The sequence below is a fragment of the Perna viridis genome, chromosome 8, assembly GCF_037379345.1.
Source record: "Perna viridis isolate PV_CMFRI_1.1 ecotype Kerala chromosome 8, ASM3737934v1, whole genome shotgun sequence".
NCBI classification, from domain to species: domain Eukaryota; kingdom Metazoa; phylum Mollusca; class Bivalvia; order Mytilida; family Mytilidae; genus Perna; species Perna viridis.
In genome coordinates this window covers 10847104-10908051 of record NC_142452.1, presented here as the reverse complement: position 1 = coordinate 10908051, position 60948 = coordinate 10847104, and the positions used below count along the sequence as shown (strand labels likewise).

Below are 60948 nucleotides of genomic sequence, written 5' to 3'. Positions count from 1 at the left end.
ATTTTCGCAATTGTTCCCGTTAGTACCCTACTTGCGTATGGGGAAGGGTCCTTTGTGTTCATGGGGTTCACTTTTGCAATCAGTCGGAACCCCCTCAAGAGCTGATATCAATAGGAAGGTATCACCTTCCTATAAGTTAATTAAATGCAACTGAATCACAATCGGAGAGCATAGTGTCAATAGAGGGTGTGCCATCGTCGGGTTCACTCATGTACGTAATCAGAATAACCAAGGGGGATTCAAAACTTGTTTGATGTAATAATCTGTATTGCAGTTCTTGATTTCCTGCACCTTGTATTTTATTCCACTGCGACCAAATTTTATAACATAAATTCAGGTACACTATGTAGTATAATAACTTTCATTTCTGTATTATAAAATATTTGATAAATACATATATCTCATTTACACAAGACATCCATATATTAGACCAGGTTTATTCTGAAATTGACGTAAAAGTACAAAATCAAAAGTTCTTACCATGTCAAAATAACAAACTATAGATATATAAATATGGAAGACAATTCTCATTTGACCTGGTTTCCTATGCACGCTATATTGGGACGTTGTTTTGTCGCTGGAATAATGCAAGCGTATCACAACGGAATCTCAAAATTGATACTCAAAAAATGATATTTTTAACATTGTGTTGAAAATATAAAAATTCCTATATTGATAGTATTAATGATATACTATTTTATGTAACAAAATATCAAATAATATTATATACTATGTTAAAAAATTGTATTTAGTCTATTCTAAAACTTGTTATGAATTATAAAACTAGTACAATATTACGGATAAGACTGAAATATATGTGAAGTTTTTGTTACTTTTAATGCTTTATAACTGTTTACTTAGTATGACGTGCTACTAGTAATACTTGAAAATTATAATGCGATTTGATCAACATTACGTGAAGAACATAGTTTATATGTTATGTACGCATTTTGATATTATAATTTGAATTCAAATTTAAATACTGTCTTGTTATGAACGCTTACACAAGATAAATCTATTGTATAATTATATTACAAAAACAGCGAACGAGGTCTTCATATACTTTTAACAGCGTTAGTTTCTGACGAATGTTAAAACCAATTCTTAAATGTTGGAACACGTGCCAAACTGCACCTCAACTGCATGTAGATGCGGATATTACCTACAGCAACATGAGAAAGGAAAGTGATCAAAGGCTAACGAAATAATTCAAAAACAAAAAAAAAAAAAAAAAAAAAGTAATAAAACAGTTAAAACAACAAACAACTAAATAAACAAAAACAAAATATGTTAATGATTTTTAAGAAAAAATAAACAAGCAAATCTCATATTACATATAATGTGAGAGATGAACATAGTAAACTTCATACTTCCAATGTAATTTACACCTATAAACTTATAATTCACTACAACTGAATACTATCTTATTATAATTTTCAAAACAATTTCTATGTACAATAATATACCTAATCTTTTAAAATCTTTCCATGTCAAAAGGATGAATCTTAAAATACGATTAAAGTTCCAATTTCAAATGTTTTTTTTAATGTTATTTCTTGGTTTCATCGTATTCTTTAATAACTTCTTGTGCCAAATCTGCTTCTTTTTCACGCACACGCACAAGCTTTTCATCCTCCGACATTTCTTCTACAAAAAAAATACGTAGAAGAAAAGATTTAGACGAAAGTAAATGATCACCAGAGTACTAAGACGCCTTGTTTTTTGTCAAACTGTTTAATTTATATTGTTTTTTTTTTGCTTTGTTGTAGTTTGGTTTTTAGCATAGTATGTACAGAATTTTGTGTTGATTGTTATTTACTTGATCAGTTTTTGTGTCTCACAAAACTATTGACTTAGCCCAAGCCCACTTTTCGTTTAATAGCACAAACTTAAACTGCAGTGGTGTTGATGTGGAAGAGAGATTCAAAGTTAAATTATGCTATAAAATCTCTGTAAAGGGTTCATTAAACGCAAAGTGCAAAGGAGTTATTATAAGGATAAGAGATGGTTAACCAAAGTCAGGAAAAACTAAAGTCCTTGGTTTGTCAATGCTAAAGCAAAACTGTTAAATTATGATCTAAAATATCATAAGCTTGCATTTTCTTAGGAATTTTAACGAGAAAAAATGACTAAATGTACTTGTTGATCATTGCATTTCTACATTCCCCCTGTTTATTTTTGTGCATATGACTCCAGATGCCGAAATGACAAAAGCAAAATGATAAAAATATCAATCTACCCTGTAGAAATATCAGTCAGAATATAATTTGTTTGTTCTGAAATTATCAGTCAATATCTCTTATCTTAATAATACTCAAAATTCATTTAATGAGAATTGTTTAAAATTATGGCTTTGTAAATTAATGCTTAGACAAGAATTAATTCCAGAAATGCTGGTTGCTTTGACGCAGTGCATCTGCACTAACCACATCATCTAGATGTTCTCCATCTCATGTTTTTACTTTGAAACTGTTAACTTCAATTTTGACTTATCTGAATAATCGCCTTAGTGACGCCTCAGAATTTTCTTACCGATATTTAGGTTTATATGTATTGTACGAGTTTGTTATATATATATATATATATGGACTTTGTGCAGGCGGTGTTGCCATAGATGTCACAGCAGTACGAGTTTGGTTAACCAAAGTCAGGAAAAACTAAAGTCCTTGGTTTGTCAATGCTAAAGCAAAACTGTTAAATTATGATCTAAAATATCATAAGCTTGCATTTTCTTAGGAATTTTAACGAGAAAAAATGACTAAATGTACTTGTTGATCATTGCATTTCTACATTCCCCCTGTTTATTTTTGTGCATATGACTCCAGATGCCGAAATGACAAAAGCAAAATGATAAAAATATCAATCTACCCTGTAGAAATATCAGTCAGAATATAATTTGTTTGTTCTGAAATTATCAGTCAATATCTCTTATCTTAATAATACTCAAAATTCATTTAATGAGAATTGTTTAAAATTATGGCTTTGTAAATTAATGCTTAGACAAGAATTAATTCCAGAAATGCTGGTTGCTTTGACGCAGTGCATCTGCACTAACCACATCATCTAGATGTTCTCCATCTCATGTTTTTACTTTGAAACTGTTAACTTCAATTTTGACTTATCTGAATAATCGCCTTAGTGACGCCTCAGAATTTTCTTACCGATATTTAGGTTTATATGTATTGTACGAGTTTGTTATATATATATATATGGACTTTGTGCAGGCGGTGTTGCCATAGATGTCACAGCAGTACGAGTTTGAGTCCCGCGGAGGGAACGACAAAAAAATTGCATCGCAAATTTGACAGTTCTAACATCGTTGGGAATTTTTCAGACCTTTCTATACGTTTATAATATCTTCCCTGTATCAATTTGATCCGATGGAGCAGTGTAGCAAATAGAGTCGTCACATTCTGAGACGTTGTATATATATTTAGCCAAATTCCCTGATATATTTGAACAATTGATATTCACTATAATTATTTTACTACATAAAACATTTTTATCGGGAAAGTAAACAGCTGACGACTGCCGTGCAATATCATGTACTTGTAATCAAATCGTCAAGATTGCAAAATCATAATATATTGGTGTGTCAGAAGTAAATTGTTTAAATGGAAACTATTAAATACGGAATGTAATAATAAGAATAATCATAAACTCTATTCTTCATATGTAAATTTCAACTGGACATTAAATGTCAATTAAAAGGAGTGGAAATGTAAAACATTAACAACACAATTCGTACCTCGAGTTTGCTGAACTTATCATTTAAAATATACCTCAATCTTTTAAATCAATTCGTTGTCCAATTGTATTAATAAAATATTATAAATAATAAGTTTGAACTTTTAACGAAACATTTATTTTGGTATTAATGTTATTCGAGTATAATTCATAACAATACTAATTTTCAATGTATTTGTATATGCCTAAAAGGTAATGTAGTTTACCTCCTATGGTATCTAACATTAGGTCACCAAACACCTGCCAAAAAGGAATTTTCAGGATTGTCCAACTTCTCAAGTGTTGAATGTCAATAGAAGATGCACTGTTGTGGTTTGGAAATTACTTTGCATGGTAAACAACACCGCCTCCAATGAGTAACACAAATAAAATGACAAGGTAATATAGCAGATCTGCTAGCTACAAAACAGAAATCGTAATTTAGATTTTTCAAATCGGTTATGAATGAAAGGTATTTTGAAGAACTTTCAGTATTATTCAACTTTATCATATATATATAAATATAAAATATTACCGGTATTACATTTTAATTATTCACGCTATGAAATAAATCTAGTAACTTCACTATGGGATTTCTCCTGCAAAGACGGCACAACATAATTATTGCGAAGCATCTATATAATGAATATATAGGATAATCAGTTGATAAACTAAAACATAATTACTCATCTCAAGAAAGTTCCACACACTAAAAACCTATGCATTCTTCGGCACTTGTGATCATTGTTCGGTAATTCATTTTTTTTTCAAATTAATATCATATCAATATTTGAAAAGCATTGTCTCAAATAAGTACAATTTCCCATGCTGTTTTTTTTTTAAGATTGTTTGAGTTAAAAGTATAGTCATAGAAATAATACTAATTGGTGTTAAACGTACCATTTCCTTAACCATAATTATGATTATCCCTAGCCTTTTGAAAAGAAGGAGTAAGTTGAACGCTCTCAGAAACATGACGAACAGCGACACACTATATAACCTTTTGATGTGCACTAACAGGTTTGGTATGGCGAGTACGTGGAGCGAAAAGGCAAAGATGTACAAGATAAAACAAAGGTAGTCCAATATATTTCAAACATCACACAGATGTAAAATGATCCTTCGACCAGAAAGATTACAAATATCATCTGGTCGGATCTGACAGTGATGAAAGGTATCAGAAATCAAAATATGAATAAGTTAAGAGTAACTTGGCCCTGCGAATTAATTTATTCGTTCATAGAACCGACAAAAATGAAGTCAATATAGCTTCACATTTTCACATTTGAGTTTCATTATTAACAAAGCAAGAAATTAAGTCCGATTTCTTAAATTTGTGCCTGTAACTTGTCTTGCATTTCTCTCTCTCTCTCTCTCTCTCTCTCTCTTTAGACATTTAGACTACTATAAATTTCCAAATGATATTTAGTGCTTTAAACAAATATAATTATCAGTATACAACAGTTTGTAAATAAAGTTTAGACTAAAATAACAGTGCACCTGCACCTGTTCATATCATCAAGATGTTCTCTGGCATGTTTGACCCCAAGATCGTTACTTAAACTTTGACCTATCTGAATCATAACCAAAATGACACCTCGTTTCCTCTTACAGTTATGATAGCGTGGCTTTTTTAAACAGGCGAAGTATGTTTTAACAATTGCTTGGTACAATATTTAAAAGAATCATAGCTTTTCAAGCTCTTTCCTGTATATTCCAGTGACTACCCTTGAAAATAGCTGTGGTTTAAAATGAAAATGTGTTATACATAAAGTTTGCATATTTTTCAAAGTCTGTAAAAAATCTAATTTTATAAAACGTAATAAATTAAGAATAAGAAGTGATTTAAAATTCCTTTTGCTTTTGTTCGAATACATATTTCGATTTATAAATTGAACATTTCAAAATGGTGAAAAAATAATCACAGTAGAAATTTTCTTTATCGAAAAAAATTATATGCAGAAACTAACTTTAACTGCATTTCAAAATTCATATTCCATTTTATTAATATCATATGGATATTATCTTAGAACGCTACAAGCGCAGACATTTATAAAAAAGATGGTTATTTTTTTGCACTCCAAAAAATACACTGAACATCTTTTTATTTTCCGTTTTTAAAGAAGAAATTTTGTGGAAATAATGTACTTCCGGAGAAAGATCTTTACGTTAATTATAGCTACACTATTTATAACAAACTTCACTTTCACTTTCATTGAAATTGTAACGATATGTCGTCAACTAACGCTTGACAATATCGTAAACCATTAGTATCTACAGAAGTAGAGAAACAGGTGGGAGAGGAAAAATGTGACTTTTAGCGAGCATGTACATACTATTGCAATGTTTTAGAATTATTTATAACAAAAAACGTTTATGTTAAAGGTTATTGAAAAAAAATTAAACTATAAAATTATATTAGAGATAATCGGATAACTAACGAACGGAGTCCGATGTAATGTGATAAGTAATAAAAAATACATTCCAGTTATTTTTCTTTTCACGGAAATGTCCTGAAATAGACAAATTTTAGATCTGGATACAAACCTTCTTGACGCAGCAAGTCCCAAATTTACATTCGTTTTATACCCCTTACGTCAGATTCTTCAATAACATAGTTTGCAGATTGCGTAACTTTCGAGTAGAAGGCAAAACACGCGAATGATACGTGATTTGCATGCAATGGTAGGGTTCAAACTTTGGTGAATGATTAGAAGGTATGAAATCTTAAATGAAATTATTTTTTCTCCGAAATCTGTTTACTAGGAACAGCTTTTTTTCGCCATTGTGCTTCAACCATAATAATTATGCACCTGAATATAGTATTGGAGACAACACTAGTTTTTTCCCCCGTCTTTATACATCACGTAAATACGATTACGATAATAAATCATTAAAGACTATTTATCGAAATTAAGCTGGAAACTATGTTGAAACCCCTAATATGCCGAAAAATTGGACAATCTTGTGAAAAAGTAAAACAAAAGCATAATCAGAATCAAAATGCAAAATGCAAGTTTTCTTGTACTGTTAGAATTAGAAAGAAGATGTAGAATATCTTGCATATTGTATTGTGAAAAGCGAGTATGTGCCGTATACTTTTATAATATTCGCTTCTCTAGCATTGGGTTCTAACATATTTTGTGTTATGTTTTATCCACGTAATTGCTGAAGGTAGCAGAAGGGTTGGCGCCATTTCCGTTAAATGTTTTACTTCGTCTTTGTCAGAAATCTTCAGCCTTTGGTAATTTGTGTTTGTAATTTTGAACTGGAAAAAATAAACAATCTATATGCAAACTTACTTGGTTACAACTGTGACTTCATTTGTTATGTTTTCCCATGCGGGACGCCTTGACTTTTATTTTTCTTTTCCTTGTGATATTTGTTGTTATACTTTTACCTCTTACATATTGTGGTGTCTTGCTTGTTTTTTTGTTTTTGTTTTTGTTTTTGTTTTTGTTTTTTTTTTTTTTAAATTTTAGCGTGATATTCTATTTGCTTATTTATCAAATCTTAAATTATATCAATTAATTGTACACATAATAAAACGGTTTATCATAAGATGCGTGCTTGTAAATAGATTTTGCATTCCTTAATTTATATTGAAAACCCACTTCATTCATACCTACCGTTAAATGTGTCATCTTATATATTTTTAACTATCATATACTACAAGATCGTGAAAACTTTCAAGCTATATTGTTTCACGTGGCAATTTTACACTTAAGAAACTGGCAGATATATTTGAAACCAACAAGATCGTTCGTTTACATAGTTGGGTAATCGTTTTAAAACCTTTTTTGAAAGGTTATAATTGTTAAAAGTCCATTTAAACATAGAAATCTAGTTTTAGTGTTTGCGCGTCACATTTGTCAAACAACAATAAGCTTGTATGACTGCAACAAAAGTCGGACAGTAATGAAAATTAAACAACTTTACCTTATGCGAACTGACAAACAGAAAACGTGTATTACGCTGCAAAACCGGTGTAATTTCAAATAAATTGACAATAACTCTTATTTAAAGAACACAAGGAAGGCATAATTACATGATTGTTTTTACTTCAAACACCTTTACAAAGACTCAATACTGATTCAAGTAATATCGACGAGAAACAAAAGCATCATAACATATGAACGATGAAAGAAATCAGAATCAAAAACATCAAAACGAAAGGAAAGTCTGTACAGAAAACGATACACTACATGCAATATATCAAAACTGACTATAAGGAACCCAAAGCAGCATACAAAAAGACTAACGCACTTTCAATGAGTCCAACACATATCTGGACGTAGAAACAATGATTTAAAAAAAAATACCACATTACAGGTTGGTTGTTAAACCGATTAGATATGAATCAAAATGAAGATATCTTGTCACATCTGTGAGATATAACTTCACATCGTTCAATCATACTGTTCATATTTAAAGGCAGTATTCTTGCTCTGCTAAGCAAGCTAATGTACAACACTAACATATTATCCGTGAAAAGTATATTATATAGAGTGTAATTGAAGTAAATTGAGCAAGAAGAACACTACAATCGTTTTATTTTAGAAGAACAAATACAAGATTAAGTTTGCAAATGAATATACATATGTACGACATAAATAAAGTTTTTCATAACACTACATGATTCAGTAATTTTGTGTTAAACTTTATACACAAACAGTACATTTTTTTTTATTTTCAATAGTTTTTCACACCTTTGTTAGACTAAATATGAAAAAGAGAAACATTCAATTATTTCTGTATTCTTTTTGTAAGAATTCTAAGTTATTCAAACATAAGTAGGAATAAAAAATGAAGTCTACAAACGGTAATGACAAAAATAGTGCCGACCGATGTAACCAACTTCTTTACAGTGCAGTAAATTATTATATTGATTTTACATTTTTATTCTTACCTCTCTTATGCAGACCTACATTATCATGGGATAAAGATGAATTCTATGGACAGTTTGAATGCCCATGGTTTTATCAGGTTTTACAACTTCAAGTATGGCAGAATTTTGTAGGCCTTATTGTGTGGGGTATTTCATCAATTGAAAGTCTCTTCGTATCTTTTTTGTTCACAAATATTGGGGACAAAACACCTAAAAACCTACAGATCACGTCTTTATTTCAAATTGTCATGGCAATAACTCTAACAAGAAGTCGTCTTACAACTTCGACCAATGAAGACGTTTGTAGGCAATACCATGCGAAACATTTTATCAATTGCAAGTTTCTTTCTGTTTATTATGGCTTTTCATATGCTCTCTTTCATAGTTCTTAAAATATATACTTTGATTAAAATTTCTTCATATCTGTATTATCAATAGATAAGGTGGAAATGTTTTATGAATCAATAATAAAATTACAAGTAATGTGCAGGATGATAAACAAAGCAATAGTACAATTTTGAGATTTTTTACGAGACATATATGTTATTTTAAAAGTTTAGAAGCCGCTTTATGGTGATCTTCGTCTTCTACTACCTTTTTTGCAAATTCCCTCTGCTTTTTCAACATTGTTTTGGTCTCTTTATCTATAACTAGAAACATGAAATGACTCTAGAATAAGGTAAGAATTCCATGCTAGCGACTCATTGTATGATCGCCGAATGTAATCAAAATTATCATTTGAAACAGGTAAAAAAGGCAATAATTTGTTTTGAAATACTGATAGGCCTTTCTTTCAAAATTGAACCATCAACACTGTCGTTCTTTGTTGTAATGCTAAAAGGTCAAAACAAGTTGTGGAATATTGTTTAGGAAACTCAGAAAAGAAGATGTTTGAAGAAAATGTTAACGACGACGACGGCGGTCGCCAGGTAGTAGCTCGCTTGGCCTAATGCCGGGTGCGTTAAAACCTAATTAGCTTAGACAACTTTAGCGTGAGGTCGTTTCCAATACATGTTTTCGTTTCCTTATATAAGGTCATGGAATGAAACGATAAATAACTAATTACTGCATTCCAAGTTCATTGCGATTCACTTTGGAGGAGTACACTTGTGGAAGAGTGGATAATGCATACCGTATTCAATAACATATGTTTGGTCTAACTTATGTTCAACTAAGCAATCTTACCAACCCATGTTATAGAACCTAAATGCAGAAAAGTTCCTTCTAAAAATCTTATTATACTTGAAAGCGAAAAAACTTATCTTTTAAAGAAAACTAGTGAAAACAAAAATAAATTAGCCTATTGACTTACAAGGTTTATTGTTAATACAACCATCTAACCAAAAATATGACGTTCATCATAAAACAGTTGATGAAGCGGGTGTTTCAAATATCGACACACACAGATTCTTGTTAGAATAATATTCCAGTTACATTTAAAGACATATCACACTAACCAGTTTTGACGTTTGGAATTTCGTGAAATCTTAATGGAATGGTCTTAAGTATAAAGGCATTGAAATAAGCTTCTAAAAGTATAGGTCACCGTGTTTTTAACAAAGATATATAGCATTTCAAAAATTCGTAAAATCAGGACTTTTTGTCATTTTCTGAATTCAATTCAGACATATCTGATCTTGCTAATATTTTTACGAATGATACCTGCCATACACAAGTAGATTGGATATTGTCTGTTTTTCATTTAAAAAAACAGTAAAAACAAAATACAATGAGCTTTATCCGCCTAAAAGTATCCATCCCAAAGAAAAACAACTAACTTTTGAACCATATTCAAAGTAATCTGAAATACTTCTCACGTTATTTTTTTTTCAAACTTGCGGTATGAAAAGGTATCCATTAGGTGATGTTATAAACACTTTGAAAAGTGGGCGTCGCCCATCAAATAAGAAAATTAATCACATTTATGTACCATTTCTGCAAAATTTTGTTTGGACGTTTCCTACGCCAAATGTTATGTTGGATGACGTTACGTCATAGTCAGCGACAGAACGTCTTTAGAAGAAATAGAATATTAAAACGGCAATATAAAACTTGACTCTGAAGAATTAAGCGCAAAACAAAAAAAGAATTACGACTGAAGAGAACGGAAAATTGGGCAAAAGGCGATATATACATAAAACAATTCTGGTTGCATGGCAATGTCTCTTCGCGAGAACATGTTATATTTCGTATTCACATTCGAAGTTACACGTACCACAATGCTTATTTATAATACTTCAATGACGAATGACTTATCGGGATCTAAAGTTCAACATTTACAAATGTACGTGGAACGTTACAACAGTTAGTAGTAATATTTTTACTAAACAATAGGAAGAAAATTTTGCACAATAGTCGCCGGTGAAGTATTTTTACGGGTAAGAGAGTGCACCACCAATAAGTACTTGTACAAGTTTGTGTCTTCGTGTGGCGTACTTTATGTCAAATTTGAAATACCAAAAATAAAAAATCATAAAATGAAATAAATAAATAAATAAATAAATAAATAAATAAATAAAATTAAAAAAAAATAAGGATTGAAATTTTCAAGAAATAAAAAAAGCATGATCTATAATTGTCCTTATTTTTTCGTTTACATTAAAAAATATTTCGGCGCTCTATGCGGAGGAGAAAAGTTTTCTAAAAAAAAAATGGCAGGGCAGAACATTTATCCTAGAATCAAAGAAAATAAATTGGCAGGCCATTCCTGTCGGTAAACATACATCCTGATTGTAAGGCTATATTATTTTTCCAGTGTTCCTACTCTAATACTACATAGATTCTTTTTTTGCAAATGGACGACAATCAATCATGATTTCATACAAAAAACATAAACTCAAATTTCAACGGAGGAGCATTCGCCTGATCCACCCCTCTGAATCCGTGCCTGGATAAGGTACTCCGCATGAAACTTTTTATTCAAATTTACCCCAGTAAATGTACTAGCAAATTATGTTTTATTTGCAATTTTCGGGACTATATTTAATATTCTTCATTTAAACATCTCGTCGGGATTAAGAAAACAAGCTCAGATTTTCAAAAAAAAAAGAACATTGTTCCATATCTCTCACCCGATCCTCGCTAAAATGCTTGATTATCAAATTGGCATACTCCATCTAAAACTATCGGACAATGCTGATTATCATTTATTTCAAAGTCTAAGTATTAACAACATTTGGTATAAGTTTCCTCGGAATCCGTTGTGAAATTATAGTCGTGAGTTTGTGTAGGATAGACGGACGTACGGACGGGCGCCTGATATTTACGGAAGATCTTCCAAAGCGGCCCTTGAATCTCGACGCCATATTGGTTTTATGGTCAAAGGGAGATAAATCGCGAATTTCGCGAAAAAAGCGACGTCACAAATTGACGATGATATAACAGTTTGCGCCATACAATGCGCATAAACAAAAGTATGATTTGTCTTTAAGGTTACTAGAGGGTAAAACATTCACACAACCTTGACTATCACGCCATTGTAATGTCTTGAATTGTAAATCACGTTTGTTTAAATTGTACATGCACTAATGTCTTTATTTTGACAATTTTATTGCATTTAGGGTAAGTCCTATCTAATATCCATTTACACAGATTTTTCTGATTTTTCTCAAAGAAGACCTTGAATGAAGACACCGTTAGGTTTTAACATAGGTCATTTGGATATTTACGATAATCTGTTATCTAAGAACATTTAACATAGATACTGTGATATGACTTTTTTTGTTATTTTGCATTAATTAGAGATCAATCGACCCAAATACATTTTGATAAGTAATTTAGGTGGAAAAGTTCATTAGGGATTGGGAAACAAATTACATTTTAAGGTCACATGTATTTAAATCATTAAATCACAGAATAAAAGTGTCCCTAAAAATAGTTGCATTTTAGTGCATTTTCAATGATGCAGAGATAATAAGACACCGTAGAATATCACACTGTATATCTAAATTTTCTTTGCTGAATAACAAATACAATAAACACAAAGTTCTCGATTCGATCTGCAACATAGGATATCCATATAACCAAGACAAAGCCTCAAAAATACCAAAATAGTCATGAGAATAACATATATAAATTTACAGACATAACTAGCAAGCCAGGCTTGATACAAAATGGGGGTTTGGACCAGGTTCATTGCTAGGATATTACTAATGCCTTTTCACTGTTTTTTTCCGTAAATGCCCGTCGATCTTTTCTTATATAAATGCTGTCATTCCGGTTTAAACGAAGAAGGGAAAATCTGCCATTGCTTAAAAGTCATCTAGTATGTGACGGTGAAAAAGAGAACGTTACAAAGATTTTTTTTGTAAATGGATTATTTGTAATAAAATCGGCATTTACTATCATATCAGACAGACCGATGAAAAGTTTTCAAATTGTGAGTGGCTTATTTCCGATTCCTATATTTTACAGCATCTTCGTTAGGCAAGGATTACGGTCCTGCCCCTCCTATTGCGTGAAGAGAGGGGACAAGGTCGTAACCCAGAGTAGTGAAGATGCTTTTACAGTTGTGATCCCATATTTATTTTAATTCTTATCGGTATTTAGAATATAACAAATCAGAATTATAGTGAACTATAAAGTAGCTCACTTATTCATTCTCTCTGTGAAGCAGATAGACATAATTAGCTGTTCGAAAATTATAAGTATGGCATTGTAAATGTTCAAATCAACTTTTTTACCTTGTCAATATATGACAACAGAGGTAACGCACAATTCAGTGCACAAACCATTACTACAACTTATAGACAGTAATTTAGCCAACGATAGATTGTATCTCCTGTTTTAAACGTCTGGATCAGAGCCCCTCTCTTTTTTAATGTTCTTGATCCGCCCCTGGCCTGGATAATGATGTTTCCTTTGAACTAATATTCTATAATAACTATAATACCATTGTGTCCTATTCATACGGCTACTAAAACTGAAGTCTTTTTGAGAGGTAAAAAAATCTTAGAAGTTTTTTATTGTGTCGGAACTTCTTCCTTATTTTTGCGTTAGAATTAATATTTTTACAAGGAATCTGGTTTGTTTTTATCATCTAATTATGTATAATCCGTTCACAGCAGCGGTGGATCCAGAGAGGGTGCATTGGATTGACTTCCCTCTTTTTATTGGAAAAATTGTCATTTTCATGTGTAAAATTGACAAAAATAGAAAATAATATCCTAGTACACACACCTTTTTCTGAGGAACCCCGGCTGGTACCCTCCTTTTTACAGTGTGGATCCGCCATTGAAGAGGATATTGCATTACACGCATCAGTCTGGCGCACAGTTAAATATCATAAGACATTAAATGTTGTGACAACATGCATGTACATGTTTTCGCATGCTTCCATGCAAAGTTCAAAGTTCACAGTTTATGTATTGTTAAATTTATTACGAAATTCAGCCTTAACATGAACACCAAAGTCGCATTTTTTGTTTGAGAATCCCTGATTCATGGCTAAATTTTCAAGGTTTTATTTGAAGTACAAGCATATAAAGACAAATTGCAACAAAAAAATGTGTATTATATTTTTATGTACAAAAGAATTCAAAAACCATAAGTCTTTTCATCAAAACGTAAGGTAGACTCGATACTTTACATGTTTTTTTTATTTGTCATTTTGCCTATGTTGCAGATCGAATCGAGAACTCTGTGTTTATTTTATTTGTTATTCAGTAAAGAATACTAAGATATACATTGTAAGACTTTACGGTGTTTTATTATCTCTTAATCAATGAAAATGCACTAAAATGCAACCAATTTTAGGGTCATTTTTGTTCTGTGATTAAATAGTCAACTTTTTTCGGAAAAAAAGTTCCTTTTTACATTATTGAAATTCTATACATATGATCGTTACTGTTACTTATTGCCCGTATCCTACAATGAACAATTTCACTTAAAGCACTTATCAAAGTGTATTGGGGTCGATTGATTGAACACTTTTCAGTTAAAAAAGAATAATATCCAAAAACTACATTGATTTATCTTTCAATTGACATATAATATAGCCGTAGACCCTCTAGGCCCATGAAAGTTAGAAAAAACCTTAGCCGTTCGCAGCACTATAGGGGCGTTAATTAATTAGTTGCGTAATTTATGCATACCATTGATGTTTAGAAGAAAAATTGCACTGACGAGCTGCAAGACAAGTTTGTTTTTCTGTATGTTTTAGAAATTCATATGTCTGATGAAGTTATATCAAACCTTATGAGCGCTATTGGGGTTAAACAAACGGATGGTTGACAAACAAAATGAAAAGATAAGATGTATATACAAAACTATTTTGCAGTATGATTAATCTTACATGTTGTTGTTATTAGCTAACTTTGTAAACATATACACGATACACGATCTTTTACATTCAGATATAAAATTATGCGATTGCGTTGTATATACACGTTCATTTGCGTTAAAATAAGGGATCTCACTTCCCAAATTAAGAATATGTTACTGGGAAATGAGTTTAAAGTGCTGAACTTATAATATTGATACGATATATGATTCCAATGAATATATGTACACAAACATAAAAAATTTGAATAAATTGCAAAAAAATGTGTTGTTTTTTTAACAAATTAAAACGTATTTACGATAGTAACCAACAGGACAGCTGGCTGCGACTGTTAAAATCGTTCCAAAAATACTTTTTTTTAGTTGTATGATTTAGTTGAAATTTTTTGAAAAAAAAAATTGTTTCATCACGACAGGAAACCGAATGGTCTTAAATTTGAGACCGCGCTTATAAAAACCTTACTTGACATCGACGAGTCGTCAAAACATCTTTGGCAAGCTCGTTTGAACAATCCATAAAACAAAACAAGGATAAACCGTATTGGAATGTTGAACGGTGACGGATATCGATGTTCATAGTCAATTACCACAGAGTGACGATAATATTTCCATTTCGTGGTAGCATTAATTCTTATCTCCTTGAATCGAGCGCTGTAAGAAAACATTGCAATGCATAATTTATCGACTGAAAAAACAACAAGATTTGAATAAAAAAATGTTATTTGTAAAATCAAAAAGAGATATTGAAAACTTACTAATACGCAAATGCAAGTAAGTTTCGATTTGACCTGTTGAAATATCATTCGAATGCTTTGTAAAAACATGTAACAGGATAAAATAAAAAAATTTTCTTTCAAATAATAAAAAAAAACTTTTTTGATTTTTTGGAATATAATTAGATATTAAATGTGCCAAACAGTAACATCTCCAACCGTACTAAAACTTTACCTAAACATGGCTATTACTATGTTTAATAACAACCAGTGTGTCAGCATCATGTACAAAGCAGCTATAACTGGTGTTATCCAATCGTACGATGGGCACCTTTCAACATCCGGGTTGTTACGCCATATTGATTCATTATGTGTACAATCGTCCACGTCGGTTGCTATAGTTCAATATTTGAATAGTAAATAAAAATATTCTCATTATAATGGACAACTGACACGCTAAATTGTTTAACGATAAACCAAGTGTCTTCTTTTGAAAATCATCAGATTCTCTGTTTTTTTTCCAAACAAACATCTTTTAAATTACAGTTTCTGTTTTGTATCTTTCAGATTATATCTATAAGTCAAAAGAACCGGTACAAATATAAAGGGAACGGATAGTGCGAATATGGAAAATGTCAGCTGGAAAATATATATATATTTTCATATTTTATTTTATTTTCAATTACAGCTTCACTCTTGCAAACAAAACCATAAAAATCTGTTTATACATTTGTTTTAAATGTTCCAAATCGGATGCAAAAAAAATGTTTTCTTTTCAATCAAGTTACCAAGTTCAACGAGAATCAATGACATATTAAAATTGTTGTTCATCACAATGAATTATTATTACCTTAGATTTAGAATCAATGGAAACAAATTAATTTTACCTACTGTACAGAGTCTGTTCATTTACATTTAAAAAAATCGAAGGTAAGATATCTGAACAAAAGCCTACCTTCTATAGTATTAAGCAAAGGGTCTCCGAACACCTGCCAAAAGGGAGTTCTCAACACAGTCCAAAGCCGCCATGTCTGGATATCAGTAGTAAATCCTGTTGTATTATGCGATGGATATAAGTTGGCGTGGTAAATAATACCAGTGCCAAAAAGGAATACAAACAATATTACAAGATAGTATAATAGGTCAATCAGCTAAAAAGAAAAAAAAATATTATGATTTAATAAATGTGCGAAAAATCACATGATCGATAGGCTGGGAAAGTTCCCCTTACACCCCTCTCACTCATCAAATTTAAGATAACTTTCCGGAATCTTAATACATGTACTTTTCCTTTAAAAATAAATTTATAATCAAACAATATTACCGGATTCTTTTCCAGTGTAAGTATGTCTTTGTACCCCAATAGGGCTCCATTGTTCGGGCGTTTACGTCATCCATGGGACATCGGATATGAATAAAGTAATATTCACAGTAACTTTATGGGATAATCTTCCCATTTTATAGAGTTTAGGGCAATGGGGCGATAGGGAATTAGGAATGGGACAATGGGATACGAGGAAAAGGGAATTGGGACTATTAATGGAGCAATGGGGAATGGGACGAAAACAATATGTTCTGCCTTTTTTTTCGCAAACAACGTACTTATATCATATTTCTATGACAGGTATTGGAAGAGATAAAAAAACATATTTAAACTAATTTTGAATGATTACAGGTGACGCAATTCATTATATATTGACATTTTTTTTATATTTAGTACACTTGTCTGGATTTTATAGATTAAATATGATCGCGCCCATTCGATTTCTTAAAATGACATTTTTGAAAATTTGGACTGAAATAATTTAGTGTCACAGATACTCCTATAATTTTAATAGTTTGGTGTCCCAAACACTAACACGCTAGTAATATTGCTAGTAACATTGCCACTTTTAATATTCTTAACAATTATGTAATCCATTATTGAAATTAAAACTGTTCTAGTGGAGAGTCCGAGTTGCTCATTTACTTTTGTTACTTTATATGTATGATTTTAGTTACTTTATGTTCGTTGTTGTGTATGTCTGTTTTCCATGTCTGGTCTTTGTCCCTGGATTACATTCTTTTGATTACCGCTAAACCTTTGTTTCCTTGATTACTCTTACAACATACATATACCAACACTGTAAAACCCACATTTATGGCATTCATATTTAAAATAACGACGAATCTATCATATCTGCTAAGTTAAGGCGCTTACGTTTTCGTTACAAGTATTATGTAACAGTAAAAAGGAAAATTTGTTGCAGAAGTTCATTTGAACTATTTTAATTTCATCTCAGTCACCCCTATCCCGTGAAAAAAAAAATGCACCTCAACATTTGGCAATACAGTGTCGTCGATATCAAAGAATATGACAAATCTGTTCATTCTAGGCGCTTAATTGTCAGTTTGTTTTAAGGTAACCATAATGAACTTAAATAAGATTAGAGTCTCCTACGTGCCTGAGTTTTGCCAATAAATGTAACAATTGTGACTGAAGGAGACCTTGGCAGGACTTATCATTTCAGTGTGTGAAATTTCTTTTTATCTATAGTTTTCATAGTTTGACTGAAAACTGTAAAATTAATTTAACCTTTTAAGGGTGCTAAATTTTACAAGGAGTCGTTAGACAACTTGTATCCCTTCAAAACTTTTGTAGGCCTTACTTCTTTTACGAATAATGGATTCTTAAATGGGAGATATTGGTTTACCCGAGAATCATATTGGAGTTGATGTACTAACAGTACTGGTACTGACATCTCAAAATGAATAGAACATAGTGGCAATTAGGCACGCCATAATAAGTGCGATGAAACCAATGATATAGGTAGTCAGCAGTTGTTTTCAAAACTGCTTGATTACAAATGACCAATTGTTTTGAATTAAAAGGAGTAAAAAGATCCAAAACTGCGTAAAATAGTTTCATTAGTTTTGTTCTCGATTTGACTTTTTAATTCGTTCAATCTAATATAAATGCATAGACATAGAATTAATTCTTCACTTATTACGTACCATCTCCTTCACCATAATAATAATTATACCAAGCTTCTTTAGTAATAGTAGGAAATTGAACAATCTCAGGAACATACAGAACAGAGCCAAACTGTATAATCTCCTGATGTGCACCAGTAAAGAAGGCATTGCAGGAATGCGGAGTATGAAGGCAATAAGATAAAGGATGATAAACAAATAATCAAGTATGTTCCATATGTTGTGGAAGTGTTATATCCAGCAAGAGCAACTGCAACAGTTTCCTGTTTTAATCTGAAACTGAGAATATAGTAGAGTAATCACCTTTCCCAGTGTAAATACTTTTGCCAATTAATCGTATCAGCAGTTGCATAGAAAAATAACCGAACAGATTTACTTTTTACAATAAAAATGACTCGTTTACTTTTACAACGAAATACAATATACCGAATACAGAACATTGTTTATTTTCTAAATGTAAATCACGGAGAAAACATTCTTCTGCAGATAAAGCTGCCTCTTATACATGGTATATTACATTTGTTTTTGTTTTATGCAGTCAAATGGAGGTGCAATTTCAGTATTGTTATATTTGTTTCAACTTGTATGTATTTAATTATTGTACAATCTGATGAAAAAGGTTTGCTAGATGTTACGTATAATTATTCATACTTAAGAAGTTCGTCCTGGAACCTTTTTTCTTGTTTTTCATTATTTGTTTGACGAGTTCTGCTATTAGTTTTAAATGCAAAAAAAAAAATAATTCATACTATACTCCACATTTCCTCTATTGATTCACCAACGATGTAAACAAAAACTAAACTCTCTAATACTGAAATAGATGTTGCTTGTAGTTCAGTTGTCAGAAATAAACTGAATAAAACCAGAGCTATTAGGAAAAATATCTGAAATAGAAAGTTATTGAGGTTTGTAGTAAATTATTAACGATACAAGCCGAAGAATCGGTAAAGTATTTAATGAAAATAATGAACAACTAAGAATTATTTCTTTAAAACATATGAATGACCTCATCATAGCACATTTTGTGTAGTATTGTATTAAACTTAGTTTAATCAAAACAGATAAAACAATGTCATTAATGTTGGTTGGACTAAACAAATTCAACAAATGTAAACAAACAAACATTTATATGGATACCTATAATCAAAATGAATAACATAATATTATGAATAATTATTTTTATTGCGTGTAAGCAAATCAAATAACTTGATAAGAAATGCCAATAGAAAGACTGGTGAATTTATGGGTAAAAAGGTATTCAAGGAAATAAAGATTTAGGGGAAACAAAAATAATGTAATCCAGTCACACAGACAAGACAAGACAGTCACAAAAAAAAATAATAAAAAAATAATAAAATACATACAAAGTAACAAGGTAAATGAGCCACTCAGACTCCACTAAAATTTGGGAGCATGAACCAGGTGCACCTGGAGGACAAACGTCTTCTGTTTTTCTAGAAATACCCGCCGAGTTGCTCATAAAAAATTAAGTCCTGGGTAGACAAAAGAGGAAAGGAAAACTACGACACAAATCAGTTTTCATGGTGCAGATAGATACATCGTCAAGATGCACGAGTTCATGATGACGACCATAAAACGTCTCTAGTGAAGACTTCAAAATAACCATGTTTCAGTAGCCTAATTGCAAGAAGCGAGATAAAAAAGTCTGCGTAGTTACGATAAGCTCTGGCACAACGTATGTGTTGTCATATGAAAACTCCATACGTAGGTGCTGAGGGGATGTTGCCACAGATGAAAGGACAATTCTGAATGAATGACAAGTCATCACGTTTGTCGTGAAATTTGGTCTATAGTTTTGTCATGAGTTTTTCTTTGCAACCGATCTTCAACTGTAGGTCAAGATATGAGGCTGACTACACTGTGTCTGTAGTATCCTTTAACTCAAGTAATCTGGGATAGATGCGATCTATCAAATCACTGAAACAAGGATTGTTTAAATATAGTACGTGATCTATATAGAGGAAACTGAGATTAAAGAATCAAACTCAACGATATACCTTTTTGGATCAGATCAGGTATAAAGTCAGCCTCATAAGCGTGAGGGAATAGGTCAGCAAGTAGAGGAGAACAATTTCTCCAGAATGAGCTTCATTGTCTTAAAGGTGAGTTGTAGCTTCTACGCGACACCTAGCTAGGGCCCCAAAAAAAGACAAATTTCGGTAAGGAGGAAATATATAATCTATTACAAATAAATTGTTTTCGACAGTTGATAATAATACAATCAACTATGTGATGGAGATGACATAATAATTTTGGAGGGAGGACATCTGTCTTTTAACAATATATAAATAGATTCATTACGAGTCTCTAATTATAAATTTAATTTGTGAAATGATAACTCCATATATTAACACCTTTACAACACATTGGTTCACATGCAGTTTTCTAAGGTTTATAAAAGTCTCTTATATTAATATGTAATGATAAAGCCTATCAGATATTGATTTAAAATAATTATATACTTGGTAAGTGAAACTTGTATTAATTCTTGTAACTCTAAAGTGGTATTGATGTTTTCACAACGTGAAACTTGTCGTAACTTACCAAATGAAGGAAAACTGGAATAATCGGAGCAGAGATCAGTTTCCCTGGACATTTTGATTCCCAGTGATGCTTAAAAAATGCTATACTATTATTCCATGTATGAATAACCATCTTTCAAACAAAGCCCTATACAAACAAGGAATGAAAAGATATGTTTATTAGATATATGAGGCTATTTTTCTTAAGAATCCGTGAAAACAATTATGTGCAATGAACTCCTCAATCATGTAATGTTGTCCAAATCTTAAAGGACTTTCTGTCACTCCCCAAACGTTGCTCACATGATGTAATGTCCGTTTCAATAAAGCGCTGTCATCCAAATGATGCAATTTCTCCAACAGTTTAATTGCTCTTTGTTGTATGATCATGAATTGTGTTTGTGCTTTTGGGTGAGACGAACTTTTTATCCGGACGGAAGCTGTAACCAAAGTGTTGTGTAAATCAAGAGGAATGAATTTTTTCCCGCATTCCAAGGAGTTTGGTATTGGAGAGTAGTACATGTAAAGTACAGAAAGATACCGAACAAGCTAAATTGGCGAACACATATGACATTTTCAGGAGCAAATTTTTATTTTCGGAATCTGAAAGATCATAAATCATCGGCGTATATGGCAGTTGCAGGAATGGAAATGATCGACAAAGATAACTTATTTCATAGTTATTATCTGGTTTCCTAAAACATCAAGAGAAATTCATTTACTGAAATCGTTTTATTTTAAAATAACTGCCGACTTTGTTTTGGATAATCAAACTCTGAAATATCATACATACTACGTGCGTGTTTTGCTTGTATGAGAACGGGAAGATCACATTAAATGATCGGTGAGCATTGAACTCAATGTTATTTTACCAAGTACCTGATTAAGACACAGATGCTATATAGGTCATATAGATTATCAGGGTCTGAAAAATTCCCAACAATGTTAGAACAGTCAAATTTGCGAAGCAAATTTTAAGTCGTTCCCTCCGCGGGACCACTCGGCCAGCTAGGCTATATAAAAATATAGCTTTCACTGGCCTGGTCATTCCTCCTCGTAGGATTAATCTAGGGCTGTAACTTAATAGCCTAGCTGGCCGAGTGGTCTAGGCGCTGGACTTAGTGCAGGCGGTGTTGCCATAGATGTCACAGCGGTACGAGTTCGAGTCCCGCGGAGGGAACGACCAAAAATTTGCTTCGCATTTGGGAATTCCCAACGATGTTAGAACTGTCAAATTTGCGAAGCAAATTTTTGGTCGTTCCCTCCGCGGGACTCGAACTCGTACCGCTGTGACATCTATGGCAACACCGCCTGCACTAAGTCCAGCGCCCTAGACCACTCGGCCAGCTAGTGGTACAAGTTCGAGTCCCGCGGAGGGAACGATCAAAAATTTGCATCGCAAATTTGACAGTTCTAACATCGTTGGGAATTTTTCAGACCTATCTATACGTTTACATATCTTCCCTGTATCAATTTGATCCGATGGTGCAGTGTAGCGATTAGAGTCGTCACAGTCTGAGGCGTTGTGTGTATATATATATCTAATGATAATATATGTATATGTCTAAATTGTACAACGATACCGATAAAGATGTTAATACACTATAATAAAATATATAATGAGCAAAAATTTCAGTCAACAAATGACCTTCTTCAGTGCCTTAAATAAACTCTGTTTTTATTTGTTGCACCATCCTTTAGACTTCTATTATATATATAATGTAATTTGGTTCCTAATTTAGTTCCCTGGTTAATACTGTAGGCGACCCAAAGACGCCAAAAAAGTAAGAGGAACTTGTGGAACGAAAACATTATCCGCACCTCCCGGATAATTTTATTTCCATTTTTTTTGATAGAGTAACATTTGAGTCAACATGGTAACGGAAGAGTAATCATGTCAAAAAAACGAATATTCTAGCAGAAGTCTCCGAATTTTAGTGAAATTTGCAGACGTGCACGTCAGATTTTGAAAGCAAGCCAAAATCATTGGCATACAATATTTGACGGTTAGTGACCTTGAAGACTTTAGTCTTTGATTGTTGTTGGTAGACAATTACGAACTCCTTGGATTTTGGATAAACTCCCCTGAATTATTTTAGCATCGTCCGTCCTGATAAAAATATCATCTCCAATATCGATCGCTGAAATATGTAAAGCTGGCAAAAGTTGTGATTTAAAGAAAGACTTTAGTGAAAAACGATTACGAAGAAGAAAGGCCACATTAACGTAGTAGCTGGTATTAAAATATGGTCTATTTTTAGAACTAAAGAAGTTTATATACTTGTAAGTATAGCTTCTATATGAATTTTGCGAAGGACGTTCAAAATTGCGAAAAAGGGCAAAATTTACCTCAGAAATTGTTAAAAAAGGTTAAAAATCATAATTTTTTTTCGATATCTTGGGTTACAAAATTCAAAAATATCTGCTGGACCTAAGCGCCTGTGTAAATAATTGCGAGCAATGCCCATTTTTCATATCAACTACTACCTCCCTTGATTGCATGCACGTTTGCACTTGGAATATTTTGATATATAACTGAGTTCCAGTTCCGTGTTTTTCATATTCACTAATCGAAAAATGGAAGGATTTAAAATCATATATAAAGGTAAAGTATAGATTATCTCTTCCTTTGCAGTTTTTTTAAGTTACAATGTAGAACGTATTGTTTGGGCTATAAGTAAATTATTGAAATAGATTAAATGAACATGATGGCTTGCTATAACTTACAATGTGCGTCAAAAGTATTTCACGCTTTCATGACGTAAAACAGATTTCACATTACTAGCTTTCTAACGACTACTTTTTTTTATTGTCAATTAAATTTTACAAAAAATATGACATTGTTTAGTGTGACTACATAGTAGTATAATTTTAAGTATATACTTATGATAATAAAAACACAAAAGTATTCAGAAGACCCATTTACACGGTGCAACTTGTATTTTACCACGAAAACGCTGTATTTTGGGTGTATCATGGAACTATTTAAAGTTCCATGCTACTAATTTTGGGATAGAACATGTTCTTTTCTGTAATACAATTTCCTTGCAATTTTGTATCTCTGAACAATCAGAAGCCAGAGTCTTCAATTCATAGAAATCATATCATTTGCAGTAAACAAAAACACATGGAAAAATGAATTCATTATGGTCCTCTGCTGATTACTTGTATTCATGCGTGATGAGTACCGTTTTGTTTTGTTTTTTTTTCCTGGCTATTCACGGTTTAACGGATATTCACCCAGCTCTATTCCCTCTTACCTGATATGCACTACCGCAAAAGTAAGAATAAAAGAAACAAACATTAAACTTCTTCATCAAGGATCTCCTTTTTCGCCGAAAAATTGTAAACTTACTTTGCCTATACACATGTTTGTTTCATGATACAAAAGTTGCAAGATACAAGGGCCATGCAACATGTTTCATTTAGTAAATAGGCCTTAAGTCAACCAATTGTGAAGAAGAAATCCACAGAAATGTTATCTGATCATAAACGGATGATCTATATTTCGTTTTATAACATAGCAATAACATGATAATAAATGGAAAATATTACAGGTTATGATTAGTCTAAAATATCCAAGCTTTTAAATTATTTGATAGAACGGGAAACATACGAAATTGATGCCCAGGTAAATATAGTGACCGCGTATTTGGAAGTTTAGTTAAAGATAATCGACGAATATGTTTTCGGGACTTGATGGAATAATCTAATTAATATATCCTTAAATATGTCAGTAAAATATCTCTGAAAAGTTGTTACCAAGACGTTGACGATGTCACTGAAGAACCAAACACTGAGTTATTGGCTATTTGGATTCTTAGGACTATACAAGACATTGGAGCAAAATATTCTTTATTAAGGAAATGCAGGTTGTTATAAAAAAAAAAAGTCGTGTGTATGTAGTGTAAGTTCAAAAAAGGTGGAATATTAAATGACAGGATTATACGCAGAGAAAAATAGCGTAATGGCGGTAATACAGCGGCGTATCTAGGAATGATTGTCGACATTGTTCGATATGATAATTCTACAAAGTATATAGACGGTGGCCTGTAGTTGCAAAGAACGTTGAGGAAAACCAGTGGATTTACCAGGAAGGTAATTTGTCTGTCTATCAGTCGATTCAATCTGTTTAATGGAAAAAAAATAAAAATAAAAAAAAATATAGGGTCAGGTAACAAAATACTGCAAAGATTTGTTTATCGTGCTCATCCATTTTAAGCTTACATATGGTCCATTGTTGACCGTCTTTTTCTGTTTTCGTTAACCTCTGAAAACACTACGTGGTTTATTAGTAAACAAATTCACCAACATCCTTATTTTTTCTTTGCAAATTGTGTCGGTTATTTGAATCGAGTGTTCAACATGACCGTCATTGCTTCTTCTAGACAGCAGTGGTCAAGTCACTAATTTCTCAAATAATCTCAAGGCTAATATGGCGAAGGTGAAACCTTAAACGCTCCCAAAGTAACATGAATTTAAAACACCTCTCATAGTTTTTGTCAGCCCTTATATAATACATTCATTTAATACATTTCCAAAATGCAAAAATTTGACATAAAATACAGTTTGTATGGCCCTAATGCATTCGCGAAATTGTCATGGTCTAAAATATATATGGGCCGAAATGTCCGACATTCGTACGGAACTATGGTCCGGAATGTCTTTGGGTCGAATTGTCTGAGATTGAAAACTGCTTGGGTCATTTTCTTAAACGTTCGGATGCACTGTTTTGACTCTCCCTATATCAGAAGAATTATTTAATCATCATAGCTTACAAATGTTGAAAAAAAACAATCATTTACAGCTCCCTTTGGGAGCATATAATATACATTGTAAAAAAAAATTGAATTTTCATTCTGCTTTTTTCTTTTCCCTTTTGGGACGATTCCTTGTTAACTGAAGAAACAAGTTTTCATAATGTTTGTTACGTCATTTTTAAAGCGTGAAATCCGTTTTACGTCGCATTGTAACACATGTTAGTTACTATATAAAATATTTCTTGTAAACCTTTTAAAAAAATGATATTTTCTAAGAATGCAAGAATTAATTATAAATACTTTGAATATTCTTTTAATCTTTCACGTAAACGTTCCTCGTGGCAATCCTCGGCAACTTCAGCCATTGAAGATAAATATACACTTGATATGAGAGCTGTCACTACAAGATATCGAGAACGAATTCAGTTTTCTGTTCGCCAAGAGAGAAACTTTCTGACAACCCTATGACATATCAACATTTTTGTAAAAGATGATACCCCTTACTCAAATCAACCAGTGACATTTTCTCAAATTATACTAGACTGCAAAACATTTTCTCAATTTAGTTTATTAAGGTACTTGCTGTAGAATTTATAAATTCTAGATTCACAGAGGGAAATTGTGCTGAGATTGAGGCCATATTTGTCGCAAGGATAAGATGAACCTTTAGCAACTATTCCAAAGAGGTGTTTTTGTGCGAAGGTTTTTTTCTGTTTTTTTTCTGTTTTTGTCCAATGAATCGTGTTTTTTGCCGATGATGTATTTACAAAGGTAATTTGCTGTCGAATATTTTATCCTAAATTAATTAAAATACATACGAGAAATATGACAAGGTAGGGTTAAGAATGCATTATAAGCACGACGAGAAATTAAAGCTCAAACTTTAATATGTCAATGTATAATAATAGGTGGCAAATATTCCACAAATTCACAAAACCATGTGCTGACAAGTCATATTTAATAGTTTTATTATGACTTTCTGATTGCAGATACACCTAGGTCATTATCAATTCCAATGTTCTTGTTTTTATACGATCCGTTTTCTGTAAAGAAGTACAGACGATCCATGCCACTTGTTGACGTGAGTTATTATTATCGCTATTATGCCCCTTATTTGTCAATACGGGTATTCCAAAGTGACCTAAATTTATAAGCATGCACAAAAATAATTGTCTGACTAATCTATATATGGCAGAAAAGTGGGATACGAATGAAAAGAAAATTATTCAAAAAAAAAAAAAAAAAAAAAAAAAACTAATTTGCATTAAACAGGCAAAAGAGTATTAAAGGGTAACAAGATTCTAGCGAAAATCAGAAGAAAGTACTCAAGGGACAAAGACATCGAAAATAGACACGCACAACAAATAACATAAAATAACCAAAATAATACGTACAAAGTAACAAAGTATAATGAGAACCTCAGACACAACTAAAAGTGGGAGCATGGATCAGGTGCACCGTTAGGGTAATTGTTCTCTGCATTTCTAGAAGCACACGCCGACACGTTGAACAAATCGGTTCTCATTCATATGGATACACCGAAACGATCCGCGAGTTTTTGATGACGACCATAAGACTTCTGTAGAGATGACTTCAATCTTGTTGAAACATAACCATGTTCCAGAAGCTTAATGTAAAAAATCTTACGCGGTAAAAAAAATCTGCGTATTAATTAACGGCAATACATGGCGTAAAACTCTATACGCAGGTACGGAAGGAATGTTGCGCAGATACAAGGACAGTTGATAATACGGAATGCAAAGTCATCGCATTTGTCGCATAGTTTGGTTAATAATTTTTCTTATTCATTATTCTCTATTTGTATGTGAAGATATTAGGTTGACTAAAACGTGTCTATAGTATCATTTATCTTAAGTTCTTTGAGGTAGGTGCGATGTATAAAATCTCCGGATTGTTTATTGATAATACGTCATTTATACAGCGAAAACTGAGATCAAAGGATCAAACTGAACGATATTTCTTCCTTTGGATCATATCAGCTATACAATTAGCTTCATAAGAGCGAATGAGTAGGTCAGCCAGCATAGAAGCACAATATGATCCCATTGGAATACCCACGTTTTGTTGAAAAAGCGCGTCTACCACACTGGACAAATATGCTGTGAATTAAAAATTCCTGCTTTTTTAAAACATCTTTGTCGTAATATTTGGAATATGATTTGGATTCATTTTTTAAAGTATAAAGTATGAAGAACGTCTTCCAAATACTTAATACCGTCTTTATTTGTAGTAACGATGTATAATGTTTTTGAGTCAGATATTGGAATAGAAGTATAACGATTTGAAAAAGCATAGGTTTTAATGCTATTGTATTCTGATCATAATCGTGAATTAAGGATTTCCAGAAGATCTTTCGAATTTTTTTCAGGATCCGCATTGACTTAATACCACTTCGCGATCGGGAGGAACAAACGTCGTGGTAGGACCGACAACCCTCTTTGACAGCTGTCAAAAAACAAACATACAATATTAATAGAGAGACCACCGATATGAAAGGGCGTAAATAGAAAAGAAAATATGTTTGGAGTTCTCGATTGCAAAACAAATACGAAAACCCAAAGGAAACATTCAATGTCTGCTAGTAATATGACAATAAAATGATACTAGTCAGTGCCTGCACCCAACTTTATCATTTGAATTTCGAAGTAATAAATATCTTTGAATTATGTTGCTTTATACAAAAATTCTAATGATATATTATGTAAAGAAACAAAAAACTTTTCTTTAATTCAGGTTATTTGCTAAACACCATAAAGTTGTTGCCATATTGTCCTTCAAAGATATATAATCAATGGTAGCGCCATATGCTATATCTTTGTACTTTCCAATGAATATTTACGAATAATATGTCATCGTTCAAATGGTATCAGCCTTGCACTGCATATTCCTGAACGCATGAGCTTCAAAACATTTAGACTGAAGAATATAGTGCGCTCTCTTTCCCTTTCCTATTTTTTACTTTTTGTTTTTAATCGTTATGCAAATGATTATTATTTTTCATCAAAAGTACAAGATAATTATCAAGATATGACACTAAATACTTTTTGTAGGGACAAAAGTATGTCCATGAAATTATTGCTTCAGTAAAGGGGTCTAATTTATGAATTTAAAACAAAAGTGAAAGTGGAGAAGTCTATGTAAAATTCGATCTGTTCACCAAAGGTCTTGCCTTTTTTTAATGCACCTAAAAATGCTTTTTGATATTTCCTTAAAGGTGTAAAAAGTTAGATTAAAACTCTGTTTCCATTTGTTTTAAATCATGAAAACTTAATGTTACTGAAGAAGCCTATGAGACAAAAAAGACCAAATGCGTTTTCGATTAGCATGACACAAATGTTTTTGAAATTTATCCTCTAGAAAATGTATATCTTACACAAGTTTTTTCTAGGTTCCTGACTTCACATAATTGAAATGTCCATAATCCGGTGCATTTCTGGCAGAAACACTTATAACGGCATATTGTGATATTCAAAAGAAATTAAACGAAATATTTCGGGATTGTTCACTATTAGTGTATTGTTATACCCGCAACTCATCGGACTTAGAGAAAAACACATTGGACGAAAACACGAACAAAATTTACTTCATTGTAAATAAATTTCACGTACATTTTTATTATAGCAATAATCTGAAATCTCCAACCTAACCGTACTACGGTCATGGATTTTTTTTAACTCTGTTATCTGTTTGTCATTAATGAACTCATTATAATATAGTATCAAATTATTGTGTATTTCCCCGTTAGTATGGAAACCTATCTCTTGGGTATATTGGCAAATGTATGTTTATCAAGGTTAATATAAACATATTTCATTTCAAAAGTACACACATATATCTTCAACCATACATACGTATTATCTTTAGACAATCCATAATTTCGGTGATTTGATGCATCGCATTTACCCACAAAGAAGTTGAGACAAAGGATACTACAGACACTGTGAAGTCAGCCTCATATATAGGCCTACACTTCGAAATCGATGGTAATGGAAAACTATTGACCAAACTTGACAACAAACGCGATGAATTTTCATTCATAATTGTCAAATTTCCTTTTATCTGTGGCAACACTCCTTCAGCACATACGTACAGAGTGTTCATATACGTTATGCCAGAACTACACTGACATTTTGTATCGCGCTAGAACTCTAACAAATAGGCTTCTGGAACAGGGTTATGTTGCTACAGGATTGAAGTCATCACTACAGAAGTTTTACGGTCGTCATCATGACGACCATAAAACTTCTGTAGTGATGACTTCCATCTTGTAGCAACATAATCCTGTTCCTGATGGAAAACAGATATAAACGACAAAGAACATGTAATATTAATGCATAATCACTTTGCAAGAAATGATACATACATAAATACCATGGTTTTTTACATGATCATTTCCAATTTCGGACAAAGGCGATTGAACTGAAAATGACCATTTATCCTTTTCCGTTAGTCAATGACATCATGAAATAAAAAAAAGGCTTGTAAGCTTGCCAAGGCAGAAAGTATATATTGCAATCATTACGAGCACAGTTGCAATGGAAAAAAATATTTTTCATTCTTTGGAATGGGGTAGGGGTAACAATTTTCTTTTGAAATTGTAAGCTAAATAAATCCAAATTACGGAAAGGTTTCTGAAAGAGTTTAAAAGAAGTTACAAGAAAATATCTTACGCTTTATTATGTTACCGACCGATTACAAGCTAACCACCTGTCGAAACTAACATACTCAAATTGATGCGCTTGACCCTCTTTGATGTTGAAATTGTTTGCAGTTATTACAACATGGCAAACAGATAAATTAACAAAGTAAACATATTTCATAAGCAATAAATCATAAACCAATAAATACCAAAAGGATGCCCATGTTTCCTAATTTGGCCCATGGAATTATTTGTGTCATAGTTCCAAGGGCGATTTTTTACACAAACATAAAATAAATAGGCAGTTCGGTCTTGTAATATTAATATAGCACTAAAATATACAAAGAAAAGTTAAAAGCGATATGAAGTTGCAGTTTGCACGCGTTGTCATGCTTTGCATCCCTCCACTAGAAACTTGACTTTAGAAAATTGCTTACATCGTATGCCCTATCCATACGAAACCACACACATTAAATTTGAAATCAATTAACCAAATGGGATCGTGATCTATGCAACATAAAATTATACGGACGGAATGAAAAGGCCATTCCCATATACCACTTCCATATACCACCTACTCGTTCAGTTGGGTTAAAATGCATACTTTACAATTCAAATCCAAATAGTATAACCAGGAAAATGAATATATAAACAATATAATACTTACAAAGCGGGGAATTACAGTACTGCCAAACGTCAAACTTGGTTTCGTCATTCCCTAATATAGCAAAGCGTAATATTTCGTCAGGTGAATCATTTGCAATCCGAAATCCCTGTTTTTGTCGTCGACAACAGCAACGTCTAAGTGTATATTGTCCACATGTCATTAGACACCTTCCTTAAGTGGTAAAGGAAGGAAGGTAAACAGTAAAACATGTTAAAATGGTGAAAAATGGAAAATAATGAATATGACGATAAACAATTAATGATAAACTAAAACACAGATGCGTCAAAAACTTTTAGATAATAAGCATGTACAAATGTAGTTCTCATCTGCTATCGATAAAAGTATGAATTAATGAATAAACTTTTAATATGGAATAGGCAATGGTAATAAGCAAGCACAGCATACCATTTTGGACGAGTAAAAAATTTTGCTGTAAATGGCAAATAGTTGCAGGCATTTGCATGAGGAGTATATGTACAAAGTAAGCAGAGGACGTTGACTTTTCATATTTATTTGACATAAAATCATAATTAAAACATATGTATTATCATTAAAATATTTAATATAGATATGCATGCTTGAACTGCAATTACGTCTGTTCATTTACCAAAAATTCTGGTAATTTAATATTGTTAGTTTTCGGAACTGAGTTTGGTAAAAAAGTAAAAGGAACGACATTGATTGTAATGTGTCCTTCCCATAATGTAAACAGCTTTTGTTATTTGAGTTAGATTTTCCACGTTCAAGAAATTGTTTTAGTCTTCAAAATGATTTGTTTTGTTTGGACTCTTATTGTTATTTTCCAATCTACCCGTGGCAAATTACACCGGACGTTGGATTTTTCTCATCATTCTGCGCCCTGCCAAATTACATATGTAATGTTGCCGTATAGCTCTCTGCTCTTAGTGCTGCTATGCCTGAGCTTTACCCGCTATAAATAATTATGGGCCTATACACTGAGAAAATGTATAAATCCAGAAACATTTCAATCATAGCAGTAAAGTAATGATACGGTTTGTAATTAACCTGAATTACGTATATTTTTTAATATTTTATAAAGAATAAAAAGATTCAAATCTAACCCCACAAAGAATCAAATTGCTATTGCCTTTTAATATGGAGAAATTATGCCTTATTAGTTTTGTTAAATTAATTCGAGTGTTAATCTGTGTATCGTGTATTTCAACTTGCACGTTTCCACTTAAATAAGGTAGTAGACCGGGGGTACCCCAAAACTTTTCCCTTAACTGTCTATATAATATTACACTTATTGTAGATATGTTCTGACAATCTGTTTCGAAAAGTCACCAATTTTTAACATTGAGGAATAAAAAAATGTTTTTTTATAAATCTGCATCATTAGCTGAACTGGTCTGATGTTTCGGGGTCTGTTTTACAAATATTCAAATAAATAACTGAATATTAAGTCTAATCCATTTAAAAATGATAATATTAACATGAATTTGTTATTATTTCAAGTTGAAAATTCTTTTTTGAAGTCAAACCTAAATCATGTAAGTATTCAATAACATCATATCATGATGACTCTTTTTTTTCAATTCTTTAAGGTCAAAGAATTTTAAGCTGGCAAGGCTATTATTCGCCGTACTGTATCATTCATGACAGAGAAAATTTCATATTCAATTTATATATTTTGTCTAAAGAATATTTGTGTGTAAATAACGCGTCATTTCAAACGATTATATTCTAACCTAATGAAATCAATAAGAGGAACTCAAGCTCAATGTACCAATTTGAAACATTTCATTCATGCTTCAATTTCATAGTGTGCAAAGAGCACAATTGCTGGAGACTGACATTTTATTTTTGTTTCTAGAAGTTGATCTGTTGCTTTGAGTTTGTTTTTCTTTTTCCATCAGTATCACTTTAAAATTTGGATATCAGGAGTAATTCACAAGCTCAATGACTAAATACTTTACAATATGTATGACCACTGTTATTTAAGGTCTATTACCTTAAAAGTTCTATGCATAGCCTAATTAAATACGATTCGATTCGAGCAAAAACCAAAAGAACGTATTCCACGTTAAGGATTAAGAAAGGGAAAAAAGACAAAGAATGTGAAATTAAAAAAAAAACGTACATAGAAAGAGAAGTAAATGAGCAATCCAAACTGCACTAAAAACAGAAGCATGGACCAGCTTCGTCCTTTTTAAGTGTTTTTATGTTAAAAAATATGTCATCTTAAAACATCCGTCGACTTGCTCATGGAATTCCACATCAGCGGTACACGAAGAGAAAAGGAAAACTATTACACAGTCAATTAAACGATTTTATGTTGATGAAGTCCACACGCAGTTGCCGAGGGGATGTTACCACAATGAAAGTTGACAATACTGAATTAGAAGTCATTGCGTTTGTCGTATAGTGTTTGGTCATTAGTATTCCTTTTCCATTGATATCTGAGTGTTAGTCAACATATGGAGCTAGCTGCAAAGTATCTGTTGTCTCCTGAATCTTTACTATTTTTGGGGGGATGTGATCTATGAAATTATCAAAAATACGTATTGCAATATATCATCTATATAGACAAAACTGATAAAAAGGAGCTGGCTAAACGACGTTCTTTCCTATTATATAAGCTGACTTCAGCCTCGTAGGAGTGAAAGAATAGGTTAGCTAGTAGCGAAGCACCAATTTTTATAATTGATAATACCGACTATTTTTTTTTTAAAGTGCGTCTACTCTGGACAAATATAATGTGAATAAAAAGAAATCCAGCATTTCGATTTTTAACTGTTTTTGTTGCAGGAACAACGATATATGTTATATTTGGGTCGGGATTTCAACTAAACTTGGTGAATAGTTCTAAAAAGTGTTGAAGGAGAAAAAATCAAGGGAAGCAAGACTCCTGCGGAAATCAAAGGCATGTATTTCAGGGACAAAGATTAGACTTGGAAAAATCACACAACAAAGAACATGATATAACCATATATATACATAGAAACAAAAGTAAATGAGCAACTCGGAATCCACAAATCTGGGAGCATGTTCCAGATGCACCGGTAGGGTAAGCGTCCTCTGCTTGTACACCAACACAGTAGTCAGACTTGTCTGAACCCGAATAATTTCATATTTTATCTACCCTATTATAAAAATCTTGCAATACTCCAAATTTAAAATACGTAAAACACAGAGGCTTCATTCCTTGCATTGTACTTGGTAGAACCTCTCAGTGATGGATATGGTTTCCTCTTTCGATAGTTTTGGTTATGAGTACCTCTTGTATACAACTAATATTTTGATTATGATCTTCCTACATATTGGATTTTAATGCTGCTGATGAGGAGTTACTCCTTGAAACACCTGTACAGCATATCGAAATTAACAATTTATATAACGTATTTTGTGTTCATGAGAAGTCAAGTCCAGGGTAGACGAAAGAGAAAAGGACAAATGCATTTCGCAGCAAGCTTTTTCAGGCATAGTAACAAGAAACAACTGTAATTGTGTTGTGACTGCGTAGGTCATGTCTTGAAACAGTTGCTTGGAAGACCACCTTTATGAACAAGGTAATGAACAAAAACGCCTCAAACGCTGCCTTAAAAGTTTTTTTTTCTTCAAATATCCAAATCGTATTGAGAAATATCATGTAAAAATATTATAGATGATGGATTTTCACTACATTTTCAATATATCGTTTGTACTAATTTGAACAGATTGATGTCACCTGTTTGAATTGCAATATATTTGATCGAAATAAAATTGTAAAATTTAATGCACTATATAGTCTTTCTTAAACAGTTATCTTATCGGAAATACCTGTAACAAGTCAGTATTAGGAGGTTAAGACCCGAAATACTTGTGTTATGAATATTCAAACCTGGCGAGCTACAAAGGTAGACCAAAACAAACAACCGTACGGAAGAAGTATTTAGATATTTTTATGTTGCTTTTGATATCTAAACAGTAGTACAAGTTTTACTCCCACCTAAAGGAGCGGACAAAAATGCCTTGCAAATTTGTAGGTTCTGATATCGTTGAAAAGTGTTTTCAAGTTCGTCTGTGCTTATGATATATTCACTGTATCAAACATGAAGCAGGTTAACGAATAGAGTGGTTCACATTATGCGACGTATATATTTAAGGATGAAAATGTTTTATGTTAAAAAAATAATCTATTTCATTTAAAGAACTCGCTTAAAAATATTGATATTATATCAGTTCAGTCAAAAAGTTAAAACTTGTCTTTGATCTTAGATAAAATATTCTTGTTTATGTAGCTTTTGTTTACATTGGTGACGATAAATCGGTTTAATGATCAATACCACGGAACAGTTCATATTGTTTTGTTAAATTACAATTTTTCACGTCAGGATAAAACATTTGAAGTTTTAAGGATTCTAATCCCAACTCTGAAATTTATTTAATCATACGTTTTATTCATAACCTACCGGTGCACCTGGTCCGTGCTCCCAGTGTTTAGTGGAGTCCGAGTTGCTCATTTACTTTTGTTACTTTGTATGTATGATTTTAGTTACTTTATGTTCTTTGTTGTGAATGTCTGTTGTCCATGTCTGGTCTTTGTCCCTGGATTACATTCTTTTGATTACCGCTATAACCTGGGTTCCCTTGATTACTCATTCAAAAATAGAGTGAAGTATAAGAACTTAAATTTTGAATAAAAACCTTTCAATAAACTTTCAGTTAATACAGTGATTGCCGCATAAATATCCTTTCCCTCCTCTGCCTGCTCAATGGTTGCAGTAGCAGCATCATTAACTGTCTGAAATCACATTACAAAACGATAAATATAAAGCAAATTAAAATAAAGTCAAATTGAAGAATAATTTTCAATTTGCTTACTGTTTTAATGAACTTTACTGTCAATTGTGAAGAAGATATTTGAATAACAGTTTGAACATGATTTTAAAGATTTAACATGAATAAAATCAGAGTTAAGTTGGAATTTGCTTTGAATGCCAAGAATACGTCAAGATCTCTTTAATTGAACATGGAATCTTTTTTTTGGGTAATTTTTTTCCCTGTATAGCAATTGTTTGAACCCGGTGATAGCATTATCAAGCATCACAATTTATACTTTGTCACAAATGCCGTGATTTGTTACAAATAGATTGTTGGCTTTAATTCACTGCAAGATTAACCAAGGGAACCAAGTTTTAGCGGTAAACAAAAGAATGTAATCCATGGATTATAGATTCGAAGTGTATGTCTGTTTTCCATTTCCCTGAATTAAAGTCAGTTAGTAATGTTTTTGTGGTTCATTGCCATTTACAATATAACGTTCTTGTCAATACCCCGAGCTCTGAGAAAATGTTGCCGAACTAGCCTTGACAACTACCTCACAAATGCCTTCCCAATGGTTATATACAAATAAATAGTTTCTTGTCGACAGAAAGCAATGTTGGTGCCAACAAATCATGATTTATACCATACAACCTATGTTCCGTAAAAATTTCTCGTTTAAACATCAAGAAACGCGATTCATTTAAAATAAATACGGATTTCTTTTAATTTTGTTCTAGAAAAACTGTGAGCAACGATCAGGATATGGATTCATACCTTAAATAGAAAGTGCACATGGGAATATGTCAACAAGTTTCATTCAATTTCATTAAATGGTGAAGACGTGTAACGAATAAGAGATGGGGCCCCACCCAAAGTCCCCATGACAATGTCCATGTTTTGTAATATGAAACGCCCAAAATAATAAGAATCAACATCTAAGATCGGAAATGCACAATTGGAACATGTAAGAACTGTATTATGTGGTGTAGAAGGATTCACTCCTCGGTAGGGGATAAGAGATGAACGCACGTTAAACGCTCATCAAATGCTCGATAAACGAACGCTTCTATCGTGCGTGTAAACGAACGTTTGCATCGTGCGTTTAAATATACGCTCCGAGCGTGCATTGGAATGAACACTTCTATCGTGCGTTTAAACGAACACAAAACGATGTGTAAACGCACGATAAACGATGCACGAACGCTAAAATGGGAAACATGAGGAGTGTATAAAACTGCATCCTTAATTGATTTCGATGAGCTCTAGATCTGGTTTGAGGCTGTTTTTAATACTGGTCATTCATAGTTTTAACCCTTTTGTTTACAACATTTACCTTCAAAACATCTAAAGTGGTAATTTTACCCCTCTCCTTCTGTCGCCGGGCTGCTTCAATTATCTAAAAAAAATGTTTAGACTATAGGAGTACGTAATAGTAGATGATCATTGTCGTGTGTTAATTGTGTCTAATTCTTTTATTATTACTTTGCAGAATTGAATCCTAACAGAATGATGATTTAAATGCTAAGTAAAGTTAAAAACATATTTGAAAGTACATATATGGAGAGTGTTGCACACGATGTACATAGTGTAAACATCAATTGTACTGAAATAAATAGGAATTTCAAAGTGGTAAAAAAGCTATTAAAGTGGCTGTAAGGTTGCTATCATGCTAATTTGATGTAAATAAAAGTAAAAATGTTTTATTTTTGCACCATTTTGTTTTGTTTTTGTTTTTTGTTATTTGTGTTTTGTTTTGTCAAATAAACAGTATGGAATTCATATTTTATACTTATAGATTTAAGCACCTCTCTATGTATATCTCTAAGATCCTCCTCCGATAAATGAATATGATTCATCTTGCCGCGAATGTCTAAATCTCTAAGAACATCATATTTGTTTTCAATAATAGCGTTCTTGTAGGTTTCCTATAAAAAAAACGTTTTAAGATTAACAACAACATTTTACAAAATGCAAAATTAAGTCCTAAAATAAAACCACCACCAGCCTTCTTCATCTTACCATGAATCTTATGATGTTTCCTCATATACTATTAAATTGTTTTGAACTACGTGATCATATCACCAGTGTACCTTATACGTCATGGTTGTTAAAACATTATAGATACTTAAATGGACAAGCACGGAAAAGTAATCTCATCTTTGGGACGTTTTATTTGTATTTAGATCCTTTAAGGTGTGACAATGTTCAGTTTATTATTATTTATACCTTCTAAACTTTTTTGAATGTGGGTTTTATTAACCTGCCTGGTGGCTTTTGTTTTTATGCCTGTACACAATGTAATATACAAGAAATAATCTACTGTCATGAAATCAGGAAGTAGAGCGCCCCATAAAACAAAGTTACACGTAACATTACCATCAGAAATGCCTGAACCATATAAAAAATTGCGGTTGTTTCCAACATTGCGGATTTATCTTGATACGGCAATTCCTATTGTGGATATTTGTTTTAATACTTTCATTTTGACTATTGGCTACAGTTCGGGTTTTTTTTCATTCTCTTTATGTAGTTAGTCAATTCATCGTGATGGTTATGCTGAAAATTTCAACAAACCAAGAAGTTGCATAGCAAAGAAGACCTCTATGTCAAACAAGAAATAATCTTAAACTCCAAAGTATTGAATTGTTTAGTCGTTTTACACGTTAAGTCAGTTTACACGTTTAGCCAGTTTACACGTATAGCCATTTTACACATTTAACCAGTTTACACGTATAGCCATTTTACACATTTAACCAGTTTACACGTTTAGCCATTTTACACATTTAACCAGTTTACACGTTTAGCCATTTTACACATTTAACTAGTTTACACGTTTAGCCACTTTACAAGTAACAAATGTCAAGGAGTATTAAATAGTTGTACTAAGTGAAGTTTTGATATACCTAGACAAAAGGGGAATCCTTATGACAATGAAAAAAAACAGATGAAGTCATGTCTGAAAAACTGACGAATGTTGATAATTATTGGGAATAGGGTCTATCCTGATGAAATATTAGTCATTTGCAAAGTCGATGGCGAAAAGGAGGTATTTAAACACATATTGTTTTTCTCAATGTTTCAGAAAGAAGAAATGCAGTAACTAGCAAACAATGCCTATGTTTGTCCCATTGAAAAATACTGGTGATTAATAAAACTCATTGGTCTTATATAAATTGACAAAATCATTATACTGTGTATAGATGATGGGGAAAATATTTAAACTATAGCCAATATTTTGAACTTTTGACTATACTATAATGTAAATCATTTTGTTAAAATACCGAAGCAGTCGAATGATTTATATATAGAACATCAAAAAAGAGACCACATGTCCTTAATTTAAACACATGAGATATAGATGCATGAGATTTACATGCAGAATGTAGCGAACCTAATAACAACAATAACACCAACAAACTGAAGATAAGTGACACACACATACAGAAAATGAAGTTAACTAAAATAATGGCATTTAATTTTACCGGATCCGCGTATGGAAAGTCATGTACCTCTTAATTAGACATTTTATAAGCATTTGTATTTAACTATGTATAGACAAGTTATCCAAGCTAATACACACTGACCAAAAGGGAAGAAAAAATTCACACGAATATACACAAATCCACACATAATTGACTTTGTTGATGAGACAAATGAGGAAAGAATAATATTTTTTTTGTATAACCACCTTGAGGTGGAAAAGGCGACATGGAAATGGTTAACATATATTCTGTTATTGATAAATGTTAAATCAAGAATATTTCATAAAATAGTCCAAGCTCCGCTGGAGATTTGGAAAGCAATAGATAAACTTTCGTAAATTTGATAATAAATAAAATCTTCATATGCAACTGTTCGACTTCATTGGGTTTCAAACAAAAACGAATACCTATGTATTCTAAATAGGCATACAAAATCTAGTGTCAGTTTGTTAGTAAAATACAAAAGCTGATTTGTTTTATATGTAATATATACTAAACCAAAGCCTTTTTGGTAAATTTAACATAAACCCTCTTTTTCATCATACATTTTCTAAACGCGGATTGCAAAGGTTTTAAAAATATCTGGCATTCAGACAATGATAACGTCATAGCTTTTGATTCAATATACAAGAAACTGTCTGCATATTCTATAATTAAAAAATCAATACTGACTTCACGGACATTCTTTTAAAAAAATAAGACAGTGGAAAACTCGAGAAATGGTATTGTTTTAACTATGGATTATTGTCCCCAAATTCTGAATTTGAACAGACGAGCAATTTGTCCAGAAAACCTTCGACTTATCATTATAAAAAAAAATAAAATAAAAAAAAATAAAAAAATAAATAAATAAATAAATAAATAAATATATAAATGAAATACAGTCCTTGATTTGAAATGTCAGAGCAAATGTAAAGATATCTTACAAAGAATTAAATTGCCAATATACCAGTCATTTACACATGTATATATATTTTAAACCATGTTACAGCTAATTGTTTTATTTACATGTATGATTTATGTATTACAATGTATGTTCAAAGTCACGGAATGTTATTTCATTGTATGCAATTTACATGTCATACATTCCGAAATTTCACAACATTGTTCTGTAGAATACATTATATAACATGTACTTAAGTTTTAAAACATGATATGTAACTGTAAATGTTTTCTTCATTTCTTCTTTCTTCTTTCCTGAGAAGAAAGGTTTTTATTTCTATACAGAGACCCTTTTACGTTTTCTCTTGGACTTTATAAAAGTAATTTTGAATTCATAGTAAGTATGGAATAAAGTATTTTAGAATAAAAAACAAACATTCACTTCCGGTAGAGAATATCTTCAGACAATGGCATGTACAATTTAATAGACAAGCATTTAAATATATCTTTGGGTAATTTTAACGTACTGGCCACAATCAACAATGTATGGTCCTTTAAAAATTTTGTACTTGTGAAAAACAATAAAATTCGAATGGATAATGTAATGATATATCATAACGCAGCTGGGGCTAGGGCGCTCTGCCCACAGAGCAACTGGGATGTGTGCCTCAGGAGGTGGAATGGGGTTGTCAGGCTATAATACGGAAAACCTGACCGCAAACCATAGTGGTGTACCGTGTTGGGAAAGATGCCACGTTCCTCACACGTTAAAGAACCCTACTGTGGTATTCTCCCGGAGTAGGAACCATAGGGCTCCGCCACAGGAGGCTAAATTGCCCGACCCTACCCACCTCTCCCTTTTTCCAGTGGAGTGGCAATCAAAATTTTTCGACCCCATTGTCCTTGTGTCCCATCCTTTTTTCATTTCATCATTTCATGTTCATTTTATCATCAATTTCATGTTCATCGTCTAAATATAGCTGAAATATTCTGCTCGGACGTTAAACCCCAACAAACAACATGTAACCACGATTTTGATAAAACAGATTTTAATGTAATTTAATCTCAAGATCCTTGAATTGGGGTATGAGAGCAATAGAGAAAAGGAGAAAAAAAGAGGAAAAATAAATTCGTTGCTAAAAACACATTAAATACAATGCACGTTTTTTAAACAACATAGAAAAATCCGGAAATAAATTTCAACTTTTAAATATGCCTGCCTTACTCAAAACTCTTATAAAGAGGATATAGTTTATTATGTTTTAAAATCAAAGTCGGGAAACATTTTGTTTAGTTCTGTGTTTACACTTCTTCTTTTCCCCACACTTTGTCTCCTTAACTGCAAAGACAGAAGCCAAACTTTGCACAAAAAGATCACCATTTGGAAGTGTGTATGGGCACACTGAAACTTCAAACGTTGCCGATATTTCAAAAGTGCTGCCCTATGAAGACAACATAATACATTATAATTGGATATTAATTCTAGTTTGAAAAATACATCACATGTCATTTCTTCAACTATGTTAAAATTAAAAAAATGACGACGATTTCTAGCTGACCATCAATCAAAAATGAAAAAAATAAATTGCCAACGGGAACGTTGTTGGTGTCCCACACAATAATTGCTAAATGCTGTATTATACTGCATGATTCAATTAAAATTCTTTATAAAATATTTCGGGTTTTTTTCAATGAAAAAAAAAGTCATCGGAATTAAGGTGGTAGTAATTTTCATCTATACCTTAAGATGTGTGATGTAGTTTGGGTCATATCCTCCAAACAGCTGTTTTCTGGATAGCCAGCTTATATTAACTACGTGTTCAGAAATTGAATATCTTTGGTGTGTAGAAATTGGTTGTGTATCAACGCCATTGACTGAAATAGTGTATAAATATTTCGGCAAATCCAAAACAAAAAAGGTTTTCTATTTTCATATATATACATATATATCTATATATATTTTTGGGTCCCTGCCATGTTAGTACTATTTGTGTCTATAAGTCTCAAATTAGGTACCAGTTGAGACGAGTTACAGTCCGGCGAAGGGAACGACCATAAATTTGTTTGACATTTTATGAGCAACTCGGTGGGTTTTTCTCGAAAAGCAGAGGACGATTACACTACCGATGCACCTGGTCCATTCTTACAGTTTTTAGTGGAGTACGAGTTGCTCATTCGCTTTTGTTACTTTGTATGTATGATTTTAGTTGCTGTATGTTCCTTGTTGTGTATGTCCGTTTTCCTTGTCCGGTCTTTGTCCCTGGATTACATTCTTTTGCTATAACTTTGGTTCCCCTGATTACTCTTTGACAGTTCTATCATCGATTGGAATTTTTCAGAACCCCCCTCCCCCCTCTCTCTCTCTCTCTATATATATATATATATAAAGCAAATTTTTGTCGTTCCCTCCGCGGGACTCGAACTCGTACCGCTGTGACATCTATGGCAACACCGCCTGCACTAAGTCCGCCGCCCTAGACCACTCGGCCAGCTAGGCTATATACAAATATAGCTTTCGCTGGCCGGGTGATTCCTCCTTGTAGGATTAATCTAGGGCTGTAACTTAGTACACAATGTATGGTAGTACTGGACAGTTCATCTAGGTGTTATTATGTAGGATAGGGGATCAGATTAATGATGCATGTCACAACAAATCAATATGAAACGTCTCAGGATGTGACGACTCTATTCACTACACTGCTCCATCGGATCAAATTGATGCAGGGAAGATAACGTAAACTTATAGAAGGGTCTGAAAAATCTCAACGATGTTAGAACTGTCAAGTTTGAGACGTTGTATAATATTAGATTAATCCTACGAGGAGGAATCACCCGGCCAGCGAAAACTATATAATTTTATATAGCCTAGCTGGCCGAGTGGTCTAGGGCGCTGGACTTAGTGCAGGCGGTGTTGCCATAGATGTCACAGCGGTACGTGTTCGAGTTCCGCGGAGGGAACGACAAAAATTTGTTTCGCAAATTTGACAGTTCTAACATCGTTGGGATTTTTCAGACCCTTCTATAAGTTTACGTTATCTTCCCTGTATCAATTCGATCCGATGGAGCAGAGTAGTGAATAGAGTATGCAGCTCGTCATTTAAAGAAAGCATGCTCAAAACTACGCACATTATTAAAAGATGAAGGCTTGCAATTACAAGCCATGACCATAACACAATACTTAATATACCTGTTTCTTTTTCGAACGACCATGCTTTTATGATACCGTCAATGACTTTTTCCCACAATTTTTCGGAAGGTTCAGTTTGTTGATCAAAAGAAGCCACCTTACAACAATAACAATATTATTAATCTCTTGTCACTAAAAACAGAAATGTGTTTACATAGCCAATGTATAAAAGTATGACTTAAAAATTGATTAATGATAAGTCAATGAGAGGAGAACCATCGACAATCTATTCCTGTTCGATCCATCAGTCAGTGGTGTCGATGTATTTGCTAGATAACTGTACACAAAAACATGTCATGTCTTACAGCAGTAGTCGCCAATAATTTTTTCCATAAGAAAAGGATTTTGTATAGTAAATATACAAGTGTAATTTAGTAACAGATAAGATATTAGACCTGAATTGTGGTAGTCAATATCACAAGAACAGGTGTGGTGTACGCGTGAAAAAAGACAAAATCTTTCCGGGATGAAAATCCCAGCTCGAGAGGCCACCCATTTTCTCCAATGAACGACGAGGAAACCCTCATACACGTACCACAGGACAGGTTACAGCTTGCCACAAAACATCATTATGCACAGGTACAACGATAGTTACATCAAAATAGACTAAAAGTGGAAACTTAACATGCAGAGGCCAGAAATTTCTGACTTGGAACAGACGCAAAAAAGTAGATTTTAGTTGTTCTCGAACAACCGACAATTATATTGGAAAAGGCATTACGACCGATAGTGATACTGGTGTAAACACCGGTGTTGGTACATACACTTGTACACTGGTACATTAATTAAAAGCTTACATACTGGATGATTATGTGATATGTGTATAGAAAAAAAACAAAAACAAAAACAAAAAAAAAAAAAAAAAAAAAAAGGAAAAAAAAAGAAAGAAAAATCATTTATAAAAAATATGCCTATCGTAGTCATATTACAAGCCATTCTTTATTGCAGATGCGATCAACAACTTTTTCAGCTTTTTCAAACATAACGTTTCCAAAACGCTGCATGAACACAATTGGCAGACAATCACGGAGACTGCATTGACTGAAAAAGAAAAAAAACCAAAATGCTTCATTATCTTAAAAAAAACGTATAAATTGATTCAAGCAAAAATAATATACTCTAAGAAAACAATTTTTACGTATATCTTCCAAAATTGAGCTCTCACCGAATATGTAGCAAGCTGTGTGAGTAAATAATATCAAAACAATATTTTAAAAAAAATACATGAACAGACAACTCGGCAGAAAACGGTTTGAAAATCTTTTATCCCGTATGTAACGATACTAAATTGTGGTACTTGTAGCAAAATCACAAGGTTAAAATACATAGGCAGAATGGTCATGAGAAGAACACTCAATTAATCACTCCTAGGTACCTAGTATTACCTGTAACATTGCTTATAGGTTATTGTTTCTGCTATGAACAGCCGACAAATGTGTTCTTACACCAGCACTATTATGGTGTCTTCATAATCGATGAACAAACTGCACGACCGTAATTGTTGATTATTGTCTGATCACGCGTTTTGGAATCTGAGAACACCTTAACGTTGATTAGCCAATGAGAACCAAGGGAACACGCAAAATATCATTAAGGCACTATTGTCCGATTAATAGTAATACAATGTTCACCAGATAAACAGACGGTCAAAGACTTTTGGAATAGTTAGTCAAAATGCTTGATTTACCAGAAGAAAAAACTGAAGAATAATAGAAGAAACTACAAACCCCTTTATGCAGGATTCGATAATATCAGCAGATCCACCAGTCCCCTTGACAACTACAACGGATATATCATGATCCACCGCCCAAGCCACATATTCAAGTGCAGTAAGGTCACCGCCTATTACTAGAACAACGACAGGAACTCGGATTTCTATAGCATAAAAATAAAAAAAGATTAAGACTATTCAAGTATTCAGTTGATTTTATATATATTTGATGATATTGGTAATAGCATATGTTACGCTTACCCTACCGGTGCACCTGGTCCATGCTCCCAGTGTTTAGTGGAGTCCGAGTTGCTCATTTGCTTTTGTTACTTTGTATGTATGATTTTAGTTACTTTATGTTCTTTGTTGTGTGTGTATGTTTTCCGTGTCTTGTCTTTGTCCCTGGATAAGGTTTTGTTTGGTTGCCGCTGTAGCCTTGGTTTCCTTGATTACTCTTTCGTGATCACAAATTTGTGTTCTAAGATATCGAACGAGGAAACGAAGCAGAGAAACCTGTAAACGATGATGATATGCCAATAAAAATCCCCATTGTACATGTATGAATAATTAACTATTATTCTTTAAGGTATATTCAAGTGTCACTTCTTCCTAAAAAAGATTTTACCATATTTTTGTCTCATGTAGGCTGTATAATGAACAGAAGGGTTTCTATCCCTTGTTGTAAAGTGATTGCATTGCTTTTAGGATATAAGTGAAAAATTGGCATGATGATTTTGGCGTATAGTCGGGCTCAAAGGTTATTGCTAAGAAAAAATACAATGCTCATTGTAAACGTTGCCTTTCGTAACAACTATGAAATTTTAATTGATATTACACATGAGTGAGGTAGGGAAGGTTTAACTCAAAAACGTAGGAAATAAAGTACAAATGTGTAACAAAAACCAAACCTTGTCTGGCAGTTGCCGATATCTGTCGTTCAAAGCCTACTCTTGCATACGTGTTAATATAGTTTTCTAACTCAAGCAACTTCTGAAAATGTTCCATTGAATCGTCATATTGATGAAAATCCTCTGACGTGCGTATCTTAAAATAAGAATATATATAGAAAGGTCTGAAAAATTCCTAACTATGTTAGAAATGTCAACTTTGCGATGCAAATTTTTGGGTCGTTCCATCCGCGGGACTCGAACTGGTGCCGCTGTGACATCTATGGCAACACCGCCCGCACCAAGTCCAGCGCCCTAGACCACTCGGCCAGCTACGTTATATAGAAATACAGCTTTCGCTGGCCGGGTCATTCCTCCTCGTAGGAGAAATATAGGGCTGTAACTTAGTTCACGATGTATGGTAGTACAGGAGAGTTCATTAAGATGTTATTATATAGGATAGAGGGTCAAATTAATGATGCATGTCACAACAAATCAATATTATACAAACGTGTCAGAATGTGAGACTCTAATCGCTCAATCTGATCAAATTGATACAGGGAAGATATGTAAACGTATAGACAGTTCTAAAAAAATTCCCAACGATGTTATATCTGTCAAATTTGCAATCCAAATTTTTGGGTCGTTTCCTCTGCGGGACTGGAACTCGTACCGCAGTGACATCTATGGCCTGCACCGCCTGCACAAATTCCAGCGCCCTAGACCACATCGTGTACTAAGTTACATCTCTAGAATAATCCTACGAGGAGGAATGAACCAGTCAGCGAAAGCTACATTTTTATATACAGGCGGTGTTGCCATAGATGCCACAGCGAGTTCAAGTCCTGCGGAAGAAACGACCCAAAAAATTTCAAAGTTCTAACATCGTTGGGAATTTTTCAGACCTTTTTATACGTTTACGTATCTTCCCTGTATCAATTTGATCCGATGGAGCAGTGTAGCGAAAAGAGTTGGAAACTCACAGCTCAGACAAACTTTTCCCGAGGTAATGACAGAACAGTTGATTTTTTTCATCTACGAAACTAACACACACAAAAGTGCCTGAATTCCGATTCCGTTTCTACAACAGAACTTGTCCGGTATCGATTTATATTATTTCTATGGAAATTAAGAATCTTAAAACTCATTGACCATTTAAATTTTAATTATACCAATTTTTTTAAAACCACATTTCGAGTTACTTTTACCCAAGGATGCACAATCTCAATCCAATACCCATGAAGTTCCGCCGGTTTTTGTCACTTGATTACGGAGTTTGAATCTGCTGGTAAGTGAAAAACAACTGCAATATCTATTGTTATTTGTTTTTGTATTAAAATACCTTTTTTGCAACTCTTTTTTTTCTGTTTACCAAGAACCTGACCAAAGCTGACCGTTACAGCTTTGGTCAGGTTCTTGGTAAACAGAAAAAAAAGAACATGGGAACATGGCAGGGACCCAAAAATATATATAGATATATATGTATATATATGAAAATAGAAAACCTTTTTTGTTTTGGATTTGCCGAAATATTTATACACTATTTCAGTCAATGGCGTTGATACACAACCAATTTCTACACACCAAAGATATTCAATTTCTGAACACGTAGTTAATATAAGCTGGCTATCCAGAAAACAGCTGTTTGGAGGATATGACCCAAACTACATCACACATCTTAAGGTATAGATGAAAATTACTACCACCTTAATTCCGATGACTTTTTTTTTCATTGAAAAAAACCCGAAATATTTTATAAAGAATTTTAATTGAATCATGCAGTATAATACAGCATTTAGCAATTATTGTGTGGGACACCAACAACGTTCCCGTTGGCAATTTATTTTTTTCATTTTTGATTGATGGTCAGCTAGAAATCGTCGTCATTTTTTTAATTTTAACATAGTTGAAGAAATGACATGTGATGTATTTTTCAAACTAGAATTAATATCCAATTATAATGTATTATGTTGTCTTCATAGGGCAGCACTTTTGAAATATCGGCAACGTTTGAAGTTTCAGTGTGCCCATACACACTTCCAAATGGTGATCTTTTTGTGCAAAGTTTGGCTTCTGTCTTTGCAGTTAAGGAGACAAAGTGTGGGGAAAAGAAGAAGTGTAAACACAGAACTAAACAAAATGTTTCCCGACTTTGATTTTAAAACATAATAAACTATATCCTCTTTATAAGAGTTTTGAGTAAGGCAGGCATATTTAAAAGTTGAAATTTATTTCCGGATTTTTCTATGTTGTTTAAAAAACGTGCATTGTATTTAATGTGTTTTTAGCAACGAATTTATTTTTCCTCTTTTTTTCTCCTTTTCTCTATTGCTCTCATACCCCAATTCAAGGATCTTGAGATTAAATTACATTAAAATCTGTTTTATCAAAATCGTGGTTACCTGTTGTTTGTTGGGGTTTAACGTCCGAGCAGAATATTTCAGCTATATTTTTTCGCTACACTGCTCCATCGGATCAAATTGATACAGGGAAGATACGTAAACGTATAAAAAGGTCTGAAAAATTCCCAACGATGTTAGAACTTTGAAATTTTTTGGGTCGTTTCTTCCGCAGGACTTGAACTCGCTGTGGCATCTATGGCAACACCGCCTGTATATAAAAATGTAGCTTTCGCTGACTGGTTCATTCCTCCTCGTAGGATTATTCTAGAGATGTAACTTAGTACACGATGTGGTCTAGGGCGCTGGAATTTGTGCAGGCGGTGCAGGCCATAGATGTCACTGCGGTACGAGTTCCAGTCCCGCAGAGGAAACGACCCAAAAATTTGGATTGCAAATTTGACAGATATAACATCGTTGGGAATTTTTTTAGAACTGTCTATACGTTTACATATCTTCCCTGTATCAATTTGATCAGATTGAGCGATTAGAGTCTCACATTCTGACACGTTTGTATAATATTGATTTGTTGTGACATGCATCATTAATTTGACCCTCTATCCTATATAATAACATCTTAATGAACTCTCCTGTACTACCATACATCGTGAACTAAGTTACAGCCCTATATTTCTCCTACGAGGAGGAATGACCCGGCCAGCGAAAGCTGTATTTCTATATAACGTAGCTGGCCGAGTGGTCTAGGGCGCTGGACTTGGTGCGGGCGGTGTTGCCATAGATGTCACAGCGGCACCAGTTCGAGTCCCGCGGATGGAACGACCCAAAAATTTGCATCGCAAAGTTGACATTTCTAACATAGTTAGGAATTTTTCAGACCTTTCTATATATATTCTTATTTTAAGATACGCACGTCAGAGGATTTTCATCAATATGACGATTCAATGGAACATTTTCAGAAGTTGCTTGAGTTAGAAAACTATATTAACACGTATGCAAGAGTAGGCTTTGAACGACAGATATCGGCAACTGCCAGACAAGGTTTGGTTTTTGTTACACATTTGTACTTTATTTCCTACGTTTTTGAGTTAAACCTTCCCTACCTCACTCATGTGTAATATCAATTAAAATTTCATAGTTGTTACGAAAGGCAACGTTTACAATGAGCATTGTATTTTTTCTTAGCAATAACCTTTGAGCCCGACTATACGCCAAAATCATCATGCCAATTTTTCACTTATATCCTAAAAGCAATGCAATCACTTTACAACAAGGGATAGAAACCCTTCTGTTCATTATACAGCCTACATGAGACAAAAATATGGTAAAATCTTTTTTAGGAAGAAGTGACACTTGAATATACCTTAAAGAATAATAGTTAATTATTCATACATGTACAATGGGGATTTTTATTGGCATATCATCATCGTTTACAGGTTTCTCTGCTTCGTTTCCTCGTTCGATATCTTAGAACACAAATTTGTGATCACGAAAGAGTAATCAAGGAAACCAAGGCTACAGCGGCAACCAAACAAAACCTTATCCAGGGACAAAGACAAGACACGGAAAACATACACACACAACAAAGAACATAAAGTAACTAAAATCATACATACAAAGTAACAAAAGCAAATGAGCAACTCGGACTCCACTAAACACTGGGAGCATGGACCAGGTGCACCGGTAGGGTAAGCGTAACATATGCTATTACCAATATCATCAAATATATATAAAATCAACTGAATACTTGAATAGTCTTAATCTTTTTTTATTTTTATGCTATAGAAATCCGAGTTCCTGTCGTTGTTCTAGTAATAGGCGGTGACCTTACTGCACTTGAATATGTGGCTTGGGCGGTGGATCATGATATATCCGTTGTAGTTGTCAAGGGGACTGGTGGATCTGCTGATATTATCGAATCCTGCATAAAGGGGTTTGTAGTTTCTTCTATTATTCTTCAGTTTTTTCTTCTGGTAAATCAAGCATTTTGACTAACTATTCCAAAAGTCTTTGACTGTCTGTTTATCTGGTGAACATTGTATTACTATTAATCGGACAATAGTGCCTTAATGATATTTTGCGTGTTCCCTTGGTTCTCATTGGCTAATCAACGTTAAGGTGTTCTCAGATTCCAAAACGCGTGATCAGACAATAATCAACAATTACGGTCGTGCAGTTTGTTCATCGATTATGAAGACACCATAATAGTGCTGGTGTAAGAACACATTTGTCGGCTGTTCATAGCAGAAACAATAACCTATAAGCAATGTTACAGGTAATACTAGGTACCTAGGAGTGATTAATTGAGTGTTCTTCTCATGACCATTCTGCCTATGTATTTTAACCTTGTGATTTTGCTACAAGTACCACAATTTAGTATCGTTACATACGGGATAAAAGATTTTCAAACCGTTTTCTGCCGAGTTGTCTGTTCATGTATTTTTTTTAAAATATTGTTTTGATATTATTTACTCACACAGCTTGCTACATATTCGGTGAGAGCTCAATTTTGGAAGATATACGTAAAAATTGTTTTCTTAGAGTATATTATTTTTGCTTGAATCAATTTATACGTTTTTTTTAAGATAATGAAGCATTTTGGTTTTTTTTCTTTTTCAGTCAATGCAGTCTCCGTGATTGTCTGCCAATTGTGTTCATGCAGCGTTTTGGAAACGTTATGTTTGAAAAAGCTGAAAAAGTTGTTGATCGCATCTGCAATAAAGAATGGCTTGTAATATGACTACGATAGGCATATTTTTTATAAATGATTTTTCTTTCTTTTTTTTTCCTTTTTTTTTTTTTTTTTTTTTTTGTTTTTGTTTTTGTTTTTTTTCTATACACATATCACATAATCATCCAGTATGTAAGCTTTTAATTAATGTACCAGTGTACAAGTGTATGTACCAACACCGGTGTTTACACCAGTATCACTATCGGTCGTAATGCCTTTTCCAATATAATTGTCGGTTGTTCGAGAACAACTAAAATCTACTTTTTTGCGTCTGTTCCAAGTCAGAAATTTCTGGCCTCTGCATGTTAAGTTTCCACTTTTAGTCTATTTTGATGTAACTATCGTTGTACCTGTGCATAATGATGTTTTGTGGCAAGCTGTAACCTGTCCTGTGGTACGTGTATGAGGGTTTCCTCGTCGTTCATTGGAGAAAATGGGTGACCTCTCGAGCTGGGATTTTCATCCCGGAAAGATTTTGTCTTTTTTCACGCGTACACCACACCTGTTCTTGTGATATTGACTACCACAATTCAGGTCTAATATCTTATCTGTTACTAAATTACACTTGTATATTTACTATACAAAATCCTTTTCTTATGGAAAAAATTATTGGCGACTACTGCTGTAAGACATGACATGTTTTTGTGTACAGTTATCTAGCAAATACATCGACACCACTGACTGATGGATCGAACAGGAATAGATTGTCGATGGTTCTCCTCTCATTGACTTATCATTAATCAATTTTTAAGTCATACTTTTATACATTGGCTATGTAAACACATTTCTGTTTTTAGTGACAAGAGATTAATAATATTGTTATTGTTGTAAGGTGGCTTCTTTTGATCAACAAACTGAACCTTCCGAAAAATTGTGGGAAAAAGTCATTGACGGTATCATAAAAGCATGGTCGTTCGAAAAAGAAACAGGTATATTAAGTATTGTGTCATGGTCATGGCTTGTAATTGCAAGCCTTCATCTTTTAATAATGTGCGTAGTTTTGAGCATGCTTTCTTTAAATGACGAGCTGCATACTCTATTCACTACTCTGCTCCATCGGATCGAATTGATACAGGGAAGATAACGTAAACTTATAGAAGGGTCTGAAAAATCCCAACGATGTTAGAACTGTCAAATTTGCGAAACAAATTTTTGTCGTTCCCTCCGCGGAACTCGAACACGTACCGCTGTGACATCTATGGCAACACCGCCTGCACTAAGTCCAGCGCCCTAGACCACTCGGCCAGCTAGGCTATATAAAATTATATAGTTTTCGCTGGCCGGGTGATTCCTCCTCGTAGGATTAATCTAATATTATACAACGTCTCAAACTTGACAGTTCTAACATCGTTGAGATTTTTCAGACCCTTCTATAAGTTTACGTTATCTTCCCTGCATCAATTTGATCCGATGGAGCAGTGTAGTGAATAGAGTCGTCACATCCTGAGACGTTTCATATTGATTTGTTGTGACATGCATCATTAATCTGATCCCCTATCCTACATAATAACACCTAGATGAACTGTCCAGTACTACCATACATTGTGTACTAAGTTACAGCCCTAGATTAATCCTACAAGGAGGAATCACCCGGCCAGCGAAAGCTATATTTGTATATAGCCTAGCTGGCCGAGTGGTCTAGGGCGGCGGACTTAGTGCAGGCGGTGTTGCCATAGATGTCACAGCGGTACGAGTTCGAGTCCCGCGGAGGGAACGACAAAAATTTGCTTTATATATATATATATAGAGAGAGAGAGAGAGGGGGGAGGGGGGTTCTGAAAAATTCCAATCGATGATAGAACTGTCAAAGAGTAATCAGGGGAACCAAAGTTATAGCAAAAGAATGTAATCCAGGGACAAAGACCGGACAAGGAAAACGGACATACACAACAAGGAACATACAGCAACTAAAATCATACATACAAAGTAACAAAAGCGAATGAGCAACTCGTACTCCACTAAAAACTGTAAGAATGGACCAGGTGCATCGGTAGTGTAATCGTCCTCTGCTTTTCGAGAAAAACCCACCGAGTTGCTCATAAAATGTCAAACAAATTTATGGTCGTTCCCTTCGCCGGACTGTAACTCGTCTCAACTGGTACCTAATTTGAGACTTATAGACACAAATAGTACTAACATGGCAGGGACCCAAAAATATATATAGATATATATGTATATATATGAAAATAGAAAACCTTTTTTGTTTTGGATTTGCCGAAATATTTATACACTATTTCAGTCAATGGCGTTGATACACAACCAATTTCTACACACCAAAGATATTCAATTTCTGAACACGTAGTTAATATAAGCTGGCTATCCAGAAAACAGCTGTTTGGAGGATATGACCCAAACTACATCACACATCTTAAGGTATAGATGAAAATTACTACCACCTTAATTCCGATGACTTTTTTTTTCATTGAAAAAAACCCGAAATATTTTATAAAGAATTTTAATTGAATCATGCAGTATAATACAGCATTTAGCAATTATTGTGTGGGACACCAACAACGTTCCCGTTGGCAATTTATTTTTTTCATTTTTGATTGATGGTCAGCTAGAAATCGTCGTCATTTTTTTAATTTTAACATAGTTGAAGAAATGACATGTGATGTATTTTTCAAACTAGAATTAATATCCAATTATAATGTATTATGTTGTCTTCATAGGGCAGCACTTTTGAAATATCGGCAACGTTTGAAGTTTCAGTGTGCCCATACACACTTCCAAATGGTGATCTTTTTGTGCAAAGTTTGGCTTCTGTCTTTGCAGTTAAGGAGACAAAGTGTGGGGAAAAGAAGAAGTGTAAACACAGAACTAAACAAAATGTTTCCCGACTTTGATTTTAAAACATAATAAACTATATCCTCTTTATAAGAGTTTTGAGTAAGGCAGGCATATTTAAAAGTTGAAATTTATTTCCGGATTTTTCTATGTTATTTAAAAAACGTGCATTGTATTTAATGTGTTTTTAGCAACGAATTTATTTTTCCTCTTTTTTTCTCCTTTTCTCTATTGCTCTCATACCCCAATTCAAGGATCTTGAGATTAAATTACATTAAAATCTGTTTTATCAAAATCGTGGTTACATGTTGTTTGTTGGGGTTTAACGTCCGAGCAGAATATTTCAGCTATATTTAGACGATGAACATGAAATTGATGATAAAATGAACATGAAATGATGAAATGAAAAAAGGATGGGACACAAGGACAATGGGGTCGAAAAATTTTGATTGCCACTCCACTGGAAAAAGGGAGAGGTGGGTAGGGTCGGGCAATTTAGCCTCCTGTGGCGGAGCCCTATGGTTCCTACTCCGGGAGAATACAACAGTAGGGTTCTTTAACGTGTGAGGAACGTGGCATCTTTCCCAACACGGTGCACCACTATGGTTTGCGGTCAGGTTTTCCGTATTATAGCCTGACAACCCCATTCCACCTCCTGAGGCACACATCCCAGTTGCTCTGTGGGCAGAGCGCCCTAGCCCCAGCTGCGTTATGATATATCATTACATTATCCATTCGAATTTTATTGTTTTTCACAAGTACAAAATTTTTAAAGGACCATACATTGTTGATTGTGGCCAGTACGTTAAAATTACCCAAAGATATATTTAAATGCTTGTCTATTAAATTGTACATGCCATTGTCTGAAGATATTCTCTACCGGAAGTGAATGTTTGTTTTTTATTCTAAACTACTTTATTCCATACTTACTATGAATTCAAAATTACTTTTATAAAGTCCAAGAGAAAACGTAAAAGGGTCTCTGTATAGAAATAAAAACCTTTCTTCTCAGGAAAGAAGAAAGAAGAAATGAAGAAAACATTTACAGTTACATATCATGTTTTAAAACTTAAGTACATGTTATATAATGTGTTCTACAGAACAATGTTGTGAAATTTCGGAATGTATGACATGTAAATTGCATACAATGAAATAACATTCCGTGACTTTGAACATACATTGTAATACATAAATCATACATGTAAATAAAACAATTAGCTGTAACATGGTTTAAAATATATATACATGTGTAAATGACTGGTATATTGGCAATTTAATTCTTTGTAAGATATCTTTACATTTGCTCTGACATTTCAAATCAAGGACTGTATTTCATTTATATATTTATTTATTTATTTATTTATTTTTTTATTTTTTTTTATTTTATTTTTTTTTATAATGATAAGTCGAAGGTTTTCTGGACAAATTGGCCGTCTGTTCAAATTCAGAATTTGGGGACAATAATCCATAGTTAAAACAATACCATTTCTCGAGTTTTCCACTGTCTTATTTTTTTAAAAGAATGTCCGTAAAGTCAGTATTGATTTTTTAATTATAGAATATGCAGACAGTTTCTTGTATATTGAATCAAAAGCTATGACGTTATCATTGTCTGAATGCCAGATATTTTTAAAACCTTTGCAATCCGCGTTTAGAAAATGTATGATGAAAAAGAGGGTTTATGTTAAATTTACCAAAAAGGCTTTGGTTTAGTATATATTACATATAAAACAAATCAGCTTTTGTATTTTACTAACAAACTGACACTAGATTTTGTATGCCTATTTAGAATACATAGGTATTCGTTTTTGTTTGAAACCCAATGAAGTCGAACAGTTGCATATGAAGATTTTATTTATTATCAAATTTACGAAAGTTTATCTATTGCTTTCCAAATCTCCAGCGGAGCTTGGACTATTTTATGAAATATTCTTGATTTAACATTTATCAATAACAGAATATATGTTAACCATTTCCATGTCGCCTTTTCCACCTCAAGGTGGTTATACAAAAAAAATATTATTCTTTCCTCATTTGTCTCATCAACAAAGTCAATTATGTGTGGATTTGTGTATATTCGTGTGAATTTTTTCTTCCCTTTTGGTCAGTGTGTATTAGCTTGGATAACTTGTCTATACATAGTTAAATACAAATGCTTATAAAATGTCCAATTAAGAGGTACATGACTTTCCATACGCGGATCCGGTAAAATTAAATGCCATTATTTTAGTTAACTTCATTTTCTGTATGTGTGTGTCACTTATCTTCAGTTTGTTGGTGTTATTGTTGTTATTAGGTTCGCTACATTCTGCATGTAAATCTCATGCATCTATATCTCATGTGTTTAAATTAAGGACATGTGGTCTCTTTTTTGATGTTCTATATATAAATCATTCGACTGCTTCGGTATTTTAACAAAATGATTTACATTATAGTATAGTCAAAAGTTCAAAATATTGGCTATAGTTTAAATATTTTCCCCATCATCTATACACAGTATAATGATTTTGTCAATTTATATAAGACCAATGAGTTTTATTAATCACCAGTATTTTTCAATGGGACAAACATAGGCATTGTTTGCTAGTTACTGCATTTCTTCTTTCAGAAACATTGAGAAAAACAATATGTGTTTAAATACCTCCTTTTCGCCATCGACTTTGCAAATGACTAATATTTCATCAGGATAGACCCTATTCCCAATAATTATCAACATTCGTCAGTTTTTCAGACATGACTTCATCTGTTTTTTTTCATTGTCATAAGGATTCCCCTTTTGTCTAGGTATATCAAAACTTCACTTAGTACAACTATTTAATACTCCTTGACATTTGTTACTTGTAAAGTGGCTAAACGTGTAAACTAGTTAAATGTGTAAAATGGCTAAACGTGTAAACTGGTTAAATGTGTAAAATGGCTAAACGTGTAAACTGGTTAAATGTGTAAAATGGCTATACGTGTAAACTGGTTAAATGTGTAAAATGGCTATACGTGTAAACTGGCTAAACGTGTAAACTGACTTAACGTGTAAAACGACTAAACAATTCAATACTTTGGAGTTTAAGATTATTTCTTGTTTGACATAGAGGTCGTCTTTGCTATGCAACTTCTTGGTTTGTTGAAATTTTCAGCATAACCATCACGATGAATTGACTAACTACATAAAGAGAAATGAAAAAAAACCCGAACTGTAGCCAATAGTCAAAATGAAAGTATTAAAACAAATATCCACAATAGGAATTGCCGTATCAAGATAAATCCGCAATGTTGGAAACAACCGCAATTTTTTATATGGTTCAGGCATTTCTGATGGTAATGTTACGTGTAACTTTGTTTTATGGGGCGCTCTACTTCCTGATTTCATGACAGTAGATTATTTCTTGTATATTACATTGTGTACAGGCATAAAAACAAAAGCCACCAGGCAGGTTAATAAAACCCACATTCAAAAAAGTTTAGAAGGTATAAATAATAATAAACTGAACATTGTCACACCTTAAAGGATCTAAATACAAATAAAACGTCCCAAAGATGAGATTACTTTTCCGTGCTTGTCCATTTAAGTATCTATAATGTTTTAACAACCATGACGTATAAGGTACACTGGTGATATGATCACGTAGTTCAAAACAATTTAATAGTATATGAGGAAACATCATAAGATTCATGGTAAGATGAAGAAGGCTGGTGGTGGTTTTATTTTAGGACTTAATTTTGCATTTTGTAAAATGTTGTTGTTAATCTTAAAACGTTTTTTTATAGGAAACCTACAAGAACGCTATTATTGAAAACAAATATGATGTTCTTAGAGATTTAGACATTCGCGGCAAGATGAATCATATTCATTTATCGGAGGAGGATCTTAGAGATATACATAGAGAGGTGCTTAAATCTATAAGTATAAAATATGAATTCCATACTGTTTATTTGACAAAACAAAACACAAATAACAAAAAACAAAAACAAAACAAAATGGTGCAAAAATAAAACATTTTTACTTTTATTTACATCAAATTCAAATTAGCATGATAACAACCTTACAGCCACTTTAATAGCTTTTTTACCACTTTGAAATTCCTATTTATTTCAGTACAATTGATGTTTACACTATGTACATCGTGTGCAACACTCTCCATATATGTACTTTCAAATATGTTTTTAACTTTACTTAGCATTTAAATCATCATTCTGTTCGGATTCAATTCTGCAAAGTAATAATAAAAGAATTAGACACAATTAACACACGACAATGATCATCTACTATTACGTACTCCTATAGTCTAAACATTTTTTTTTAGATAATTGAAGCAGCCCGGCGACAGAAGGAGAGGGGTAAAATTACCACTTTAGATGTTTTGAAGGTAAATGTTGTAAACAAAAGGGTTAAAACTATGAATGACCAGTATTAAAAACAGCCTCAAACCAGATCTAGAGCTCATCGAAATCAATTAAGGATGCAGTTTTATACACTCCTCATGTTTCCCATTTTAGCGTTCGTGCATCGTTTATCGTGCGTTTACACATCGTTTTGTGTTCGTTTAAACGCACGATAGAAGTGTTCATTCCAATGCACGCTCGGAGCGTATATTTAAACGCACGATGCAAACGTTCGTTTACACGCACGATAGAAGCGTTCGTTTATCGAGCATTTGATGAGCGTTTAACGTGGGTTCATCTCTTATCCCCTACCGAGGAGTGAATCCTTCTACACCACATAATACAGTTCTTACATGTTCCAATTGTGCATTTCCGATCTTAGATGTTGATTCTTATTATTTTGGGCGTTTCATATTACAAAACATGGACATTGTCATGGGGACTTTGGGTGGGGCCCCATCTCTTATTCGTTACACGTCTTCACCATTTAATGAAATTGAATGAAACTTGTTGACATATTCCCATGTGCACTTTCTATTTAAGGTATGAATCCATATCCTGATCGTTGCTCACAGTTTTTCTAGAACAAAATTAAAAGAAATCCGTATTTATTTTAAATGAATCGCGTTTCTTGATGTTTAAACGAGAAATTTTTACGGAACATAGGTTGTATGGTATAAATCATGATTTGTTGGCACCAACATTGCTTTCTGTCGACAAGAAACTATTTATTTGTATATAACCATTGGGAAGGCATTTGTGAGGTAGTTGTCAAGGCTAGTTCGGCAACATTTTCTCAGAGCTCGGGGTATTGACAAGAACGTTATATTGTAAATGGCAATGAACCACAAAAACATTACTAACTGACTTTAATTCAGGGAAATGGAAAACAGACATACACTTCGAATCTATAATCCATGGATTACATTCTTTTGTTTACCGCTAAAACTTGGTTCCCTTGGTTAATCTTGCAGTGAATTAAAGCCAACAATCTATTTGTAACAAATCACGGCATTTGTGACAAAGTATAAATTGTGATGCTTGATAATGCTATCACCGGGTTCAAACAATTGCTATACAGGGAAAAAAATTACCCAAAAAAAAGATTCCATGTTCAATTAAAGAGATCTTGATGTATTCTTGGCATTCAAAGCAAATTCCAACTTAACTCTGATTTTATTCATGTTAAATCTTTAAAATCATGTTCAAACTGTTATTCAAATATCTTCTTCACAATTGACAGTAAAGTTCATTAAAACAGTAAGCAAATTGAAAATTATTCTTCAATTTGACTTTATTTTAATTTGCTTTATATTTATCGTTTTGTAATGTGATTTCAGACAGTTAATGATGCTGCTACTGCAACCATTGAGCAGGCAGAGGAGGGAAAGGATATTTATGCGGCAATCACTGTATTAACTGAAAGTTTATTGAAAGGTTTTTATTCAAAATTTAAGTTCTTATACTTCACTCTATTTTTGAATGAGTAATCAAGGGAACCCAGGTTATAGCGGTAATCAAAAGAATGTAATCCAGGGACAAAGACCAGACATGGACAACAGACATTCACAACAAAGAACATAAAGTAACTAAAATCATACATACAAAGTAACAAAAGTAAATGAGCAACTCGGACTCCACTAAACACTGGGAGCACGGACCAGGTGCACCGGTAGGTTATGAATAAAACGTATGATTAAATAAATTTCAGAGTTGGGATTAGAATCCTTAAAACTTCAAATGTTTTATCCTGACGTGAAAAATTGTAATTTAACAAAACAATATGAACTGTTCCGTGGTATTGATCATTAAACCGATTTATCGTCACCAATGTAAACAAAAGCTACATAAACAAGAATATTTTATCTAAGATCAAAGACAAGTTTTAACTTTTTGACTGAACTGATATAATATCAATATTTTTAAGCGAGTTCTTTAAATGAAATAGATTATTTTTTTAACATAAAACATTTTCATCCTTAAATATATACGTCGCATAATGTGAACCACTCTATTCGTTAACCTGCTTCATGTTTGATACAGTGAATATATCATAAGCACAGACGAACTTGAAAACACTTTTCAACGATATCAGAACCTACAAATTTGCAAGGCATTTTTGTCCGCTCCTTTAGGTGGGAGTAAAACTTGTACTACTGTTTAGATATCAAAAGCAACATAAAAATATCTAAATACTTCTTCCGTACGGTTGTTTGTTTTGGTCTACCTTTGTAGCTCGCCAGGTTTGAATATTCATAACACAAGTATTTCGGGTCTTAACCTCCTAATACTGACTTGTTACAGGTATTTCCGATAAGATAACTGTTTAAGAAAGACTATATAGTGCATTAAATTTTACAATTTTATTTCGATCAAATATATTGCAATTCAAACAGGTGACATCAATCTGTTCAAATTAGTACAAACGATATATTGAAAATGTAGTGAAAATCCATCATCTATAATATTTTTACATGATATTTCTCAATACGATTTGGATATTTGAAGAAAAAAAAACTTTTAAGGCAGCGTTTGAGGCGTTTTTGTTCATTACCTTGTTCATAAAGG

The 60948-nt window shown here is 33.0% G+C and overlaps 1 pseudogene; it reads right to left on the bottom strand.

The window, feature by feature from the left end:
• Window positions 1–1549: 1549 nt before the first annotated feature.
• Window positions 1550–46246, bottom strand: LOC148609300 (uncharacterized; annotated as a pseudogene).
• Between the last annotated feature and the right edge of the window lie 14702 nt (window positions 46247–60948).